Here is a 72,089-nt window from a genome sequence, read left to right as displayed (position 1 = left end):
GAACATGTCCATGAAAGTCTGCACATTGTCCAACCTTCATTGTGTATACTCAAATTAAACCAACAACTTGTACCAATGATTTAATATATATTTTTGCTCAAAAAACATAAAAACATTTACAATTTTCAAGTGTGACTGTACCATGATATTTGTCAAAATTTTATTTAGATGGAAAATATTTGGTAAAATGAATACCTATTTTTAAAACATTTTTAAAATAATAAAAAATGATTTTTACACATGTTTTACATAACATATGGCTTTGGACATTTATAACCTTACAATATATCACAAATATATCATGTTCTAATAAATAATTAAATATTGCTTTAAAAAAGTATGTACTAAATCAAACATTTTATGGTAAAATCATATTAAATAAAAAAAGTCAAAACCATTCTTGATAATCAATTCATTTGAACAAAAGGCTCCAAGAATGGCAGTGAATTGAATCTCACAAACTTACAAAAAAAGAGACAAAAAATGAATCTGACACCATAACAAAAACAATTTTGACTACCTACTTTGGACTGTTTCTGTTTGTTCCTTTTATATTTTAAAAAGCTAAATGAAATGATCAAAACTTTGCCATTTTTTAAAAAATAGTTTAGACCAATTTACTGAATGTGTATCTTTTGCAGAAAACATTCTTGGGTATAGAAATATTCAAATTATTTGGTCAAAGTAGGAGTCTTTCTTTTAATGTCGTTATATTCAAACACCGCCTCATTGTGTGTTAACAAGTGCATACGGCTCGTATAGGGTTCTACGAGTCGTATAGCTCCTTCATAATTGACAAATGTACTTTATGACAACTTTTCCAGTCTATAGAATGAGGCATTCCGACACATTATGACATATATGGTCTATACGGCTCGTATAGCCCCTATACGACTCGTGTAGGAGCACCTGGTGTTTGAATAACCTATGTGGTGTGAGAATAATCTATGCCTTCTTTTATAACCAAGATTATAAATTTTAATTCACAAAATATTTCTTAGGGGGGTGTTTGGCAATAGGCATTGTGTTTTGAAAGTGACTCTCTCATATGAAATGACAACAATATTGATGGTTGTAACAACATATAACTTCAGAAGATAGTGTTTGGATTATTGTTAAAAAACCATATTTATTAATTATAATTAGCTTTGTTAATAAAATAAATCCAATATCCAAAAGCCTAAAACTGCAAAGAACTTATCTCCAAATCTAACAATCTTTAAACTAAAACAAACAAGACCACTAAAATTTCAAGATTTTGCAAGCCCACAATCAAGAACAAAGAAATGACCATAATTTATTAGTTTTCTATTCTTAAAAACCATTAGAACCATCACAACCTAAAAAGGATTGAAACTTTAAAATAAATAATTTTTAATAAAAGCATTAGAACCAACACAAGCTAAACATGATTAAAACTTTAACATAAATAATTATTAGTAAAAATAAAAAACATTAGAACAACCACAAGCTAAGAAAGAGTGAAGCTTTAATATAAGTTACTAAAAAATATCACAATAGAACAAGCTAAAAAAGATTGAAACTTTAATATAAATAATTAAAAAATAACTCACTAGAATCATCACAAGCTAATAAAGATTAAAACTTTAACATAAATAATTTAAAATATAACTCACTAGAACCTTCAGAACCTAAAAAAGATTAAAACTTTAACAGAAATATTTTTTTAAAAAAATCATTAGAACCAACACTAGCTAAAAAAGATCAAACTTTAACATAAATAACTAAGAATAATATAAAAAATAGAAAACACCATTAGAACAACCACAAACTAAAAAAGATTAAAACTTTAAGATAAATAATTAAAAAAAATTATAACTCATTAGAACAACCACAATTCACAAGCTAAGAAAGACTGAAACCTTAATAAAATAATGTTTATTAAAAAAAAGACATTAGAACAACACAAGCTAAAAAAGATTGAAACTTTAATATAAATAATTAAAAAATAACTCACTAGAACCTTCACAACCTAAAAAAGATTGAAACTTTGACATAAATAACTAGAAAAACAATTAGAACAACCACAAATTAAAAAAGATTACAACTTTAACATAAATAATTGAAAAAGAAAAGGTTTTTAGGAAAAATATTACCTTCTTGAGGGCAAGTGCAAGGCATTTGCTGTCAATCTTGATCCCATTTGCAGAAGAAGAAGTAGAGTCAATATGATCTTTAGCACATTTAAAAGCTTTGTTCTGCAACACAATGGACATATCAGAAGCTTTGACTTTTATGTTAAGCTGTTGATGAAGGTTTTGTTGTTCAGTGGCTTTCTTTTTCTGTATTAAATTGCTTAAGAATTTGCTTCTTCTTTCTAACTCTTTTTCTGCTTCTTCCATTGCCTCATCACTTGATTTTGGAGTTTAAAATTTGGGTGAATTTTGTGGGGTTTTAAGTTGAATTTTGGATTTCAAGAAATGGGGTTTTGTTGTTGGTGCTTTTGTTTTTTCAGCTTTTTGTAATGAGCAAAAACTGAAAAGTTGGGTCAGTGTTTTGAAACCTGTTATACCAGATTTCGATAATACAACAAGTATTTTTGAGCGGTTTGTTAGAATATTGTGTTGCTGATTTTTTTAAAAATACCGGTTTAAACTTAAGGGATTTTTTATATATATTTTTTTGGCCCGTATTTTTTTAAAATGATTTTTAACCTGGCGGATAAAATTGAAACAAGTAAAAAATAATAAACGGTGATTCGTTAATCAAACAATTTTGCATCTTGCAAATGCAAGGTGGGTTTCTTAACATCTTCTGTAATTGAACGATTTGCTTGTTGCCGGTTTTTTTTAATACCGGAATAAACGTAAGAGATTTTTGATCTATTTTTTGGTTCATATTTTTAATAATGAACCTTTTTTTAAATACCGGTATTTTTTTAAAAATACCGGAATAAACGGAATAAATAGTAATGGACGACTCGTTAATCGACCAATTTTGTATACTGCATATGCAAGGTAGGTTTTTTTTATATCTTTTGTAATTGGTTATTTTGTATACAAAGTACAATTTGGTTCACGTGTGACATATATTAATATACTTTTGAGTTATTTTTTTTGGTTTAAGTTGTATTCTATATGAAAATGATAAACTATTCAACCCGGTTGAAATTCCCAATTATACATTTTGTACCATTTTAAAATCAAATCCGGTACAAGTAAAAAATTGGTTTTTAAAACATTGAGTTGGGTACAGTGATGGGGTGGGGGCTAATTTCATTGCTTCTCTAGTTTGGACAACCTCATCAGTTAGGTTTGGTTAGTCTACCTAAGGCTGAGGGGTGTGGGGGGCTTTAATGGGGGCTCCAACTAATAATAATATGACGTGTGGCAGAGAGAGAAACTGGATAAGGGGGGTGTTGGAGCCCCTGGCCCTGGTGTGGAGGGGCTCCAGCGAATTTTTTTTAAATTTTTTTATAAATATATTCAAACAACGTATTATTTAAAAAACTCATAAATTATTAAAAAAACACACATTAATAAAAAAAACACATTAATATCTAAAAATAAAATAAAAATTAAAGTACTAAAAAAAACATTCTTCTTATTCTTCAGCTTGGTCTTCTTCGATCAACCTCTTTCGGATACGTTCATTTTGCTTTTCCATTAGCATTTGATCGACTGGATTTAGGTTACTGAAGTCTCTAGTAAGAAAGTCAAAATCTCTCATTCGACTTTTTTCCTTTTTGTCATAAGAGACCACCTCCATGGTTTGTTGAATTTATTGAGGGATTCAACAAGATTGGCGATGTTTACGGCTTCCCCCTCAGCCGGTTTTTTCCTTTTGGCGTCCCTTCCCAATGGCCGCCTCCTCGGCGGTGAAGACGTTTCCTCCTCCGCAATGTTTAGGTCGAATCCAACGCGGCAATCCGACCCGGTTGAAGTGCTATACGCTCCAGACGAACTAGTTTTAGTCCGTTTCAGCCCTACTTCCGCATCAAAGTCCGGCACCACCAGCTCAATCTACTTGGAACACCTTTTCAACCTCTCCCACGACTTTAAATCGTCCCACGTCTTCACCATCCCATACCTCCGCAAACACTCCTGCTTCCACTCTTCGACCGTGAAATTGTAAACCGCCAAATCATCACTGCCACTTGGTCTCATACGACCGCTGTTCCGGTTGAAAAGATTAGTAAACAAGCCGACAAATTTTCTGATTTCGGACCACCGACTCGAAATCATATCGGCGTTCCGCTCTGTACTCCCAACGAGCATGTAGAACGTCTCCCTAACCTTTGTCCAAAAAATCTTGCTCTTTTGGTAGTCGGCTGCAAAATGAATAAATAAATTAGATTTCCATTTAACTTTTTTATTAAAAATCATTTTTAAAAACGTTAAAACAATTACCGCAACGCCGATCCTCAGAAATGACTATCCAAGCCCGACACAAGGCTTCCTTCTCATCCGATGACCACGGAGTGGCTTTCCGTTTCGTCCTCGGAGTCGAAGCCGGTCCCGACCCGTCCGTTGAAACTTGATTTTTCCGGTGGACGCGTCTTTTTGGTCTCGTAGCTTCACCGTGTGATTCTTGTGTCTCCGGAACAATAAAGTTAGGAGACGGCTGTGTGTTGGATGGTTGAAAGCCGGATGATTCTTGCGGCTCCGAATAAAACATCGGTTGGTGCGGTGACGACCATAAATCGTCGTCAAGATAATCTGAATCAAGGTTTGGGAACCAATTTCCAGCCATTTTTTTTTAAAAAAGTTGAGAAGATGAATTGATTTTGGGTGATGGTTTGAAGTTTTGGTATAAAAATGGGTGAAATGGAGTATAATTATATAGGAAAATTTTTTTTTTTTAATATTTAAGAGCCCAACGACTCTTTTCTAAACCCAATGCAAGATTCTCTCTCTCTTCAACCGCTAACCAGCTCACGCCTCTTTTTTTTTCCGTTAGCGCCCCTGTGGTGTGGTGTTAGCGCCTGGGGGCGCGAGCAGAGGGGCTCTAGCACCCCCGTTGAAGCCCCACACCCCTCAGCCTAAACAGTTCGTGTTCAGGTACTGTAAAAAATTGTCGCCCCTAACAAAAGCAATCATTGTGATTTGTGATATATGAAAATTCGAAATATTAGAGGAGTAATTACGTGCACCAAATATTCTAATGACAATTTGATGCTATTTTTAGTAAAACTTTAATAAAATCAAGAATACTAAACATTACAAACACCTATCATGTGGTTTGGTGTCAATCACAAAACTGGTCCACTCTTGATATTATTTATAGGTGCGTAAAACCGGCTTTTCATCAAATCGAATTGGTTTTAAAACTGGCCCAGATTAAGTCAAAGAAAGTCAAAATTGGATTGACTCAATGGGATTGAATTATAAACCGGTTTGGAAAAAAATACTTACATGTTCGGTTTTAACCGATTCAACTGCGTGACAAAAATGCATCACTCTATTTGTTGTATACGTTTGGCTATTAGGCTATAGGGATGCATTATTTTCATAAACAAAAATACGAGAACTGCAAGAATCACATAATGCACTTGCACATTATGCATAAAAGATATTTAGTATAACGCACTTATGTAACACCCTTGGCAAACACAACATCGTCCCACTCTTAGGCTATCCCACATCGGCCGTGGACAAGAGAGATCACTGGTTCATAAGTAATGTCCTGCCTCTTCAATCACCAACGCGTTTTGGGCAACCAAAAACAAATCCATGAACTCTTCGTGGGCAGAGCGGACAATATTGGTGGTGCGAGTGGTCGGATGTTACAACTTATACATTGTGCATACAATATAATTAGAAGCAATGGGTGAGAGAAATTTTAAATAAATGCTTTGGGTTTACATTCAAATCAATATATACAATTTACTCATATCCAACCATCACATTTATTTACCCCAACTTTAAAAATTAGACTTTATGTAATGGATAATGCCCTTATGAAAGCGTTGCGTGTCATGTGACGCCACTTCATCATAGGGGGGCATTATACATAAAATATGTGTAATAGATAATACATATCCCAATCATTTTTCAGTTATTATTTTATTATTATTTGTATTAAAAAAAATAAATAAATCAACCACCAATCACTCACCACCAAACTCCCTCCATTGAGCGCTTTGTAGAAGCCCCCCCCCCCCCCCCACCCCCGCCTTAAAACAACTCATAGCGCCCAACAGGATGGTGTTCACACGCGCTATGCGGCTTTTTGAATGGGCGAAACGCTCCACTACCCATGATCTAATATGCCCATGTTGAAGATGTGATCCAAATTAAGTGTTATCTTAACGTGCATTGTACTATTGTTGACATGAAATAGAGTACACAAGGTAAAAATATAAGCACATAAAGTTATAAAATTTCTATAATCATGAGTTTTTTTAGTTATTTACCGAGTTAACGTTCCATTTCACCAGGAATAAATGGGGGTAACACGACTCCTTGATTATTCCTCGCAAGATTTCCTTCCCATCCTTATTACAGTGCAAAACACAAAAAACTCGAGTTAGAACATTTTATAATAGTATTTTAACATGTAATAAGAGAGACTACCAAGTGATGGTTTGAATCCACGATGCTTAAGCTCACGATACTCCTGACAAAGAGCACAACTCTCACAACAACAATGGACAAGAAAGTCGTTGCAAGGTTGCTCAGCTAAATTGTAGTGCTGTCTTAATTTAGAGCGATACATGGATGAATATACGCATGCACATCCTGTTGATAGATCGAGCATGCAATAAATTGCCCCATGTATAGCGCAAGCTGTTTTGAACACGAGCATGCGTTTGTTCATGTTCGTTCAGACAGGCCTACAGGCATGTATGCATTGTTTACTCAGTTGTAACACATAACAATATATAATTTGTTAAACAAGCTACACAACGTTTTTACCAAATATAAACTTACCAAAACAATCATCTTCTAGTTCCTCATAATCAAATATAAGTATTGGCCAAAATGACATATGTACTCGAACCTTGCGGGTCCCACTGAACCAACCGACTCGCAGCCGTTTCAGCCAGCTCAACATTCTCTTGAAACTTGCAAATACCAAGTATTGTTCTCTATATAACATCATTGTGCTCGACCGGCATGTCATTAAAAAACTTTAACGCTTTATTAACTTGACCCGACCGGCCTAATAATGTTCTAATTGAAAATTTAGTTTGTAATTATTAGACATTGAGTTAAAATATTTTGTAACCCTTTTTCCACTTGGCCCATATGCACAAACACCCTTAAAACCGACACGAAAGTTGCATGGTTCGGTTTCACATTGTGTAAGTTCATGGACTTGAAGATACTCGCGTTCTATGTCACGAAATCTTATTAACTGACTTATCAAACATTAATCTTGAATCTTGCATATTACCACATTTTGACAACATGTCAACTAGAGTACTGCTACAAATGAACACATCAGATTGCATATATTGTTTAATAATTTGACCGTGTATTTGTTTTCCTAAACTAATGGTTGCGATGAAGCATTTTTGCATCTTTGATTTTGACACATTCGCAACACATATCCAAAAGCGCGCTTCGGACAAAAGATTCAAAACTCGACACTGATTTTATGATTCTACCATGAATCTCCTTCTCATAGTCTAAACATTTCAGACCCGCACAAGGTTTTAACACACTGCCGAAAGTGAACTCATCGGGTTCTAGACCCCAACTTAACATAGATACAAGAAGTTCTGGCATTCAACTTTTGCGCTTCCCACCACCACATCATAAACAAACCCGGTGCGAATAAGTAATAACAAGCCCATGACCCTGAACTCCTAAAGCATAATCATAGGCCTGTAAATGCCGAACGTTTAGTGAACTGTTCGTGAACCGTTCGGCGGGAAGTTCGTTTATGTTTGTTCATTTAATAAATGAACGAACATGAACAAAAAGTTTGTGTTCATTTAATTAAGCGAACGGGCATGAACGCATGTTTCGTTCATTTATGTTGGTGAATAATGAACGCTCGTTTATTTTCATTTATCTACTTAATGTTTTATATTTGTTCATTTGTCTTCATTAATGGTCGTTTGTGTTCGTTTACGTGTGTTCATATATGTACATTTATGTTTGTTTATGTGTTTAGTTCGGGAAAATTTTAAATCACGAACATAAACATGTTCCTTTTTATGGGTTTTAGGCCCACACATAATTAAGGTCTCCAAATAAAAAAACATTATATATATATAAAAAATTTTATGGGCGGAGTAATACTAAACTCATGTATTGGTCTATCGGTAAGCCAGCGTGTTGCTAAATTGCTAATATCGAATTCAAGACCAGTTGCATGCGTTTTTTTATTCACAATTGTCATGTGTGGGTCACAAATCTCATTTCGATTTAGGCCTTCAAAATCGTTAAGTCAGCGCAGCTTAAACCATAACGGACAGTCTAACAAACAAACAAACATATATAACAACTTGTTCACAAATTTAGATTGAAATTGAAGAACAAACACAACGATTTTGATAAACTTGTTATTTGATTTATGAGAATTCTTGTTCATACATACATACATACATCATTTACATTCAATGTTTGGGTGTATATAACCTTAATTTACAATCGACGGGTCGTTTAGTGTTAGACACAATGTTTGAGCTTTTAACATAGTTACATACTAGCTCCTAGGTAGCGTTTGTTATGCAGGAATGACAGGCGGAATGGAATGATTCATTACTTAGGAATGATATAAGAGGTGTTTGGTTGCTCAATGGAATGTAATCATCCATTACACATGGAATCTCATTCCATCAAAACCATTCCTTCCCACCCCCCTTCTTTTTTTTCATTCCATTCCTCCTTCAACCTACTTTCTCAACAACACCATCAGGTCCTACTTTCTCAACAACACCATCACCTAACAACAACCACCGCCGCCGCCACCACCACTACCATAGCCACCACCATCATCTGACTGCCATCGCCACCGTCACCACCTCCACCTCCGCCGCCACCACCGTCGCTGCCACCACCACCTGACCGCCACCGTCGCCATAACCACCTACACCACCACCACCTTACCACCAAAGCTACCACGGCCACCAACGTCGCCATAACCATGACAACCATTGTCACTGTCGCCACCCGACCATATCGCTACCACCACTATCGTTGCAAGTCCACCACCACCGTCATCGCCACCCTACCACCGCCATCACTACTAATGCTACCATCGCTTGACCACCATTGCCACCACCACTATCGTTGCAAGTCCACCACCACCGTTATCGCCACCCTACCACCGCCATCACTACTAATGCTACCATCGCTTGACCACCACCGCCCTCGCAGCCTGACTGCCACCACCACCGCCGCCGTCAGCATTTTCATCTCCAGAGCTACTACCACCGTCGCATTTCAATTTTTTTTTTTTTTTTGTAAAAAAACTTTGGGATAGGCATATTTTTATTATTTCTATTTCATTCCTAAATATTTTTTGGATACCAAACATCATAAAGCAATTATTCATTTCATTCTCATATGTTAACCAAACAAGACAAAGAAATGGTAATGATCCATTTCATTCCTTCCCCCATTCCATTCCATCTTCATTACATTCTTTTCAACCAAACATACCCCTAGACAATGTTTGAGCTTTTATACAAGTACATATATGTCATAAACTATGCTTTCTAAAATGACTAAAAAACCCCTTATGTTTAATTTATATATTTCAACACAACTCAACAATTACATTACTAAACATTAATTCGGGTCGGACCCAGGTAAACATGAACTCCAATCGTGAGAGTTGAACCGGACGCAATGAGGCGGTATAGTATTTATGACTTACTGACTTACATAGGAGGACTTAGGGCTGTCTTTACAGACAACGAAATGAAGCTAGGGCTTTAGCCCCCCCCCCCCCCCCCACACTTTCTAAGGCCTCCAATTTTCAAAGTAAAATTAATTATTATACATTTGGAATTTGGATTAATTTGTGTGATTTGAGCTAGGTATAAACTGAATTAGGTCTGTGAATGTGTGAGGATTTGCTTTGCTTATGTATTTGCAAAAAATGATGATGTCATCTTGATTTATTTGAAGTAAAAGCGAGATACTTTTTACAACAAGGTCTCATTTTAAACATCGTTTTATATCACCAAAGTGTGACAACCCTTAAAGGAGTTGACTGTGATGTCTATCTATCTATTATAATAAAAGACTACAATTTTTGACACTTGTCAAGCTCATAGCCCTCCTCACCATTTTTCAACAAATTTCCATATATGCTCCTTAATTTTTAAGTCATTTCAATATATGAATCCAAGTTTATGTTTATTAAATGTAAATACTAATTGATTCATTCATTAACATTAATGGTGAATTAAGGAAATATCAAAATTGAAGTTGTAGATATGCTAGAATAAAATTTGAAAAGTCACAAGTAATTGCAAATTAAAAAAAAATAAAGGTGCATTATTGTCGAAGAATTTGGATTTGTATAATAAACTACAAATTGTTTTTAAGCAGGGATTCAAACAACAGTGCATAATCTTTTATATAAGATTGGTTTCAAATTTGAATTTAAAATTTTCTCATATGCATTTCAACTCATGAAATGTGTATATTCTTAATTTTCTACAAACATTTTATACAAATATTACAAACATGGAGAATACCTATTATACATATATATCTTGGTTATTAACATTAAATCATTGAAGTTGAATAATATAATTATAATCTATATGTATAACGATGTACTCTATGAACTATCTGTCATCTATTTATATGATTTTTTTTGTAGTAAAAAGAATTTTAGCAATAAGAAGATCAATATTTAGTTTTCAATATTTTCTTTCATAACTCAGACCAAAATACTTCAGAAACATATGTTTTATGACTTGATTTATATTTTTTCTATACATTCAAATATATTTAATTTAATATGTCTTATAAGATAAATTACTTAATTAAAAGCATTTTATATTTTAATCCAAAATATTTGGTTCAGTCCCATTCCATTATTTTCGTTTTCCAAAAATTATTTAGGATATTGAAACCTAGAATATCATTTTCATCAGTTATTTACATAATTCCGATAATATATTACCTTATTAATTTTATTTTTATACAAATACAACGAATTGAGGTTATGATAGTATTACATGTTGGTTAGTACATAATTAAAGTGTTTATTATGGTTTATATTCAAAATAATAAAAAATAAACAATCGATTCATTATATGTGGAATGAGAACAATCGACTTGGACTAAATCCTGATAACGCCAGCGACTAAGGCTTAGCCTTTAATACCTAAAAATATATATTATTTAAAAACTAAAAGTTTATTTTTGTTGACTCGAAACCTTCTATTTTGACCCAAGAACCAACCCGAATTACTTCTGTTCAGGTTCGGGTTAGTATTTTCTTGGGTTCGAGTTTCTCGGGCCGGGTTAGTTTGGATTCGGATACGGGTTTTCTTGGGTTAGGTTTCAGGTTACGAGTAAAAGTGGCAGTCCTATTTTCAACTATTATATATAAGAATCTCTACCTTCACTTTATGCAACTTTAAATATTCTAAAATTCTTCTAACAAAGAATAATCACTATTATTTGAACATGGTCATAAGGTTAGTATGTATTTGTCATTTTCCTGGCAATTACATTCATATGAAGGAAACAAATCATTTTGTTATAGTTTAATTTTCGGTTTTTATGTTGCTTGATTATACAATTTTTAATTGTAAAATATAAGATTAATTAAAATTTTGTCATACACAGAATATTAATGACAGCAAATTTATCATGATCAATTAATTTCAAATTTTAAAGATTCTAAGGATGATTATAACATCAAAGTGTAGGTAATATAATTTTTGGGATAATCGTGTTTTTTTATAAACATGATAATTTATGTGTATGAATATTTTTTTTAATTGTTTCATGGATATATTATCATTTATCTAGAGTTGGTATGTATCTGGAGAACCTTTTTTTGTCACACAGACAGCTATATGTGGCTATATCAAGAGTTATAAACAGACTTATATGTTACCTTATTAAGAGTTACAAGCACACATTGACTAAAGATTTTGGTTTTTGATAAACAATGTATATTAATACAATTACAAATATAGTGTAAAAGGAAGTTTTTTTTTATTTGTAACATATTTGTGTAATCTTAGTTATCTAATTTATGTAATTTCAATGTTAATTGTAATTATATTAACAATATATGATCAATTTGTTAAAAGTATTTCACTTAAGGATTAAAGTTTAAATTTTCATCAATTAGTACAATTACCCGTGTAATACACGGGCCTCAAACTAGTAATCTATATAATCCTAGCAATAAACAAACATTTATAAAAAAACTATATTTGTTTATCTTCTCTCAGTTTGCTTGCTTGCGTAATTTATTCATTCCTTTTGGCCTTTGCATAGAAACATAGGTTAACAGTTTATTGCCATATTCATCTTCTATTATTCCACCTATAAAACTTATATATATATTACATTAAACTATGCTGATAAATCATTGATGGCTTTCTGTTTTTCAGAGTTTAATAATACTAAGGTTTATTACATAAAACATTTATCTTGATGGAAATGGAAGCTCCATCGAAGATTTTGAGATTTTGAGGGGTAACATGTGAATCTTTTCTTTGAATCAAAACGATTCATATTTGCCTAGTATTTTTGTGCGTGTTATTCAGGGTTATTCGTTATGTCTAACCGTTGATAAACTTATATTACATGTAACGCTAGTTAGTTTTCATATCCCTCGACTAGGGCTGAGCAAAGAAAGTTAATAATCAGCATAGCCGATCCATAACCAAAGTAATCGACACAAATTACACATGTTTAACACACAAGTTAAAGTGGATACGCGACAATGGTGTCGCATGACTCCTTGATATATTGATAAATGATAACTTATCTATGACATGACTAATGAGTACTTTATCATGTCCAAAAAATAAAATTATTGTATCTATCTAAAAGTTATTAGTTATATATTGTATTGTATCTTCATCGTTATATTGTGTGTTATTTTTGTACTGATCATAACTGGTTAGGCTTTAGCCAGTATCAATCGTATTCATTAATTAAGTATGACGTGATGCAATGACTTGTTTCACATGCAAATGCTTTTTGAGTTATTAATTTTATCAAAAATTCAAAATCAATTCCAACTTGCATAAATGAACAAAAGCTTAGACCGTGCTTAACAGGGTGCACCTCCACCCTCACACAAAAAAAAACGTTCTCATAAAGACTCCAGCCACATCACTTTGTTGTAAAACGTTCTTATTCTGATGTGACGTCAGATAACGCAAAACGTTCTCATAAAGACTCCATCCACTACACATGTCTTACCCCTTTCAATATCTCTATTTATTTAAACCCTAATAAATTGCTTGTTTTTCATTCTTTTTTTTTAACGATCATCAAACAGAGAATTGCCTAGGTACATTGTGTGGGATGACCCAATGGTAAAAGGCCGCCACCAGCTAACCCAACCTAGTTGTACAGAGCCCTTAAGCACCTCCGAGTTATCTTCTGTTCCGGGGATAACCGAAACTCACTCGACAGAAGGTCCACCGATGTTAAAACTCGGACGCCCTTATTAAAGATCACAAAAATCTCAGTCTTCCTTCATTGGGTCTCTAAAGTGTAGTTTGTTAGGATTATACACGTGTCTTCATTAAAAAATCATGGCTTCTTACCACTACACCAAATTAGAAAGATACTAGTAATTCTTTCTATGTGACTAGACCAAATCTAATTCACTCTTATAACTTTTTCATACATAATGCACTATTATAATTTCTTAAATGATTCAATAACAACATAGAGTGGGTAAACGGGTAACAAGTTACCCACAACCCTCATTTAAATGATAAAACCGATTCTATTGAATTTCTATGACAATAGATATTTTTTTTAAACAGGAAGTTGAAACTCAAAAAGGGAGAAGATTTTAAATAAAATATATATCTGAAAACGAAGTATTAAATTGCCATTTGACAAATACATGGTTTATACTTGATATTATAGGACTCGTAAATCATAATCACCTAATAATGGAGAAAAATTAAATACATGGCAATTTAAAAATAATTTTCTTCTTGTCATATAGTGCAACTAACACGTTTATTAATTATTATTTATAGTAAGGTAACATTTATAAGCAGATATTATCTTAATTAGCCAGGCATTAAATAGTGAAAACAAAAATGACACCATTTACATTCTAATATTGTTGACATAACAGATAATAAGTGTATACATGAGAAATAAACATTGAGTTCTTACAAAGTCGATTACTAATAATTTCTTAGGTTTCATCGGAATTAACGTTTCATTCCGGTCCTGGCGGCATCACGACTCCTTGATTCTGCCTCGCCAGATTTCCTTCCCATCCTTATTATAGCACAAGACAAGTAAAAACTCGAGTTAGATCCTTTTTATAAAAAGGTATGGGTCATATTTGATTTTAACTTTGAAAGAGGTATAGAGAGAAATTTATTACCAAGTGATGGTTCAAATCCACGGAACTTAAGCTCACGATATTCCTGGCAAAGAGCGCACCACTCACAACAACAATGAACAAGACAGTCGTTGCAAGGTTGCTCAGGCAACATGTACTGTTGTCTTAGTTTAGAGCGAAACATACATGAATATATGCGTTTGCATCCTACATAGTAACGAATAAAGTGCCCCATGTACACCGCAAGCTGTGTTTGATTTTTTTTTAAAAAAAAACAAAAGAAGTAATTATTCATCAAGTTAATTCAAGTAAAATCATTGTCAACTTCTAAATTTGGTCCTTTTTGAATCCATTAAGACCTAATCAAACTAAAATCTTGTTAAAACCACTCGTTGTGAGCCAAAATTGTTTCATTCGGATGTGTGAATTTCTGCCAGGACAATAACCTACCCGTTTAACCCATTTGTCTCAAGTTGATTTTAATGCAATATACTGTTTGGCGTATAATTTAAGCTAAAATTTAAAAATTTGACAATAAATTGAATAAACAAATTTGCTTTACAAAGGCAAAAAATGGCATAAAATTCAGAATTTTAAGATAATAATATGAAAATATGAAAATAATATATATAGTTTTTCTATCACACAATATTCATGTTTGTGTAAAATTTTCGGATTTATATCAAGTTAACCCATCAAGTCATCAACCCATGAACACAACCCGTTTAGCAGCCTAGCTAGTTTTGATTAGGATGAACCTAACCCAAACAGATTACAAATCATATGACTAATCAAACTCAAACCGGAGACGGTGACACTTACAAGTAGTTCCCTTGTCGACAATCTCACCAATTCGTCCAAACGCAACGCACGGACACCAACACGTTAAACAACCTATAGTTCCCAAAACAATATGAAACAAGTTATCTCAATAATAATTTATATGCATAGTGTAACAAAATAATGGGTATCTAGTGTGGACTTACAACTAGAGCAGTCTTGTCCACAGTCACAAAGACCCGTGGACCATTGGCTAGGGGCGGTCGGGTGTTGAGCCGGGACGCCAGTGGCGTATTGCGGTTGTCCAGTGGAAGTATACATGATAACAATAATAATTGAGTTGCTAGGAGGTTTGGATAAAGGTGGTGGTTTTAAGGTTTGTGGACTATCTATATATAGCCAAGGTTGGTTAAGGGTTATGTGGATGGACATGACTTAGAATAATCAAGCAAAGTTGTCAATTATCATTTCCTAGCAGCCTCTTTGGACTTTAATTAATTTCGTAATCGTCGTATTCAGTATATCCCATTAATAACAAAGCTATGGTAGGGTCTGAGGAGAATAAGATGTAGACAACCTTACATCTACCCCACAGGGATAGAGAGACTGCTCCCGGTGAGACCTCCAGCTCGATATGAGTTTTGCATCAAATCTTTGACATAATGCACATAGCACTCAATCATCGGGACACCGGCTGATTGGTGCATGGACTTTAATTAATGTATGATATCTATTATATCTTTGATATCAAGTTAATAGTTCTTGTTTTGTATAGGTAGAATGAGATTTATTTATTTTTATGAAAGGCTTACCATTAGCATACAGTTCATTTTACACGAGTTTAAATCTTGGAACAGTTGTGTAATCCCCTATTAGTGGTACTCACTTGTTGAAATTGAACTAGCCCCCGAAGGTTCTCATAAAATTATTGTCACGTGCATGGTTCAAAGTTCAAACGCTGAAACATTTCATTTGCCTCACACTTAACCTTGCTAGCATTTGACAACCGTGCTAAGAATTATTAACAGATTTGATACGAAGATTATGCTTCTTATTTTGCTGTTGGAAAATTATGAAACATTAATGATTAATCATTCTTTTACTATAAATAAGAAAGTAATATTTGAATATGGAAATTTTTAATTTTATATAGGCTTCGTATGAGTTATATATATATATATATATATATATATATATATATATATTTATAACTGGTTTGGTATGTTTGGATTGAGTTTCAAAAAGCTAAAATATAAATGATTTTGTGATTACCAAACATTTTTTAAGTGGCTTTAAAGAAAACCAATAAGTCAATAAGTTGTTTTCAGATTCAATCCCAGCTTATTTTATTGTTTGGGTATATGTTAATTGGGAAATTGAATTGCTATATGTTAACAGGAAAATCGTTGTAGTTGTTTTTTTATGTACGATATGCCAGACAACGAGGAGCCGAGATGTAGAGTATTTTAAAATTGCAAGTAGTTAATATAATGGTCAGGGTTTAGTTAAGTCGTTACATTTGTTTTGCGAGACCTTTTTGGTTTTTCTCCTTTTCTTTTGATAAAAAGGTCGGAGCCTTGACAAACTTTTATTATAGAGTATAGACCTTTTCGTTTAGTCATCTAATGGAATTGTGCTTTGTTTCTAGTTTATGTAACATCGATACAACTTATCTGGTTTAGATTGTTACCGATTTATTAAGTGTTATTTCACTTAATTTAGAGTCGGGGTTGTCTCGTTTAACAAGAGTTGACCTGCGATATGTTTCTCACTTCATTTGTGAAGACACGAGCGGTTTGATTAATTAAAATATGTTTATCATCTCTTGATCTTGCTCTCTCACAACGTTATCAATCTCTTAGTCTCTTAATATTTACCTGGTATGCACGTGTCTTAACATTTACCTGGTATGTACGTGTCGATTGAATAATTTTATAAATAAATATTTTACAAATTAACAATATTAGGTTTGATTGAGTTATTAGAAATTAGACTAACTGAAAGTAAATATTTTAAAAATTAATTTTAAGGATTGTAATAAACAATAATAATTAGGAAAGCAAATTGGATAGATACATAGATTTAGTAAAGCAGGGTACGTTGAATCATATGGAAAACGTAACGTGTTGACGGGTACTAGAAAAATTGTTTTCTTCTTTGGTTTAAATCATACGTTAACTTTTATTGCATGTTTTCTTTTTCGAACGATCCATTGACGGACCACTAACCTACCGAATTATTTCTGTTTATTCCTCAGGAATAAAATGCTTTTTATTGGTTTAATAAAAATATATGGTTTATTGATTTAATAAAGTGTTTCTTATTGCATGTAGTCTGGTTGAGTGAAAAAACAGAAGCGACATTTTTCAAACTAACACATAGAAGCTCAAATGAACAAATGGAAACCACATCAATAAAAGATGACTAGAATGTGGGACTCATCTCCTTAATTATCCCACGAGTTCCTAACGGCCCTGTTTAGTGACAACAAAAGTCCATCAGTCGCCGCTAATCCCGCTAAATGCAAACAGAAGCGACATTTTTCAAACGAACAAACGGAATCTCAAACGAACAAATGGAAACCACGAGTAAAAGAAGACTACAATGAATGGTTCACATCCTTAATCATCCCACGATTCCCTGATAGCTCTGTTCAATTAAAACAAAATCCCACCAGTCACAAATAGTCGTTTCAGTGAAGACATAAGCGACACTTTTCAAATGAACAAATAGAAGCCCAAATGAACAAATGGAAAGCACAACGAGGAAAAGAAGAATGTAATGATAAACTCACCTCCTTGACATGGTTGGCTTGGATTGTAGGGTAGGGTGGCCGACAGACTCCGACCCGATCACCATTTTATACTTTTCTATGAAAACATAAATATATGTATTTTTAATGTTTAGTTCCGATTATTCAACTTATAAGCATGTTTATATAAACAAATATTTTTTACACAACCCAAATTATAACCAAGTAAACTTATTAAAAAAATAATTGTTTTAACTCAACAAGAAAACCAGTAAAAAAACCCATATACTTAACCTAAAATATTTTTCGTCTTCAGCTCAAAATTTTTTAATGATTCTCAAGAATAACCTTGGGTGTTAATTGACTAGGTAAAGCAGGGAGGTTAAAAGCATTCACAATGGGAGAATGAAATCCATATGACCATATCTATAACTAAAATATAAAAAGTGTTTCATATTTTTGTCACCCCTTTTCGTCCTTATTTGTCGCCCATTACACCCAACATTAATTAAGGAACTAAAATTTTAGTGAACTGGATTTGGAAATTAATTTTTTAATATAATTGGTAATTCTAAAAATTGAAATTTGTCTAGGATATTGTTTTTTTTTTTCATTTCTACTCTGGTGTGTGGTTAAGAAGGTTTTCCTTAAGGATGTCTTTTTTCTGTGAGTGGCGAGGGTTTGAGTCTCTCTAAAAGAGCGTCACGTTTCTTTGAATTCGATGGAATGAATTAATTCCAATATATTCTTTATTATATGAACCCAACAGGTAAAAGATGGAATTTTGATTACAATTTTATTGAATTCCAATATATGTAAACAATCAACAACATACAAATATAAAAAAGTATGACTTTAATTAAACATCATTAAATAAAAGAAAATGAGATTACAATTATTCAGATATAAAATTACATTTATTTTTCTCTTCCAAACTTTAAATGAACCTTTACTTGTACAATTTTTGACATAACATAAAAGAGAGCACAAGGTAGAAAAAAAAATATGAGTTGTTACAATTCCGATTATTAAGAATTTCTTAGGTTTGTTATAAATCCAGAATTAACGCTTCATCTCTTTAGGACCGGCTGGCGGCATCACAACTCCTTGATTCTGCCTCGCGAGATTTCCTTCCCATCCTAATTATAATTTAAAACCATTAAAGAAAACTCGAGTTAGATTTTTCGACAAGTTTTAGAAGTGGTATTGGTTGATTTTAATAAGACAAATTGAGAGAATCTTATTACCAAGAGATGGTTCAAATCCACGATACTTGAGCTCACGATATTCCTGGCAAAGAGCGCACCACTCGCAACAACAATGTACAAGGAAGTCATTGCAAGGTTGCTCAGGCAACATGTATTGATGCCTTAACTTAGAGCGAAACATACATGAATATATACATTGGCACCCAGTGAGTAGACAAAGTACTGAATAAAGAGCTCCATGTACACCGCACGCTGTTATAGATAGAAAGAAGATAATTATTCCCCAAATTTAATTTAAGTGACATCATTGCCAACTTCTAAATTTGTATCATCAAAGACAAATTGTTTATTAACGAATATTCATATATGATACGAAAATAGACTATAAATCATACAATTGATCTAACTCGACCCGGAAGTACACTAGGACACTTACATGTAGTTCCCTTATCAGCGATCTCACCAATTCGTCCTGACGTAATGCACGGACACCAACACGTCAAGCAACCTAAAGTTCCCAAAAACAATATGAAACAAGTTATTGATAGTTCATATAATGCAACAAAACGATGAGTATTAATTTGGTGAGGACTTACAACTAGAACAATCTTTGCCGCAGTTGTAAAGGCCACTGGACCATTGGCTAGGCGCGGTCATGGGCTGAGCCGGGACACCGGTAACATATTGTGGATTCGAAGAATACATGATTAAAAATTAATTGAGATGCTAAGAGTTTTTTTAAAGAGTTTTGGGTTGTGATGGTTTTAAGTGTTGTGCATGGACTATATACACATATATAGGCAAAGTTGGTGGATATGGATGGATTCATGGAACCATCAAAGCAAGTGGTCCATTAATTAATCGGATCCTTGCAGCCTCTTTGGACTATATATTAAATATTTATTATTATTAAATAATTTTACGTGGGGATAATTAATCTATCTATCTATCTATTCTAATAAAAGCCTACCAATTTTGCCACTTGTCAACACCATAGTCCTCCTCATCTTTTTTTTTTCAATCAATTTTCATATATGGTCCTTATCTTTTAAGTCATTTCATTATATGTCATTAAAACTATAGGTTTATTCCAACTAAATCCATTACTACATATAATAAGTATTCTCCATATGGATTGACAAGAGACGATTAGTGAATTTTAAAGTGTTAATTAAATTGTTTGTTATGGTTTATATTCAAAATAATAAACATTCGATTCATAATATGTGGAATGAGAACAATGGACTTGGACTAAATTCTAATAATGTCAGCCGCTAAGGCTTAGCCTTTAATACCTAAAAATACATATGATTTTAAAATTAAAAATTTTCGGGTTGCCCCGAAACCTAGAATTCGGACCCAAGAACCAACCCGAATTACTTCGGTTCAGGTTCGGATTAGTACTTTCTTGGGTTCGAGATTCTCGGGTCAGGTTAGTTTGGGTTCAGATACAGGTTTTCTTGGGTTGGGTTTCATGTTACGGGTAACAGTGGCAGCCCTACTTTCAAAGATTATAAATAAGAATCACTACATTCATTTTATGCAACTTTAAATCTTCTAATATTCTTTTAACTCATAATAATCACTATTATTTGAATATGGTTTTAGGGTTATTATGTATTTTTCATTTTCCTGGCAATTACATTCATATGAAATAAACAAATCATTTTGTTATATTTGAATTTTCAGTTTTTATTTTGCATGATTATATAATTTTTAATTGTAAAATATAAAGTCAATTAAAATTTTGTAAAGATTTTTAAGGATAATTATATCATCAAAGTTTAGGTATATGGTTTTTAGGATAATCATGTCTTTTTTTGGATAAACTGAGGAAATATTCTCAAATGATATTATATTAATTGATTAAAAGCTATGACATTTTATTTGTATAAATTATTCTTTTATTAGTATCATGGATATATATTATCATTTATCTAGAGTTTGTATGTACTTGGAGAACCATTTTTGTCACACGCACAACTATATATAGCTATATCAAGAGTTATAAGCATGTCTATATGTTACTTTATTAAGAGTTATAAGCAGACATAGACTAAAAATTTTGATTTTTGATAAACAATGTATACCTGCTAATACAATAACAAATGTAGTGTATAAGGAAGTTTTTACCTATTTGCAACATATTTGTGTAATCCTACTTATGTAATTTATGTAATTTTAGTTTAATTTTAATTGTATTAACAATATATGATCAATTTGTTGACTGTATTCCACTTAATGGTCAAAGTTTAAATTTTTCAACAATTACCCGTGTAATACACGGGCCTCAAACTAGTTATTACTATTCCATTGAAACAATGATCATGTTTATATAAGAAATAAAATTTAATTTTATTTATTATCCAGTAAATTTTACGCGGTGATAATAAAGGACTGTAAACGAGCTGAGTCGAGTCGAGCCAAAGTGTGCTCGATCTCGAACTTAATCGAGTTGGCTCGAGCTCGGCTCATTTTCTTTATCGAGATGAAAAATCGAGCTTGAGCTTGGCTCGTATAAAGCTCGAGCTGAGCTCGAGCTCGTCGAGCCGGACTCCTTTATTTTTTTTTATTTATTATTTTTTATTTTATATTTTACAAATTTTGATATATAAAATACAAAAAATATAATTTTAACATACATATTATATGAAATTTATAAACTAGAGAATTAATAAATTTATTTGTTTTATTTTCATTATTCTTTTATAAGGTTTTAGGTATCAAATGACATAATCTATGTATAATTATTATTTATTTATTTCTTGGTATGATATTATTATATATAGAAATTAAAATTTAGGGTTTAATCTAAACGAGCCGAGCTAACGAGTCGAGCCAAGACCGAGCAACGAGCCGAGCCTGGCTCGAGCTCGGCTCGTTTAGAAATTGAGCCGAGTCGAGTCGAGCTCATTTAGAATCGAGATTTTTCGAGCCGAGCTTTTTTCGAGCGAGTTTCGAGCCGCGGGCTTTTTGAACAGCCATGGGTGATATTGTGATAATTCATTGAAAATTAATTTTTTAATAAAATTTACAGGATAATAAATAAAAATTTTTGTTTCCTATCTGAACATGATCATGTATAAATTTTACGCGGGGATAATTAATTGTTATTATATTCCATTGGAAAATAATGAAACAATGATCATGTTTAAATAGGAAATAAAACTTTATTTATTATCCAGTAAATTTTACGCGGTGATATTGTGATAACTCATTGAATTTTTTTTAATTTATTTATTTTTGAACGACGACTTTAAAGGTTATCGCGCTCTCCAAATTTAGAGTCTCGATGCCCCCACTCTAGTCATACTGTGTTGTCTTAACCAGACTCGGTTGACTTTCAAAGTTTGATTTGGGTGTTCATGAAAAACTATATCACTGGGCGTTCTGCTTGATATTTTTGTATTCTCAAAGACGACCATGCCGCCATACGTATATGGTGAGATGTCTTTCATTTTATTTTAGTTTAAAATGTACACTTGGTCTAATAGTTTTGAAAGTATATTTGAAAAATAGATTCATTAAAACAGGGTATGTTGACTAGGAAAGAGCACATAGCTTTTACTGTTAAATAAATACAATAACACACAACTAGTAAGAGTAAACTATTACATTATTTCTTCTAAGTCAAAACCGGTTTATGGTCAGTTTCGGTTCGAGTTGAAACCGGTTTCTTGATCAGGTTACGTTCGGTTTCGACTCGGGATTTGATCGGCTTCGGTTCAGGTATTGAACGGTTTTTGCAAGGTTGTGGTTCGGTTAACCGGTTTTGGTGGAGAAAATTACAAACCGGTTTCTGAACCTACGGTTTCAATCGGTTCCAATCCAGTTTCTACATAATCGTTTCAAACCGGTTTGGTTTCGATACGATTTTTGGGTCGGGTCAGTTAACCGGTTTATTTGTCCACCTCCAAAATGCTCCCTTAAATAAGAGAACTTTGCCAAATAATAATAATAATAATAATAATAATAATAATAATAATAATAATAAAACACAAGTGACAGCATGGGATATCAAATATCATAGATTCAATAATAAGTAGTAGATACATTTGCAACTTTGCCATTATGGAAAACAACATTAGTAATATAATGTTACAAAATCAAAACAAGTTAATATGACCTTTTTTTTAGCATCAATGCACCACTTTTAATTTAAATCAAGGGTGGGCTGAAAAGTAGGCCAATAGTCCCACCAACTGCGCGTTTATATACGTCGTGGGTTCTGATTCTTGAAAGAAAGGGCGAGAGTCAGGAAACGCTTCGGTGGTGTTGGGCCCACCGACGACAGCTCCAACCAATATGTTTGGGTTTGGGTCTGGGCTTAAGAAGTAACGGGATCCAGCCTTGCAGCCTATGTGAGCTGGATGGACTCTAACCGAGGGTAATGAACTGCCGCGGTGGTGAATCCTTTGCGGGTAGCGGGACCCGTATCCAACCATGTAGGACATTTTTATTGGATTGTCCCCAAGTATATAGTTCACCTGTGAACCCAACAAAACATAATCGATTAGATTGTATTGTGGAATGTGGTCACATTAGATTTGGGCTTAAATGGGCCCAAATTAGCAATTCTAGGAAAAACAAGAATTAGGGCCTTTTTTTCAGGATTTGGGCTCAACCAAAGATCCAAAATGCATTGAGCATAGAGATGACTAAAAAACCGGTAAACCAATTTCTAGTCCAACCCAGACCGATGGTTCGTATACCAGTTCGTACGTCAGATGCTCAAACCGTTTTATGACCCGACCAAATTTAGAAAAAAACCCATTAACTAAAAAATATGATTTTTTTAGCAAAACCAGTTAATGAGCTCAAATTGGTTCGGGTTACACCCGTCTTATGTGTCCATGACTTGGGTTGTAACCCGAACTAGTTTGAGCTCAATAACTGGTTGTACACCTCTAGTTGAGCATTTTTGTTTGATTTGGGCCCACTAACCGTTATTCTTGACCCGGATTAAAAAACGGGCCCGGGATAATTACAACCATCACTTGGCAAAAACCCAAGTCATGAACGTGGGCCCATCATAAGATTCCATATTTTAAATATTTTTCCCATAACATTGTAAATAAAATCATATTTTTAGTTGATACAGTTAAATATTTTTTTTCCAAGTTATAAAAACTAAAAAAATAATAATAAAGATTAATAATAATTTACCTGACGTCTGGCCAAGTTTTTTAAAAAAGCAGGGGAAACTGATTTACCGCCACATGTCACCGCGTGATTGGCGTGGCTAAGATAGAATAGGCCAACAGTAGGAAAGATAGTGAAGTTACATGTTGCATGTTACTTCCTCCGGCTTTAAATATCAATCCACCTAATTTATCACCAAATCATAATTCAAAAAATAAATAAATAAGTTCAATAAATTAGCCATTTTCATGTGTGGATCATATCTATACGGGACGTTATATTCATACACCAGCCTTATTTCCGGACATCAACATGTTTTTCGAGAATTTATTATGAAATCCTATAAAAGTTTATAAATATATTTTAACCACACAACATAAAAATGGCTAAATATGCAACTCGTATAGGTGCTTATATGATCTGTATAGCTCTAAACGACTCGTATATATATGACAGCGTGAAGATGGGACCTGGTGTCTGGTTATAACTTATAAAGGCCCAATGTTTGTACAATGCATGCCTATCTCTAGCGTCATGTTAGAATAAATACACGAATCTTTAGTGGTGTATCTTATTTTACTCGTCTAAACTCTAAATATTTACATGTGATATGTTGTCACGTATCACGTATCACATTAGTTTCTGACATAGCTATATAAGTATAAAACACTTATAAAAATAACTACTTATTTATTTATTTAAAAAAAAAACAAACCTGGCGAGTACTGAACTTGCTGATGAGCGGTTCCGGGACATAATGAACATATAAAGGCATCAGCATTGTTTTGAAATGATTTTAAATCAGGTGATTTTCCCATCAACACTTCCTGCATAAGCATTTGTATTAATAATAATAATAATAATAAATTATTAGCACAATCTTTATTTAATTCAAGTTAAGTCATTTTCAGTCTAAACTTTATGGAGGAATGTTAATTGCATTCATTCATAAAAGCATGGGAATTGATAGACAGTAGGAAAGGTCACACTGCAACCTTTATGCACATGCATGGTAGCAGAAGATTAGTGACTGTATATGGTAATGCGGGTCCCATTATATGACCCCACATAAACCTAACTTGCATGAGTCACATTCTATTTGAGAGTAAAGACACAATAGACATATAGCATGTAAAGGATTTAGACTTTAGACTTTAGAACTAGGCCTCTAAATGAATGGAATGAACACGAACAAGGCATATTTATGCTTGTTTAGTTGACTTTAAACGAACATGAACAATTGATCGAATAAATATTTGCGTTCATGTTCGTTCATTTAACATATGAACATGTTCGCTCGTTTAAAAAATATCTATACGAACAGCTTATGAGCATAAATGAACAAACATAAACTAGCATATATGAACAAGTATGTAATGGTTTTCTATATAATATTTAAGCGGACATAAATGAGCAAACATAAAATGAACGTTCACGAACATAAATGAACAAATGAAGCATGTGTTCATGTTCATTCGTTTGTTAACTAAACGAACTTTCCGTCGAACAGTTCACAAACATTTTAGTGAACGTTCGATTCGTTTACATAGCATTTTAAAAGTAGTTATATTGCCTTTTTATTAATGTTTTTTCATATCAAAGATTAGCAGTTTCTAAAGTTAGAATATAATGAAACTGATAAAAAAAATTAACAGCAGATTTAAAAAAAAAAAAAAAAAAAAAAACTGGTTTTGACAAGTGGACTGATTCTTGTGTGAAAATGGGCCTGGGCCCACATGTGGGCACACTTTAAGCAATAAACATGATTTACACAGTGGATATTAAGAAACCATGTGACTTGCTGACACCTAAAAGGTATTAGGGTATGGAGTATATATTAATATTAATATTAGAATAAACACACAAAAATGAGAAGAAGAATATCAAGACAATATACTATAAGACAAGAATTTTGATAAGATCTAGCAAAAGTCTAACATGTTTTCTAATAACAAGATAAATAATCATACTAGTTAATTGCTATGATTGGATGCAAATAGCCAAATATGTCAGAAATAACATGTACTCAGGTTGTGTAATTAAATAAAACATTGTTTATGTACCTTTGATATGAGAACATTGATGCCTGCATGTTTGTTATCCCAGCCAAATTCATTAATGGTGTCGCCTGCTCTTAATATAACCTCGTTTTTTATGATGTACTCGCGATATTGACGTCTTCTTGACGCTTTGTGTAACCAAGCCGCTGCCCATAGCAATTCATCCTGATAAAAAAAACTAAAACATTACAAATGTTGCTTATGTTTATATAATTTAACGGATATACCTGATAACCGTTGTTGTCGCAGTAAAACGGACAAACAGCAGAGTGCAAATAATTGCTATATGCGCCTCGGTATGTGTCGGCAAACCGGAAGACCTAACAAAAATTAATATACACAATGCAGTTATACAAACGTTAGACGTAGTATTATGTAAATACTGGCTAAGTATATAACCTTATCCTTAGTCAGTTGCTCATTTATAGGATTCGTTAGTTAAGAGGGAAAAAAAACTGCATTGGGAACAGTTAAATTTTTAACAGAAAATGGGCAGCATTGGGTTGGGTCCCAGTGGCTATAAATAATAGTCAAAAAGTGTAGTTACTTCTGGTGTGAAATTATCTATGGGTGAAATATGAATACATTGACCAAGAAGCATTTGATGTGCACAAAAGAATATGGCTTTGTTGCTTTCAAAGCAGCTCATGCAGGTACATTAAGTTTATATATTTATTATAGAAACAATGGAACTTGAAACCGAAAATGTAAAAAAACCGACGTGAAATCGAAAAAACCAAACCAAAACTGAAATTGCAAAAACGACCCAAAACAACGAAAAAACGACCAGATTTGAATAAAGCAAACTGATATAACCGAACCGAAATTAAAAAAAAAAAGTTTGGTTATATACTTATATGTTTTCAGTTTTTTTTAACACCCGAACTTTCGATTTGGTTTTCCATGTAATTAAAACTGAAAAATAAATCGAACTTATTGACTTTCATTTTATATTTTAAACTAAGTAATTTATTATAATTTAATATACCGTTTAACTCAAATATTTAAGCTCAAATAGTAATCAAATAAACTATTAACAAAAAAAAAAATTAAGCCAAAAGTCATTATTTATGGCCAACTTTCGTTCTTGACCCAAAATATTCAAACATAAATGCAAAACTGAAAAGCTAAACCAAACCGAAACGATTTTTAAGTTTTAAGAACCGAAAATCCAACTTTCAGTTTTTAGTTCAGTTTTAGCTTAAAGCTTAACTGAACCATGCATACCCTTTAAAATACATGTCAGTGTGAATGTTTTAGTGAAGTAACTAGTTTTTGTGGCCGAATAACACGTGTCAATAGATTATTATTGGCTATTAAAATATTTAGTCAATATGCTTGCACATGATATCACCTGTTTCAAAACGTACAAAAAAATCTAATCCAAGTAGCAATTTGTCACATATAATAATACAACACATAAATATTACTTTTATGCTAAAAAAAATATGAGAAATATAAAACATATTTTTTAACGGCTAAAATCCCCCAATAATTATAATAATAACGTTAATAATAACACATGAATATTATTTTTATGCTAAAACAAATATGAGAAATAAAAAACATATTTTTTTTTCTATTTTTAACGGCTAAAATCCCCAATAATTATAATAACGTACCTTAACAGCGCGATTGAGCAGGACACGGGAATACCCCGGGTCCCGCGACCTAAACACAATCGATGCGGCTGCCAATGCCGGGGCAGTCTCCCCTGCCACGTCAGATCCCGGGTGATTCCTATCGATTTTATACACTGTTCGGAGCGTATCCATATCCTCGGGTCGCTCCCAACAGTTATGATCCGAAATAGCGTCGCCTACTTGAACGTAAACGACACCGTCTGTTGCGGTTGCTTTTAATAAGTAATCTGTTCCCCATTTAACTGCTTTAACTGCATTTGTTACTTCACTTCCCATTATCCTACCGAAATCTATCACACTCCAGGCTAACATTGTTGTTGTGAATGCCATCGGAAACCCGAACTTAATGTTGTCTCCAGCGTCGTAGCATCCGCCTCTTAAATCGATCTGTGGGTTTAACAATTAATCAAGAGCGTTATATGTACGAGTTTGGGGTGTTTACGGTCTGGTTTTGATGGTTTTTTAACCAAACTGTTAGTAACGGCTTTTTATCATTGAAAACCGAAGCCGAACCTTCTAATATAATTTTAAAACGAACCAAACCGAACATTTACGAACACACAACAATACGCATGAAATCGTGATTAAATAAAAACCTACATTTCGCTGAATAATTAGAAATTCTAACTATTTAACGAAATATAGGGCCCGAGCTCGTCTAGACTCTAGCTCAGCTAGTGAGTATTTTGCAAGCTCTCATTTGCTTTTTATTTATTAATTAATTTATCTATATATTTTTATTTTACTTTTTTGTATCATAATTTTATATATTTTAAATTATTAATTATTTTAAAAATATATATCCAATATATGAATTAAAAATTAGTTAAGTAATAGATTTGTTTAGGCTCGTGAGGGGCTCAAACTCAACAAATGAAGCTCAAGCTCAGGCTCTTGTCATGCTCTGTTTCTAAAACTCGAGCTCAGCTCATTAGTAGTTTTTCAAACTCGACTCATTTATTATTTATTAATCATTATACTTATACGTTTTATTTCACTTATTTTTATCATAACTTCATTAATAAAAACACAATGAGCTCGGGCTTAAGTTTGCAAGCTTAGCTCAAACTCAAGCTCGAGCTCATGCTTTTAGCGAGCCGATAATACGTTACAATATCGGCTCGCTAAAAGCATACGGTGTAAAATAAAACAACTTACACCGGCGGAAGCTCCGTCGTGCAATGCGGAGTGACTCCGCCACTTTACGCGCTGGTCCGGCGGCAGTTTGCCGGACCGCTGACCTTCGAAGAACATAATGCACTTCCGTAGAGCATCAGAGTAGTCATGTGCAGTAGCAGAAGTTAATAATAATAATAATAATAATAATAATAATAATAATATCGAAATAATAATATTCGCCGGAGAAGAAACTGATTTTGGCGCCATTTGGAGGTTGCGGGAGTGAGAAGAAAGGAATGAATAAAAAGTGAAAGCGTCGTCGATTGGATTTATAGAGAGAATAATAATAAATTAATAATAAAAAGTGGGTCATTGGATTCTTTGGTTTTGGCGAATGAGAGTGTGACACGTGTCGGGGTTAATGAAGTGATGGTCAGGGTCTTGTTGATTTGTGTTGTTAATGTGGTGTGACTATTCGGGTCGGGTGGGAGTAGTGTAAGTAAGTAAGTAACCGTTAGGTGGGCCCACAAGAAATTGTGCTGCCGGATCAGCGCGTTAAGGCGATTGGCGTTTAGAATCGGTCCACATTAAACCATCTCAGACTCATCACGTGATAGGTAAAATCAGTATTAACGGCTTGGTGATTGGCGGTTAGAATCGGTTTCAAACACACGGCACCTTGGTTTTTATTCCAAGTCTTACGTCCCCTTAACCAGTTGTGCTACACGGCAAAGACCATCAGCGGGAGAAGTGGCGGAGTCACTCCACATTGCACGACGGAGCATCTGCTAGTGTAAGTAATTATATTTTAACTAGTGTCCCCAATCTTGTAAGTTGATGAAGACCGGCTTGGTTTTTAGTTCGAGCTTCAGCTACGCTTGTTTAACAAATGAGTACAACTCGAGTCAGGAGCGTAGGCAGCTTTAGGGGAATGAGTTCCGTCGAACCCGTATAAAATTTTATTTTAGTGCTATATTAGTGTATTTTGATATCGAACCCGTTAAAAACCTAAGTGATAAACAATCAGTTGTTCGTCCTTCCGAACCCGTAGAAAAAAATTTCTGGTTACGCCACTGACTCGAGCTCGAGTGATTATTTAAATAAATTTTTTGATTAGGATATAATATGCAAGTATTCAATAAAATAAAATATATAAAAATGATAATAAAAATGTGGGTTATTGGATTATTGAGAATGGGCGAATGAGAGTGTGACACGTAATCGGGTTTGAAATGATGGGGCGGGGTGATCACAGGCTTTTGTTGACTTGTGGTGGTGTGACTATTCGGGTCGGGTTAAGATGGTGTGTGACTATTGTAGGTAAGTAACCGTTAGTTGTCCCCACACTAAATTGTGACCGTTTACTAGGATACAATATTTTCACATTGTCACTTTTTTGTGGTGAATCCGTGACAAATAGTTTAATAAATAATAATCATATTTGATTAAATAACATTTATAAATCTGCTTTTGGTTGTTACAAATTAGTTTTAATGATTGATTTTCTTTTCTAATAATGTGAAAATAGCTTTGTGATTTTGACAAAGATAATCCATGACTAAAAACAGCGACGGATCCAAATTTTATATTTATGAGGAACATGAGGTTAACCAGAATTTTTTGAAGTATAGTCAGGATTTTCAAATATAAATAATACTAATTTTCTTTTATGACATGTCGTTACCTTCTATCGTGCCTTTGTGGGTACGCTCTTGACTAAAAATTTAGAGTCGATCACGTGAACTAAAGTAATCGAAATAAGAGAAGAACAAAACAAATTATACTTAGACACCTGATTTTTTTCAAACAAAAAACTACTAAATTACTTTTTTATATGCTAATATTACTTTTTAAGTACCCTATAAGAGTACCTCTTCATTTTAGTTTTTGTGTAGTATTGATACACTTAAAAAGAAGTTAAAAAAGTTTTGAACTTGATGTGTACAACACGTTGAGATTTTTTATAAAAGTGTCTGATTGGGATTTAGTTTATTACTGTTGTCAAAATTTTAGGTGAATTTTTCTACCCTATGTTGGGGGGTACGCGGTGCCCCGTGGTTGTTTATCAGGTTTTTTACGTTTCTTAACATAACTCATCCCTTTTATGCTATCAACATTACCAAATAACTAAATGGTTCAACGAACCGTCGGTTGATCAATTGCATAAAAATTATTATCATTCATTTCAATTGCAATGTATAAGAGATTTATGAAACGTTTTTTACTCGCAATGTCCCAAACTATTATGATACATACCAAACAATATGTATAAAAATAGTATGCAAAATACAACATTTTGTATAAGTATATTATACCAAATTGCTATGGGATATAAGCCATGTATATCTTATGTAAATATTATATCAAAATAACAATTTTTTAAAAAAAGAAAGTTAGGCAACAACACTTGTTTCTAGACTTAGAGCCAAATAAAATCTTAATCATTTTCTGGAGGATTGAAAATTACTATATTTGGCCTTTGCCTTGCGCCCCTCTACACCTTCATGGTTTTACCGACTTTTTATGATTTTTACCTCAAACTTTGTGCTGTTGTTTACATCTTGTTTCTTTTATCTCTTCTATAGAACAAAGTGTGTTTTGAGTCATTATATCTTTTGAATATTGAAAGTTGAAACTAACAAAAGGTAGAGCAAACAAGACTACAAGAGTACAAATTAGAAGTTAATAGTCAAAAGGTGATTGCGGGGTAATTTGTTGCCCATTTGCCCTGTCACTTTATTATAATCGTTTTGCAGTAACTAATTACTATGATAATGTAAACAAAACTTTTCTTTGAATCTTCAACTGAAAATAAATAATCCTAACTTTTGTGTAGTGATTTTTAAAGTTGAAATTATTATCGACCAATACACAGAAGTTGAGATTATTTATTTTCAATTTGCCATTAAATTATACCATTTACTTTCTATCTAAAAATTGCATATTCACTCAAATGTTTTATTCACAAAAATGTGTTCGTCTTTGTTTATGCTATTTTGTCTGGAGAGAGAATGAAAGATTGCTTCCTTTCAAAACGTTCATCACCTTCCAAATAAATCACAAAAACGCCACCATTATCATCTTGTATACTAGGTTCAAGGAGATAGGACGAGAACACCAACACATCTTTCGTTGTAATCAAATTCGACCCCTAATTTGCACCAATCGAGTCATTATACTTGACGACAACTGTGTTATAAAATAGTAACTTATATTTAAAAAATACATGTAAATATGTAATCATCTATTCATCTTGCATTTTATTGCACATGTAATCATCCAAGTTCTCATTTTATATTTATTGGTTTAATCTACAAAATATAATGAAATCAATTTACATGTTAGTTACACGTGTCCGATATATACCGATCGATTAGCATATACAAAGACTATAATACAACAAAATAAAGGTGTTGGTTGTCATTGTGTTGCCTCAAGCCTTCAACCCAATCATGGCTCCAACCAATATGCCTTGCAGCTTACGTGAGCTGGATGGACTCTAACCGAGTGTAAGACATTTTCATCGGATTATACACAAGTATATATTTCACAATACAAGTATATAGTTCACAGAGAATATCTCATAAAATAGTAACCAACTTTCAAAAGTATTCTAATTAGGTCACTCATGCATATTTTTCTCAAATCGGGTCACTAATTCTTCAAATTGAGTCTCACCGATTTTTTTGTTTGTTAACAAAGTAATGGATGATAAGATGTGGGGGTCGGAATTTGCAATATATGTAGTTATATTTTAAAAAAATTAAAAAACGTTAAATATATTAAAATTCAAAAATAAAAGATAAAATCCACGTTGTCACTCAACGTCAACATAAAAAAAAAGATAAAAAGATTTCCTATGTGAAACAAAAAACAAAAACGTTAAAAAACATGTTAAAACCTTTAATTTAATAGAAAATAAAAGTTGAGTGACCTAATTAAAACACTTTTAAAACTTGGTTACTATTCTATGAAATTGCCCCATAGTTCACATGTGAACTTAACAAAAGATTAGAATCAATAGAAATAAAATTGCAAAAATTATGGACACAAAAGATTTGGGCTTGATTGGGCTCAGATGGGGGGTTTTCAGTAAACAAGCATTTAAGCCTTTTTTTCAGTAACACTCAAAATGTGCATTTAGTAGTGTTGACTAGAGGCGTAACCGATTTTTTTCTCAAACCGAACCGGTTTGGTCAAAGCCTTGTCAAAAATAGTTTGACACAAACCGGTTCGGTATATAAACCGGTTTAGGAGTAAGAGAGGTTGACCTGGTCCAGGTCAGTTCGGTTCGGTTTAGAACTGGTTTAATCAGTAAAAATCGGTTTGGTTGTTCAAAAGGAGAATCGGTACCAAAACCGGTGGTTTGGGTCGGTTCATGAACCGGTTTGGGTGAAACCGGTTTTCTTATCAAACCGTTCGGGTTGTTTGCCATAAACGGTCTAAACCGGTTTTTTACACCTCTAGTGTTGACTAAGGGTATGTTTGTGTGTGTAAAAGGTTAGACAAAATAATTGGGATTTGGGGCTATTAACTTGGTGTTTTCAATTTATATAACTCACAATTTTATATTTGCTGTGTATGAATGGAGACTTTTATATTTGTTGTGTATGTATGAAAACTTATGCGTTTTTGTATGTATATACTACTATGCTTAAGCTTAAGATACAATTGTTTAAGTGCTTGAGCATGTTTTAACTTTACTCGTCCAGTTGGGCTAGTGAATATGCTCATTTTCCTACATAGTTTGTGACTACGAACGATCCCTCTCAAAATGAAACAAGTCTAATTTATCTTTAAGTTTTAACTTTTTTGGACTTCTGTGTACTAATTCTACATTGCAAGCTATGACTCATTTTAGGCGGTACACACAAGCTTGAGTCAAGCTTAGGCTCGTTAAAACTTTCTTATAATACACAAAAACAACTAACATTAATATAATTAACCAATCTAACTATCTATATAAATTGCATACCATAAAATCCTAGGTGTCGCTCTCAGGTTGTTCCCCCCATTCTCTAGAGCCATCAGATTGCTTGATTTATAAATGGAGGCATCTCATGCATTTGACCCGAATTCGCGGGTTTGGGTTTCACCAAACCCGGATAGTTTTTAAATGGGTTATAACATCTCATTTATTTGTAAAACTATTTCATAAGCAAACAATAATTTTCACGGGTCATGGGTCTCACCAAAGCCGGATAACCCTTAAACGGGTTATAACATCTCATTTATTTGTGAAATAACCCTTAATTATCAAAGAATAATTTTCACGGGTTATGTGTCTTACCAAACTCTAATAGCCCTCAAATAGGTTATAATATCTCATTTATTGATAAACACTTTCATTATCAAACCCTAATTTAATTTATTTGCTTTACATGTTCTTCGTTGCTGGTCTATCAACTCTATCGTCGGTAAACTTCCAATACTACCCACCATCGTCAACTACATAACGCCTCTTTTTTAATTAGACAAATATTTGTGTTCATGTTTGTACATCTAAAAATATCAACATGCTCGTGTTCGTTTATGTTTGTTCGTTAAAAATCTAAAAAACCTAAACATCTCAACTAATAAAACCTAGACGTTAACAAATATAATAACAAACTACGTTAAACATATATATGTATTAAATTAAAACAACACTACGTTAAACAATAAAATAATCATCATAAAATAGCAAAACGATTAAAAACAAAACTTTAAATAAACTCCCGTAATACGAAAGAATCAAACTAGTAAATAATATAAATAAACCGAGCTCGAGCTTGAGTTTTCACCGTCAAAATAAGTCGAGCTCTAGCCCAGTCTAATAAAAAATATATATTTTCAAGGAAAATACACTACTACCATCAGTAGTGAACCAAACAAGTCCAAATAGAAGATAACATCTTTTAGGCGTACGTGCAAGCAAATACTCACAACAAACAAATATAATGCTTAAAATCTCCGGCACCGGTGGCGGTGTAGGCCAGATTCTGGCCGCCGTCGCCGCGGCGTTACTCCTCCGTCTCTTCTCCGGCCCCGGCCCGGCGTACTTGCCGGAAACCGAAACCGAAGAAGAAGAGGTTTCGGATTCTGAAGCTTCGGTTTCGGATAATAATAATAATAAAGTGTATCCGGTCACAGTCCGATGGACGAATATTACGTGTGCCGTAACGGATAAAGCTTCTAAATCGGTTAGTTTGTGTTTATAATAATATAGTTAGTTGATTATTACTGCATGTTGATTTAGGAGTTTGTGTGATTGACGTAGTTAGGTTTATATATGTTTATTGATATGTGATTAGTTAATTTTGAGTTAATTAGGTGTAATTGTGCGGTTAATATGTTTATCTATGCTGCGTTATATGCAATTCAAATCATATGCGTGCTAAATTTCGTGTCCGTATTCGTTCACTTAGGAAATGAACTAGTTTATGTTTGTTCGTGTTCGTTCGTTAACTTTCTAAATTAACGAATGAAATTTCGTGTCCGTGTTTGTTCATTAAGGAAATGAACTTGTACATGTTTGTTGGTATTCATTCGTTAACATTCTAAACAAATGCAAACGAGCATAAACATTCGTTATGCTTTTATCAGACAAGCGACCGGTTCACGAACACATAACCGAATGGAATTTCGTGTCTGTGTTCGTTTGTTAAGGAAATGAACTAATTTATGTTTGTTCGTTAACTTTCTAAACAAACACAAACGAACATGAACGTTAGTTAAGCTTTTATCGGACAATGGTTCGCAAACACATTACCGAACGAAATTTCGCGTCCGTGTTTGTTCGTTAAGGAAATGAACTTTTTCATGTTTGTTCGTTAACCTTTTAAACGAATGCAAACAAATATAAACGGACATATATTAATTGAAAATATAAAACTACATTGTTAATCCCAAACAATGGACATAACCATGAACCATCCAAAAGATAAATCAAGTTTAAGTGTTTTAACTTTTAACTAAAAAATTACCTGACATATTACTCATAATCATTATTATAAAAAAAAGTGTGAAAGGTCTAAGTTTCCCAAAGTTTAAATGTTTGGATAATAAACTAAAGAATATAAAATGTGAAAAGCCTTTAATGAAGGAACATAAACAAACGAACATGAAAGAACGTAAACAAATGGACATTAACAAACGCAAACGAATGAACATAAACGAACACGTTACTGAACGTTCACGAACATAAATGAACTTTGTTCATTTTTGCCCGTTAATTATACGAAGTTACGAACGTAAATGAACGTTCTGCTGAACGGTTTGCTATATGTTTGGTTTGTTTACAGCCCTAAGTTAAGTCCTTGTGATTTCATTTGTGTGTGTAAACTGGTTAATTTTCATGTTTAGAGGTATTCTGCTCATGGATTACTTTGTATTAGATTGAATGAATCAATACTAGCACAGCACTTCTTTATATAGGAAGCTAGATCATCTAACTAACTGCGCAAGCATCTACAGCATACATAACCGAAATGTACAAGTGTGAATAGTTCAATAACTAACTAAACTTGACAATTTACAGGTGCGGTTCTTGCTTAAGAATGTGTGTGGGGAGGCAAAACCTGGAAGGCTGCTTGCAATAATGGGCCCATCTGGATCAGGGAAGACAACTCTCCTCAATGTGCTAGCGGGCCAGACTGCTGCATCATCTAGGCTGCACTTATCTGGCCTGTTGGAGGTCAATGGTCAACGGATGTCAAACAAGTCGTTCAAGTAAGTAACTAAGTTACAGCTTCCACAAATCTCATCATTTGTTTATAGAAAGTCTTTTATTGACGAATTCCCTCGTTATAAAACATGCACAGATTTGCTTATGTAAGACAAGAAGATCTTTTCTTTTCCCAATTAACTGTTCGGGAGACGTTGTCTCTTGCAGCTGAACTCCAACTGAAGGATACGTATTCAAAGGAAGATAAAGATGAATATATAAACAATCTTTTGTTCAAACTCGGCTTGGTGAGTTTTACTGCTTTTATCACTTTTTATCTGATAATGTAGATTGACGAGTATATTAGAAAAACTAAGATGATTATGCAATGTCGTTATCATTTCATTTACTGTTTACTCTTTTTTGCAATAAAAGGTTAGCTGCGCGGACACCCGAGTTGGAGATGCCAAAGTTCGTGGAGTAAGTGGAGGCGAGAAAAAACGATTGTCAATGGCTTGTGAACTAATTGCTAGTCCATCGGTTATATTTGCTGATGAACCAACAACCGGTAAGCATAATTTTTTTTTCAAATAGGTTTTTTCATCAAGATGGTTTTACAAGAAATCGTCAAATAATATTAAAGTTGATTATGTTTTCAGGACTAGATGCATTTCAAGCAGAGAAAGTAATGGAAACTCTTAGACAACTAGCACAAGATGGACACACAGTAATATGCTCAATACACCAACCGAGAGGCTCAGTGTATGCAAAATTTGATGACATCGTGCTGCTGACAGAGGGAGAACTTGTATATGCTGGTCCAGCTGGCGACGAATCACTAACCTACTTTTCAAAATTTGGGTTGTTAAATGCTAACTAGCTGAAATATTGCACATTGCCTTGTTTCTGGTAAACTTGCAAACTGATAATTGGTTATTTTATCAGGTATGTGTGTCCAGATCATGTAAACCCTGCTGAGTTTCTAGCTGATTTGATATCAGTGGACTATAGTTCATCTGAAAGTGTTGCCTCTTCCCGGAAACGGATTGATAGCCTTGTGGAATCATTTTCTGAACAGATTTCTTCAACCTTTTATGCATCAGCAATCACCAAAAGCGTGGTCTTGAAGGATAATAATAAATTGAAAAGAAAACCTAAAGCCAAAGGTGTTATTGGCTGGTGGAGGCAATTTTCATTACTTCTTAAACGTGCGTGGATGCAGGTAATAACAACTTCCGCTAATCTTATATTTGTTCGTTTATGTTCATCTATGTTTGTTAGTTGTTAGTTCATGTTTGTTTTAAGTTTGTTCGTTTATGCATTCATATAAACTGTTAGGCCCATTGCAATTTAGTCTAGTTTTATTAACTTTTTGGGCCTAACCGATTGATATTTACATTTACATTTACATTAATTGGTGCTTGCTCAGTTATGTTATGCTCATTTATATTCGTTTATCAGATAAACGAATATAAACGAAGGAGCGAATATAACTGAACACAGATAAACAGTTATATTCGCTCGTTCGATTAAGTTCATGGACAGTTTGTTTATGCTATTAACGAATGAACATGAACACAATCACACATTCATTATCTTAATGAATGAACCCAACTCAACCATCTAAACACCTATGGGTTATAATAAGCGAGTCATATTCTGTATTCATATGGCTAACATTGGTCTGAAATTAACCAGGCTTCCCGTGACGGGCCCACAAATAAAGTCAGGACAAGGATGTCAATCGCATCAGCTTTAATTTTCGGGTCAGTTTTTTGGAGAATGGGGAAGTCACAGACATCAATACAGGATAGAATGGGCTTGCTTCAGGTATATATTCTTGCACATATAAATCTTTTGATAGCTTTAAAAACCCGTAAAGTTGGATATTTTAATATGCGTTTTATTTACTCACTTGAATACACATACATAGGTTGCTGCTATAAACACTGCAATGGCTGCACTTACAAAAACTGTTGGTGTTTTTCCAAAAGAACGTGCAATAGTCGATCGAGAACGTGCAAAGGGTTCTTATTTGTTAGGACCCTATTTATTATCTAAGTTAATTGCCGAGATCCCCGTTGGAGCTGCATTTCCATTATTATTTGGCACGATTCTTTATCCTATGGCACGTCTCCATCCATCTCTATCTAGGTAAAAATATATAAACCAAATATTTTTAATTGGTTATTTGGTTTGAATGCATGTGAAAAGGTTATTTTTATTTATTTCTTTATTTTTTCAGATTTGGGAAATTTAGTGGAATAGTGACTGTGGAATCTTTTGCTGCATCGGCAATGGGCTTAACCGTGGGTGCTATGGTTCCAACCACAGAAGCAGCTTTGGCATTGGGCCCGTCTTTGATGACCGTGTTCATTGTGTTTGGTGGATATTATGTGAATGCCGATAATACCCCTATCATCTTTCGTTGGATCCCACGTGTTTCTCTCATAAGATGGTTGAGTAGATTTGTTCTTTGATGTTGCTGTAAAAAAATACTTTGGTTTGTTTACGAGATAATATTTATTGTCTTCGGTTGTTGTTTCAGGGCGTTTCAAGGACTTTGCATTAACGAGTTTAAAGGCCTTCAGTTTGAACATCAAAATTCTTTTGATATTCAATCTGGAGAACAGGTCAGTAAATCACATGCATCTTTTAGTTATGTAAACACGGGTCAAACCCGCATTGACCCGAACCGTTTATAAATATCGTGATACAGGCTCTAGAGAGGCTTTCTTTTGGCGGTAGTACCATATCCGAAACAGTGATGGCTCAAAGTAGAATCCTGTTATTTTGGTATTGCACAACATACTTCCTTCTAGAGAAAAACAAACCCAAATACCAACCGCTTGAGCCACCACCGGTCGACCAACCCGAACCGCAAGTAGAACCTGATGAGCCGGTGGAAAGTGACGACTCACCGGGCCAGTCATTCGAGATACTCGAGACTCCAAACGTTGACCAAGGTAATCCTGACCCACTGCAGCTTGAATCTCCTCCGGCTGAAGCCGAACTTAGTCTGTTTGAGCTAGACGGATTGTGATTATTATTATTATTATACTTTCGCATTCATCTCATACAGGTTCTTGATTTAAAGAGTCTGCATGGTGGACAAATAAGCAACATACTATGTTCTAGGTAAACCTCGGTAGCGATTTTAATGATTTCAAATTACATATAAGAAAGAATGAATCTTTCGATCTAATGTTGGATTCTTGACACATACTAGTGACTGGATCTTTTTAATAGAATCCTTTGAGTACATATTTATGTGTGTTCATGTTTGGTTTAGTTTTCATGTTATTTTGCGCCTTTCGTGTATGGTTCCTTATTTTTTTATAAAAATTTGATGTTGCGGGTTCGGGCCTACTTGATTATTCATAGAGTAAACTGCGGTTACGTCCCTGTGGTTTGTCTAAATCTACGGTTTTAGTCCAATAGTTTCAAATTTGCGATTTTCGTTCCTGTGGTTTCATTTCACTTGCGATTAAACCCGACCATACTAACTTCGTTAAGTCTGGACGTTAAACCCATCAGCGTGCTCCTCACGTAAGGGCAGTTTTGTCTTTTTTTCAATTACACCCCAATCCCTCACGTGAGGGTGCTTGCGAATTAGGGCAAGGGATTATTTGGGGAGAAAAAGGACAAAATTGCCCCTCACGTGAGGGGCACGCTGATGGGTTTAAAGACAAGATTTAACGGGGATAGCGTAGTCGGGTTTAATTGAAAGTGAAATGAAACCACAGTGACACAAATCGCAAATTTGAAATTATTAAACTAAAATCGCAGATTTGGATAAACTACAAGGACGAAAACCGCAGTTTACTCTTATTTATATCAAACTAGCTGGGATTGAGCTTAGCTTATTTCAATTTGAGCTCTATATCCAAAGCTCGAGTTTGATTATGAGTCGTGAGTAACTCGTCAAGCATGGTTCGTTTATTATATATTAATTATCTTATTAATTGTCAACATCATGGTCATTGTCAATAATGCAAATAAAGGCAAGCTTTTTATTTTATAGCGAGTAACTCGTAAAACATTATTAATTGCCTTTATTTTATAGCATAGTTATATAGATGAATCAATTATAATAATGCAAATAAAGGCAAGCTTTTTATCTTCTTTTAATTGAATATTTAATTTTCTGATAGAGATTGGTCTAATAAAACAAACTTAAATGAAGTATCCTTTTATTATTAGTCCTTATCTTCATTTTTATGTGTCTTTATTGTTGGATTTTCTAATGTTTATAAATAAGTTTTTAAAAATATATAAATTCAACATATTTACTTCATTCCTCCTAAAAAAAATACCTACATATATCTATAATAATTTTCTTAATCTAAAAAATCAAATTATATAAAATACATTTTAATATAACAAAATTTTAATATTAAGGATGTAATGGTGGTCCACCAACTCCATACATCCGAGATCCCCCACCCCATAAACTAAAAAAGGTTCTAACTAATCACTTTAACTAATCAAACAACAATTTTTTGGACATTATAAAATATAAAATAAATATTATTCTTATGTTAACTTATAAAGAATGCTCTTTTTCTATCTTTAAATACATACAATACCCTTTTTTGTTTTAAATAATTAGTAGGTATTTTGTTTCTTTTTGTTTTATAAATTTTTTATTGACATTATTTAAATCAACAAGTTGTTGTTTGGTATTTTAGTTAGAAATAACCATGTTAGGCTGAGGGGTGTGGGGGGCGCGAGAGGGGGCGCGAGTGGGGGCGCCAGCCAATAATATTGTGACGTGTGGCAGAGAGAGAAACTTGATAAGATGGGTGTTGGTAGTGGTGCTCGCGCCCCGGGCCATGGTGTGGAGGGGCGCAAGAGGGGGCGCGAGCGGTTTTTTTTTTTATTTTTTTATAAATGTGTTAAAAAAACGTATTATTAAAAAAACTCATAAATTATTTAAAAAAACACACATTAATTAAAAAAACACATTAATATCTAAAAAAAAAATTAAAGTACTAAAAAAAAACATTATTCTTATGAGCCAACGGCTTGGTCCGGTGCCGACCATAAATCGTCGTAACTGTAATCTGAATCTAGGTTTGGGTACCAATTTCCAGCCATGTTTTTAAAAAAAGGTTTCGAAGATAGGGTGATTTTGGGTTTTGGGTGTGGTATGTGATATTGGTATGTGATATTGGTTTTGGGTGTGGTATGTGAGAATGGTTTTGGGTGTGGTATGTATTGGTTTAGGAATATATATGTGATATATAGAGGAATATATATAGAGGAAAATTTTTTTTTTTTTTTTTAATACAAATTAATATGAGCCAACGGCTCTATTTACGCAACCCAAGAAGCCTTCACGCTCCCCCCAGCCGCTACCCCTCTTGCGCCTGCCTCTTTTTCCGCGCTCGCGCCCCGGGGCGCGACTGGCTGGCCTCTTGCGCCCTTTCTAGCGCTCCACACCCCTCAGCCTTATGATAATAGAATACTAATTTACTATCATATAAGGTTAAATTGTTATTTGGACAGTAAAAAACTTTAACTTGCAACAAAGCAAAATTACACAAATTCGACGTTTTCTAAATATATGAAATCCGATCTATTTTTAAACAAAAGAAAAAAGCCAAATACTTTATATCACCGATTATCTCTTCAATTTTGACATCTTTTCCTTCGAAAATCTTCTATTTGCAAGCTTTTCAAATACGCCAACAAGCTAAAATAACGATCCCATGAAAAGCTTTCTTCTCTCGACCTCCAAAACCCACATCACAATGTAACTCCAACAGACAAAAAATCGAGGCCACCTCACACCAAACACTCACATGTAACATGTTGCCAAATCACCGAAGCAACCAAACAAGCTATAAATACATGATCTACCATCTCGACTCCTGAAGTCCTGAGTAACAAAGTTGACAATAAGAAAAACTCACCTGATTACATGAATATTCTTCTTGCTCAGCGTCTTTTGGAGTGAGAAACAGAGAATTCTATTCATATCCACATTCTCAAGTCACAAATTGAATTAGTTTTGTGAGCAGAGGTTCACAAACCGAGTATTTTTAGGAACCGGTTCCATGTATGTCAGCAAAAGTCAAAACTGGGTCGGGTAGGAACCGATTCCGGGTATAATCAGGTATTTGACCAAGTTTTCTGTTTTTTTATCAAGATTCATGTTGGTTTTTGACCGGGTAAAGGAGGAACCGGTTCCGACGGGTTCAAGTTGAGTCCAGTTATGGGGAGAAACCCAATACCATGTCGTACCCGCATGTCGGGTTGGGTTTAGAATCGGGTACTTTTTGCACATGAGTAAAATTTTAGTACAAAATATATAATAAAATAATTAATAAAGCGGTAATAAAAGGATTTGTAGTCAAAACTAGGGGTGTGTACGGTTCGGTTCAGTTAATTTCGATTATAAGTTATAACCAATATAAAACTTGGGCTAAAATTTTGCTTAAAAATATACATGAAACGAATGCTTAAATATAACTACATGAAATAAAGGTATAAATATATGAAATTAGGATATTAGTACATGAAATAGAGATATAAATATATTTTAATAATATTACTAAACATACATATAATACATTAAATAGAGGAAAAAGTGATTGAAAATATGAAAAAAGAAAATGAAGAGTTCAGTGCAGCTCGGTTAATTTCGATTTTCAGGTTTCTAATTCAGTTTTGTCGATTTTCGGTTTTCACGTCTAATCTGTTACTACTACTGCTACTCACCCGCCTTTTATTCTCTCTCTAGATCTATCTTTATCTCTCTATATATACATATACATATACATACACATACACACGTGTAAACCGATCCACTACCTGTATAAATATCTATATTAGCAACCATGTGCTACAACTAGCTTCCTTCTGCTTCTGCAAGCTCATCACCATTCTCAACTAACTGTCTTATTATATGGTGGACTGAGATTTCGTTTTGTCTCCATTACGACACACTGAATAATAATAATAATAATAATAATGGAGACGAAGCACGTGTTCGCATTGTTCGTGTTAGTTTGCTGCTTCGTGAGGTGTGATTCAGCTGTTAATTCACTGAACGATGATCGAATTGGATCTGTGTTAGGTAATAAAAATAATAATACTGTGTTCGTTTAATTAATTAATTAGTTTCTGTGTGTGTTGATTAGTTAATAGTTTAGTTAATAGTTAATGCTTGTTTGAGTTTAGGTTTTCATTTCATTTGATTTGTTTATTGTGTGAATTTGAGTTCAGTGTTGGGGATATATATATAGGTTAAGTGTTGTATGGTGATTTTGTGAGATGATTGGGGTTCAATGTTGGGTGATTTGACTTGAATTGGTATTTGTTTGACCGTGACTGTTTACCGTTATTGATCTCCGGTTATGATAAGCGGTGCGAATGAGTCGAGCTGCTCGTGAGCTATCAAAATTAGTAAAAATAGATATTAAATTATAAAACAGCTTGAAAAATTACTCATGAGCCGCCTCGAGACCAAGCCCGGGCATCCCTTGTTGAGTTCGAGCCGGCTCATGTGCCTAAACAAGTCTAATATTTATTTAGTCGATTATTATATATGTTTATAATATGCAGTATTTTATATATAAAAAATATGATTAGAATATATCCAAAACGTAGGCATAAGTATTAGTAAAATAATTAATATATAATAAACAAGCTCAAGCACGAGCTTGAAAAACTAATCACGAGTCGAGTTTGATCTTTAGAAATTGAGCTTGGAATGAGCCTAGTTCGGGTCCGAGCTTGAAAAACCACTCATGAGCCGAGCTTGAGCTTTAGAAATAGAGCTCAAAATGAGCTGAGCTCAAGCCCAGGCTTGAAAAACTACTCATGAGCCTCGATCTTTAGAAATAGAGCTCGGAACGAGCTCAGTTCGAACCAGAGCTTGAAAAACCACTCATGAGCAGAGCTCGAGCTTGAAAAAACTACTCACGAGCCGAACTCGAGCTTTAGAAATAGAGCTTGAAATAAGTTGAGCTTGTGCATAGACAAGCTCGGGCTCATCTCGGCTTGTTTACACCCCTAGTTCTAAAGAATTTTTGTGAAATTCCACGGTACAATATGCTGAAAGCTGGTAAATTGGCTAGGTTATGTGCCAAATTTATTAGTAATTGCTGTTTTCTTGTTGTTTATGTGCCAAATATGGTGGACAATTGTAGGGGAAGATAACATGGGTCATTGGAGAAATGAGATTTTGAACTCATCAGCTGAAGCCCCTGGTCCAGCCAACGAACCATCCGGTGCACTCGTGTTGGCAGGTTCAAGAACAAAGAGGCCTGATATTCTTAACCGGTTCAAGCGCTATCAAGGTGGATGGGACATCACTGACAAGCATTATTGGGCGGTAAGCTTTCTTTGCTCAATCCATAGGGAATTAGGGATTGTTTGTTAATTAATTATTTTAGGTTTCAGTTCTTTTAGTTGATACTTGTTAATGATATTGTCTACAGTCTGTAGGGTTTACAGGGGCTGCTGCTTTTATTCTAGCTGTTTTATGGTTTGTGTTATTCGGGTTAGCCATGATCATACATCATTGTTCTGGATGGAGATTAAATATCAAAGGCATAGATTCCCGGTTTTCTCAAACGATATGCTTAGTACTACTTGTTATCTTCACGTGTGCTGCAGCGTAAGTATCTCAAATCATATATTTACCAAAAACACAAAATGTAACGACCGTTGACCACTTTGACTTTCAAAGTCAAACACACTAGACCCAAATTAAAATGACCGTTTTGATACTTTGACTCTTCAAGTCAAATACACTAAACACAAAATAAAATGACCTTTGTACTACTTTACTTTTAATAGTCAAACAAACTAAACACAAAATAAAATGATCACTGTGCTACTTTGACTTATGAAGTCAACACACTATACACAAAATAAATGACCATTGTACTACTTTGTCTTTTAAAGTCTTAACATAAAGTAAAATGACCATTGTACTACTTAAGTTTTAACATCATGTTTGATATTCAAAGTAAAAAAAAACATAATCTGTAAGAACTTTTTATAATTCAGTTATAAAATATAATAATTTTTTCAGGACTGGATGCATTCTTCTTTCAGCGGGGCAGGATGAATTCCATGGTGAAGCAATCGACACGTTAAATTACGTTGTTGACCAGTCATATTACACGGTTCAGACTCTGGTTAATGTCACAGGATACTTATCACTAGCAAAAACCGTCAATGTGGCACAGTTTTATCTTCCTTCAGATGTTCAAGACAGTATTGACAAATTAAATATTGACTTGAACTCAGCATCAGATACATTGGGCCGAAAAACACATCAAAGTTCACGAAAAATAAGAATCGTCTTCGATGCTGTGTATGAACATTTTACAAACATCTTTCTTTTTGTTCAGTTATGATACTTATGATGTTCTAAGATTTATAAAAATTATACTGTTCTATTTGTTTTCTTTTGCAGGAGATCATCAATGATTACTGTTGCAATAGTAATGCTTCTGGTTTCTATTTTAGGCCTTTGTAAGTGTTCATAAGAGTTTCATTTCTACTGTTAACCTGTTTTAGCAAATTGTTAGTGTCATTTCCTTTTCTTTTTTAATTGTTATTTCTTTTTCTGTTACAGATTTGTCGATTCTTGGTCACAGGAATGCAATCCACTTGTAAGTTTTCTTTTCATGATCTTGTTCTTGGTATTGGGAGTGTGATTAGGCTTGTAAATGAATTGAACGAACACGAACGTAGGCTTGTTCGTGTTTGATTCATTTAACTTTAGCCGAACAAGTCAAAGATCACGAACACTTAAATAAACGGATTTTCTTGCATGTGTTTGCTAAAAAAATGTACGGATTCATCTTCATTAATGTGCATTCATTAATATTCTAAACTAAGTAAATGAACAAAAAGGAATAACAATACCCAAATTAAAGTCTAAATATCACCAGATGATTCATTGAGGTATTAGTAATAATAATAAATAATAAATAAATTTGAATGGATATTTAAACGAACATAAACAAACCTTAACGAACCTAAATCAAGAACACATACGAACTATCACAAACATAAATAATGAACCAGACATGTGTTTATTTGATTAATAAAACAAAATTTTTGTCCATATTTACTTGTTTATTAACTAAACAAAAAAAAATAAAAAAATTTGCAGATTCATCATCGGTGGATGGTTGCTTGTTGTGGTTACATCCATTCTGTGCGGGGTTTTTGTAATCCTCAACAAGTAAGATAAACGTTTCAAATTATATTTTTATTTTTATATGGTTGCAACGAAATTTATATTCGAAAAGTACTAGGTTTGACCAAAAAAGCAAAATTGCAGTGCAATCTCGGACACGTGTCTGGCAATGGACCAATGGGTGGATCACAGGAATGCCGAAACTGCCCTTAGCGATATCCTTCCTTGTGTTGACCAGAGGACCACGAACCAGACTTTATATAAAAGTAAACAAGTGATCAACGATCTTGGAAATATAGTCAACGGGTTCATAGGTTCGTATGCAAATTCATATGGGGCGCCATCAGGGAACTCTAATTATTATAACCAGTCGGGCCCTTTGATGCCGTACGTTTGCTCTCCGTATGACTCGCAGCTCCAAGAACGAAAGTGTTCATTGGGAGAAGTCTCAATGTCAAACGCATCTTTGGTATGTATACTTTTTTCAGGTCAAAGTTGAAAAGTTTTCGTCTTCAAGAATGGTGTAAAGCACCCAATGAATTGATCAATTATTTCAAATTTATAAATTTTCAACAAGTTACTTCGACCTCAAAAGACAAAATTTATAAAACTCACACATCTCCGAGCTGTAAATGAATCGAGCCCAAGCTCGACTAGACTCAGCTCGGGCTCGGCTCGTTTACTATTTATTAGTTAATTTTTATATATTAATAATTATTTTTGTATATATCTTTAATTATAATCTTATTTATAACATAATGTGTATTATTAACTTATTTTTTTATTAGTTAATTATATATATAATTGTTGTTATTTAACAAAGATATATTAAATATATTTAATAAAAATTATATAAGCAATAAGCTTGTTTAGGATCGTGGGCTGGGTTGAGCCCGATAAGTGAAGCTTGGGCTAGGGCTCGTCTGTTAAACAAACTTATTTAAAGGCTCGAGCTCTGGCTCAAGCTTCTTTAAGCTCGGCTCGATTTGAGGTTTTTTGCGAGCTAGTAGCTCACGAATGTCTTGGCTCGTTTACTAATGTCCTTGAATCAAACTATGATTGATAGGTGTGGCAGAATTACACATGTACAGTCTCGGAATCCGGATTATGCACGACCACCGGAAGATTAACCCCCGACATGTACCAGCAACTGGTCGGCGCCGTAAACATAAGCTACGCCCTCCAACATTACACGCCACCGTTACTTAGCTTCCAGGACTGCAATTTTGTCCGGGAAACTTTCACCACCATCACCTCCGACCACTGCCCGCCGCTGCAACGCCACCTGCGGATAGTGAACGTTGGTCTAGCTCTAATTTCTGTAGGAGTAGTACTCAGTCTCACACTTTGGATAATATACGCAAACCGCCCCCAAAGGGAGGAAGTGTTTGCTAAGATTGCCTCCAAGATTAAAGGCAAATGTAATGGAAAGCTTTGTCGCGATGACCATACTGTCCACGTGTCATCGACAGACGTTACGAGTCGAATAACCGAAGTTTGAGGAAAGCCTTAAACTTCAGAGTGGTTTATAGCGCGTTGTCATAAGTGACACGTAGATTAACCTGTTATGTAACATAAGTATATGTGGACAGTTTTTGAATAAGGTATATCAATTAGTTGTTCTAAATATCAGTTGGATAGTTTAGAAGATTAATAATTAGTAACTGTGTATATGTTAGCAACCAACACACTGTTTTATGAAGCAGTGTCTAACACGAAATATACCAATAACTGTGTTTATATGCTTAGCAACTGACACAAAGTTTCGGGTTAGACACTGCTTTGTGTCATTTCAATAAAAACAGTGTGTTGGTTGCTAAGCATATAAACACAGTTATTGGTATATTTCGGGTTACTGTTTTATTGAAATGACACAAAGCAGTGTCAAACCGAAACTTTGTGTCGGTTGCTAAGCATATAAACACAGTTATTGGTATATTTCGGGTTACTGTAACCCGAAATATACCAATAACTGTGTTTATATGCTTAGCAACCGACACAAAGTTTCGGTTTGACACTGCTTTGTGTCATTTCAATAAAACAATGTGTTGGTTGCTAAGCATATAAACACAGTTATTGGTATATTTCGGGTTAGCTAAGCAGTGTTTCGTTAACCCGAAATATACCAATAAATGTGCTTATATCACACTGTTTCGTTAAAATGACACAAAGTTTCATGAATGCGCGTGCCGTCTGGCAAGTAACTCGGTTGGCGTGAGCTGACGCTGTGACACTACCCTCTGACGCTGTGACACTACCCTCTGGACCATCGAAGCCGGAATTTAGATTAGGTTTGAACAACCATGCGCTCTTAAGTCTTAACCTCCTATCCAGTAACGAAGCTTATTCGGAAAACTTTATATATATATACACACACGCTTATACAGTGATAAACAAGCCTTGTATTGTATAATAACATAGAAGTTATTGAACATCAGTTTAAGTTTCATGAATCATTTTAGATATAATACTTAAAATCTAAACCTAACTTTCATATTGCTAATCATGTATCACTAAACAAAATACTATCTACTTAGTTCTACTATATGACTATATCCAATTTAGTATCTTGTATCTCACACAGATAGGCTCCTCCATAATAGTATCCAATACCGGCTTTCGAGACCGGCAAACCGCCAACCTATAACTAAACTCCGGCACATCAACAGCCAACCTCGGCTGCTCGACTACATTCAGTTCACCACCACCACCGCCATCGGTTGTTAATATTCGTTTACGCGTGTTACTACCCGCCATCCAAAAAACAGCCATATCCGCGGGAGTAACCATCGAGTTCACTCTCCTCATAGGAAACATAACATAAACATTTCCCACCTCCAAATCCTCGTCCGCAAAAAGAGGCGAAAAACAACGGTTAATGGTCAACGTCCGTGCGTTGACCAAGAAAAACCCCGGACACTCTAGCATGATCTCCGCCACCTTCGTAGGCTCCCGAACTACACGGATTTCACCCGAGGGTAACACAACTCTAGCAGGCTTATTACTTTTCGCGATCGAAATAACGATGAAACTACATGATGATGCATAGTTACCCATATTTTTTTTGTTATCAATGGTTTAGTAACTTAGTTGTGTGTTACTTGTGAGTTGTAACTTGTTAAGTGTTGGTATAAATGTATAATGGTATGAACAAGTAGACATATAAATATGTTGTTATTGTGTGCATAATTATACGCGTGAAAGAAAAGTATAGGAAAGTGGAATATAATTTGACATTGTAAAAGTTGTGGTTTGACAAGTATGCGTGTGGGCCTATTTTGTAACAAAATAATATCTGATGAATATTAATAATAGTTGGTCAAAGTTTATTTTGGGAGAGTGAAAGGCTGCCTCAGTCCTCAACCACTTTCTATTTTAATACCTATGCAATTTTTACTGTGAACTTTTATAGAAAACGCTAACAAACCAAAAAACACTCACGGGCTGTCTCCACAAGCCGGAGGGCAGCCCCTAAAACCGAAGGATTACATAAAGTCAAATTTACACAAATTCAACCAATTTAAGGAACTATGTTTAAACCTATACTTAAACCAAAGGAAGCCTTTAGCCTTAATATCTCCTATAATCTCTTTCACGTTAACAACTTTCCCTTCAAACATTTTTTCGTTTCTCGCCTTCCAAATTCTCCAACACGCGATAATGATAATCCCATGTAACACCTCCTTTTTAATAGTAACAACATTAATACCTATGGAATGATTATAAGTTTATATATATATATATATATATATATATTAAGTTTATAACTTATACTATATAGTAATAGTATACATATATTGGTTAATAGTTAATATATATTAACTAGCTTTTATCTCCCGTATTATATGGGTTGTTTTACGTTATTTGTTTTGATATTTATATATTTTTTTGAATTTAATTTTATTTATTGTAAATGAGTTAATAATATACTTAGGGTTTGATAATGAAAGAGTTTAACAAACAAATGAGAGATGTTATAACCCGGTTTATAATCTATATGGGTTTGTTGAGACCCATGGCCTGCTTATTATTATTTTTTACTATAAAATTTTTTCTTAATTATAAATAATAATATTTTTTTATGAAAACATATATTAATTTTTAGTATAAATATGTTTTATAATATTTGCATATCAAATATTAGGTGAGATTAATTTTATTACAACTTATTTAAGGGTCATCTGGGTTCAGTGATACTTATACCCGTGAATTCGAGTCAAATTTATTATAAGCCTCCATTTACAAATTAAGTAATTTGGTGGCTTGAGAGGATATAAAGAATAATCAGAAAGTTTTTAAAGGTTTCGTTTATATATATTTAAGATGTAGATTAAAATCCTTATAATATGACTTTGCCATATTTACTTAACTTTTTTTTATTCTGATACAGAAACAACTAACGTTTTGTATGTTGTTCGTTTGAAAATGTCATGTTATTTAACTATTTGGTATTATTACAAAGTTAAAAGTGGTTGTGTTAATTATTTATATAATAATATTTTTCTATTAGGTTGTGCTAAGGTGGTACAATTCTTATGAACATAACAAACTCTTATATTATGTATTCATGATAGGTGCATGATCTGTCTAAAATGTTAAAACTTAAATAATTTAGTTCTTGGTGACATATAACATAACAAATGTACTTGACAATTAATAAAAATATCTTAAATGATCCATCAAAAGCACAAAATTAAAACTTATTAACCTTTCAAACTTGCTACTTCAAGGATGAACTACTAACAAGACGAACAATAAACCTAACATCTTTTAAAAAAACTGTGTTTTTCAAGAACTCGTTTTTCTTTCCCTCACTCGCACATGAATATGTCGTTGGTTGAGGTGATTTTATGATGTCGGACTCTTAAGATCAACCAGTTTTTACTTTTTGATATAAACTTATTTTGTCAAGCAATAACTTGACAAACGTAATATATGACGTGGCGTATTGACATAGTTATTGTATAAGAATAACAAATAATGTGACAAACGACCAAGACCGTATCTTAAGTTGAAGTGGGATAATAGGAAGTTGACATGGACTACCTCTTCTTCTATGACTAGGTTGTCTTTGACTTTGACAAAACTTGTCACTTTAGTGAAGATCCATATTTAATGTTCCCACTTAAGTCGTTAGTTTTCACAAGACGTGGTTCAACACCAAACACTCTTTTAATGGTGATGTCATATATACCAATATAATGGGGGATAGTGATAGCAATAGGCAAATTGAATTTTAATAATTTTGTATTTTTGCTGTTTGTAAATAATTATTCCATTTTGTTGGAACTCCGTTAAAAAAACTTAACACTGTTAAGGTTTATCTGAATTTCAAACTGATGTCTTTAGGCTAAGTCGATTGATTTGGAACTTACCTCGAAACGTTGCTTCAAACAAAGAAGCGATTATACAATTCGGGTGTTTAAATTCCAATTAATCAAGCCGATCGTTGTTTGTATATTTTCATTGTATTTAAAAAAACATATCCATTTTAGATAGATTTGTATTTTCTTTGTTTTTTCATGTAATTAATAGTAGTTAGTAGCACGGTTTCACACATATACGTCAAGCAAAATGTTAATGTATCCCCATTCATGGGTCAAACTGTTAAAACCCAACGAGTTAACCCTACCCAAGCAGGCCCAAGATTGGTAGGTCCATGTCATAGCTAGCCCATTAAGGTTTAGCTCATTTCCCTTCCTATAAATAAGAAGCTTCTCTTTCCAACACAAGAATGTTAATCTTCATTTTCTAATAATTTACTCTCTCCTGTGCCTTACACACTTTATGCATGAAGAGCTCATGATAACCAAAATATTTGTCTTCCAAGACTAAAGGTTTTTGACACGAGTGGACATCCTTAGGTGATTGAGAATGTCATCCGTGTTGTTGTAGACACACCGAGATTGGAATCTTTAACACTTTCAAACTGTGGTGTAAGTTAGTCTATCCACTTTTCTGTTTTTAAGTTGTTTTTTCAACCAAAATCTAAATCTTTTTTTTTTCAGGTCCCGGCTCCTGAATTTCTAGTAAATTCGTTTGATAAACTTAAGCATGTCAACTTTGTGGATAATGTTAGTGGCGGTTTACCAACAGTCAGTCTTTCGGTTTTTAGATAGTGTTTCGGTTTTTAGATAGTGCTCCCTCTTTGGAGCATCTTTCCTGTCACAACTTTCCTGAACTTAGGGGCCTAGACGTTTGACCAATAGTTGGTACCTGTTTTACAAGTATATCAGAGTTTAAGGTTCTAAAGCGGAAGTTTAAATTAAAATATTAATATGTTCCAAAAAACGGGAATTAAACACCCGTTAGTTTGTTACAAAAGAGTTGAAGTTATAAACCATAATTTACAATATTTTAATATTAAAACTTCATGAGCCATCAGATCGTTTAACGGCTAGATCCAACTCCAAACGTCTAATCTTGATTACCTGTAAAACAGTTTATAAAATACGTCAGCAACACATGCTGGTGAACATGTTGACGCTAAAACATTTATGAAAACCTTTAATTCATACTCGAAACAATCAGCGGCCCTATAGAACGGAGTACCAATTATATCAAATTAGTCCAGCCCTCATAGCCCTATAGACTGGCTCAATGTGCGGAATTGATGGCGGGCCTTGGATCTGAGCCAATATTTAATATGTACCTTAAGTTCAAAACTGATATCTTGATACCTGATTCTTTATTGCACCACATTGTGGAACTAAGTGTGGAAACAACTAGTAATGGGATTCCTGCTAGCTTATTTAGCTGTGGAACTTTAACTAAGCTAAAGCTACGGTTTAAAACTTTCATCATGGATTCGTGGGAGGACGTTACTTGGAACCGAAGTATTTGCCTCCCAAGTTTGAAAAAATTTGATACGAGTGGGCATAATGAGGTTATAGAGAATGTCTTTCGTATCGTTGAAGACTCACCGGGGTTGGAGTCTTTAACCATATCAAACTGTGCTGTAAGTTTTTTACTTTTCAGTTTAATGTTTTTTAAGAAACAAAAATCTCAAAAATATTTTGTTTTTTTCCTTTTGTAGGAGGCTGCTGAACTTTTAGCGAGATCGTTTGGTAAACTCAAACATCTTAAGTTTGTGGACAATGTTACTGGTGGTTTAACTACTATATTTCGGTTTTTAGACAGTACCCCCTGTTTCTGTCAATTGAAACGGTACGTATGCTCTTTTTTTGGAAATTATTGAATTATTAATCATTTAATACGGCTAACTATGTTTTAACAACAGATTCTAGCATTTTTGTGGCCCGAAAATGCAACACCATCCCCATTGTGCATTAAAGATAGTCTAAAAACTATCAGCATCACACATATTCGTCCAAGGTACTACAATGAGATGAAGTTTGTGCGATATATTTTGCTTTGCACGACAAGTATGCAGAGACCGAGTTAGTGGGCCCGCTAATTGTTCAGAATATTCGTGAGCTGGTCGGAAGATTTCGTGGAAAAAACTGTGTTGTTGGTTTAAATGTTAATGGGGATGTCTCCATATTGTGAATTGGTCGGAGGAAGTCGTGGAAAAATACTTTTTGAACTCCAATTCCAATTCGATTTGAATACGAACCCTTGTAACCCCAGTTTCATTTCCACTCAATCAAATCGTCACTCTCGATGATCAATCGTGCGCTCTGTTGAAACCCTAATTCCGTATTATCACCACCGATCAATTATGATTTTCACGTTCTCATGTAACAAAACTCTTAACGAAATTGACGATTATTTGTTTGAAACCCTAATTTCAAATTTCAGTTTGTTTATGAAACTTGTTCAGAAATTGTTTGAAGTGTTTGAGACAAACGAAAACCCTAATTTAAAATTCGACTTGCTTATGAAATTTGAAAACCCTAATTTCAAGCTCTAACTTGTTTATGAAATATGTTTAGAAATTAAAGTTTATTTCACACTCCAACTTAATTATAAAATTTGTACTGTTATAAATTTTGAGTTCAAAAGATGTTCATAGTTTATTTGTCGTTGCTTCTGTGTGTGTTGTGTGTGCATATATTATTATTATATATGCGTGTGTGTGATATATATATATATGGGTTATAACACCATTACACCCTAAAAATAAAAACATACCCTTTACTGACTGGTGACACATGGCACAAATCGCCTATTTTGTAGCCCTCCACTACACATAGCCTTATCAAACTACTTTTAAATCTCTCTCTCTCTCTCTCTCTATATGTGTGTGTGTGTGTGATTAGCATCATATTTTAAATCTCTCTCCCTTTATATATATATATGTATATGTGATTAAGTTTTTTTGTTTAAATCTTTTTATATGCTGACTGATATGATTTTACTTTTTTGTTTTCCCGAAGAATTAGAAAAGGGGTGATGATATTCGTACACCATCTCTCAAAACTCACACAACCTAAATACGATTGTATAGGAGTAATATGATCATATGGAACCCCACATGATAAAAGTACACTGAGCGTGCAGGCGTACGGAGGTTGACTAGAAGTCATACTATTGTATGACTCCCATGTAGCGTATGAAAAAAGTAAACAAAAATCAGAATTGATTGAGCCATGTGAGTTTAGCTGTTTCGATTTGTGATAGTATATGGATATGGGTGCTAAAGGAAATATGATATAATATTCCATACATACTTACCCTCGTTTTACGCAATATTCCGGACGTGATATAATATTCAGTGTATTATTTGACACGCCACAATATTTGATCTGCACTTAAGTTCAAAACTGATATCTTGATACCTGATTCTTTATGGCACCACATTGTGGAACTAACTGTGGAAACAACTAATAATGGGATTCATCTTCCTGCTAGCTTCTTTGGCTGTAAGACATTAACTAAGCTAAAGCTGCGGTTTAAAACTTCCATCATGGATTCGTGGGAGGACGTTACTTGGAACCGAAGTATTTGCCTCCCAAGTTTGAAAGATATTTATACGCGTGGGCATAATGAGGTTATTGAGAATGTCTTTCGTATCGTTGAAGACTCACTGAGAATGTCTTTTGTTTTTTTCTTTTGTAGGAGGCTATTTGGTAAACTCAAAATCTTAAGTTTGTGGACAATGTTAATGGTGGTTTAACTACTATCTTTCGTTTTTTAGACAGTACCCCATGTTTGAAGCACCTGTCAGTTGAAACAGTACGTATGCTGTTTTTTTGGAAATTATTGAATTATTAATCATTTAATACGGCTAACTATGTTTAACAACAGGTTCTACCATTTTCGTGGCCCGAAATTGCAGCTTCAACCCCATTGTGCATTAAAGATAGTGTAAAAAACTATCAGCATCACATATGGTGGTCCAAGGTACTACAATGAGATGAAGTTTGTGCGACATCTTTTGCTTCACGCGACAAGTATGCAGCATTTGGATATTTTGTGCACCGAGTTAATGGGCCCGCTAATTATTTAGAATCTTCGTGAGCTAGTCGGAAGAATTCGTGGAAAAAACCGGGTTGTTGGTTTAATTGTTAATGGGGATGTGTCCATATTGTGAATTCGGGGGATTTTCATTGAGGTTTAAATACTGAAGTTTTGTTTCTTTTTTTTTTGATATAAATACCGTAATTTGTTTTTTTGCTGTTGGATGGTATACTGTAATTTGTTTTTGTGCTGTTGGATGGTATTCTTCAGTCTGTATTTGGATATAAATACTGCTTTTTAGCACTTAGCTAATAATAGTTGAATAGTTATACATCTCCATACTTCATGAAAAGTTATAATATATTTATATTTTCTTCTTTAAAATAAAGATCATTTTTTACTTTAATGTTCCATATTTAGAAACTATAAGAACCCTTTTACACCCTAAAACCATATAACTCCATTCCCAAAGTGACTGTTGCTTTATCTTAAACACTGTTTTTGGAATCCATATCCCCTTAAATACAATGAAGTAACGTATATAAAAAACAATCTTTTTACATATTTTTGATACGATTAAAAACCTCTTTTGCAAATTCCTTAATAACTCGTCAGTTTTGATTTGTCATCAAAAAGTGACGGAGCCGACAGGTTTGGGTCAAACTTTGCCCAGGGCAACGGGATTTGACCATGTGGCTCTTTATGATTGGATGTTAAAACCCGTCGGCACGATTACAAATGTGTCGGAGCTATGGTTTTTGCTAGGGACGAAATGGGAATATTTGAAAACCGAGGGATATTATGGAAAATTAACCATTTAAGTCCGCGGAACCCATACTCTGTTCCCAACTCAACTTATTTTCGGCCATATTTTTTATTGTATTGTTTTTCTCTCTCAACATAAGCAGCTTTTTTTTTTTTTTATGAAAACCCCATTATGTTCCCATGAAAGTAATTGGAGTGATGATGGAATATTTTCTTCTATTAAGTTAATTGATATTTAATATTATATTTAATTGCATACGATTTGTGGGTAAACTTTTCAAATGGATTATTATCTATTTTTCTATATAAAAAAAGGGTAATAATTAAGATGATGTCTAAGACCAAATTTGCCCAGGTAATAATTAAGATGATGTCTAAGAAACAAAGGAACCAAAACATCACAATAGAATAAGAAGAAACACAAAATTACAACATATGTTGGTGGTTTGATCTGGCACCAAGCCAAAACATGGGTCCTCCTTTATTCTCTTCACGATTAAAATCCAGAGCACGATTAAAATCCAGAGAAAACATTTATGATTAAAAATCATATCGCTTCTACATTTCCAAACACCCAGATATAACAAATTAGAATATTAAAAAAAAGGCGATGCATCGGCAAATTCGGCCAGTATCATTTTGATTCGTAATGACACTACGAATCATGACTTTAATCCTGAGTTCGAACCTGACAGGGGCGAGAGTTTACGTATTCCATCCGGTGCCACGATTAAAAAATATTTTTTTTGGTAAGGTACGACGGTCGAGGAGTCGACATTTGGACATAACCTCAAACATGTTAGGTTTACACATGAGATCCTCCCCTGTTAAAAAAAAGTTGTAAACACCAAGAACAATATTAACATTCGTATAACTTATGGCAATTATTTTTTTTAAAACGACATTCATTCGGTTGGTAAAACTCGCTTGTTACGTTTGCGAGTCGACACAAATTCTGTTTGCATTAGTTAACATTCCATGATGGTACTGGAAATATTTCAATTACACAGCTAACTGAACAAGACCTAGGGTTTCAATGGCGGTTCTATTTAACAAGTTTCAACAGGTAGTTCGTTCTTTAATCTTGTTAATTTCACATTTGATCTGTAACGGCGTACTGTATTCGTTAATTTCCGTGAAAAATTAAGGTTTTTGAGCTCAATAGTTAAATTCAGAGTATAATTTGCTGATTTGTTGCTTATAAACTGTTGTAATGTTAATTAAGTTGCAATTAGGTTTGAGTTTTGTTGTGAAGTAGGTTTTTGTTGGATCATATCATTTTGTTATACGAGAGCTCGAGCTTGAGCTCGGCTCGTTTCAAGATCTTTTTCTAAAGCTTGAGCTTGGCTCGGCTCGTTTATTATTCATTAATTAATTTATATACAGTTTTTTATTTTTATATATTTTGAGTAAACCTGTAAACGAGAATAAGCTCAGCTCGAGCTTGTGTGCAGTACCTTAAACGAGGCAAAGCTCGGATCGTGATCGGTTGTGTAGTGTGAAATTAATACATATAATTAACATCCAAAGTATATTTTGCCGATTGTATACTTATAAGCTGTTGTAATGTTATTTATATGTTTGAATTGTTGACTGATTTGTTATTAGGTTTGTGATTTTTGTGAATTGTGTGTTTTGTTGGATCTGGACTGAGTTTAGTTAAGCTGTTTCAGGGGTGCACATGAGCCTATCCCGAGCTTGACGAGGTTCATTTTGATTTTCGAGAGCTCGAGCTGGGCTCATGAGTCGTTTTTTCAAGCTCGGGCTCAGCTCGTTTATTATTTATTAATAATTAATTTACGTACATTTTTAGTATTTTTGTATATTTTGAGAGAACTTTAAACGAGGGTAAGCTCGGCTCGAGCTCGTGTGCAGTTCTTATTGTATTTGTCAATTTCCGTTAGAATAGGGTTTCTGAGCTCAATTGTCAAATTCACAGTTAATTTGCTATTGTTTGGTTATTAACTGTTGGGATGTTAATTTATGTATGAATTGTTAACTGATTTGCAATTAGGTTTGACTTTTGAGATGTTTGTGAATTAGGTGTTTTGTTGGATCTGGATTGAACTAAGTTGTTTTAGCTGTGAAAATGATTGTGAATGTGCAGTTAGGTTACTTTGGACTAGAGATTATGATATGAATTTGAACTTGTAGAGGAAAAAATGGTCACATAAATAGGATTTTGCAACATGTACCGTGAAACTAGGGGTGCAAACGAGACCAAAGTTGCCTCATTTTGATTTACAAGAGTTCGAGCTCGACTCGTGGGTCGTTTTTTCAAGCTTGGCTCGTTTTGTTAGTTATTTTATATACAGTTTTTTTTTATTTTTATATATTTTGAGAAAACCTTAAATGAGACTAAGCTTGGCTTGAGCTCGGTTGTGGAGTGTGAAATTAATACATAGAAGTCCAAAAGAGCTTAAATGTAAAAATACACAAGGCTCAAGCTCGGGCTCGATAACTAAGCGGACTTTATTCAAGGCTCAGGGTCAGCTTGTGCCCAATAAAGCTCGACTCGTTTCGAGCCTTTTGTCGATCTGATCTAGAGTAGCGCGTGAGTGGCTCGGCTCATTTGCACCCCTAACCATGATCAGAATGATTGTCTGCTAGCTTGAATATTAAGAAAATTCACATTTCATTTAACACAAGCACATACTTTGTGATATTGGCAAGGTGTTGAGTTTGTTTCTATTTTATGCTTAAAGGTAGAATAAGAATCATGAATAGCGTCATGGTTTAAAAAGTGTGCCTTGAGGCGATCTAAAACCGCCTTAGGGCCCTTGTACATGTGGGTTAAAGTTAGGGTGTGTAGGAGGTTGATCTGTAAAAATGACCAAAATGATGAAGTGATTATGAATGGTTGTACATAAGCCTTATTGGTTGTACATATAGCATGTCATTTAGTGTTAATCTGCTGCAACTTTTTTTGTAGTTTGTGTCAACACTTGCCAAAAGCCCGACATTTGCAAAAGATCCAAGACGCCTTCAATTTGAAACAGACATAAATCGGCTCTTTCTATATACGAGGTTATGTTATTTAAAAGTCATACATAATATACATGATTCTTTTATTATAATGTGTGTGATGCAAGATATTGATTTTTAAATATGATGTTTGCAGCTATAACCGTGTGGGGAAAGATGCTGAAGAAACCGATATAGAGGAGATCATAAACATGGCAAGTAAATCTGACTTGGCAGATCAAGAAAAACAGGTTCAAGAAAACATTCATTCTCAAATTACAAACTTTTGCACATTTATGGATAATATTCTTCTTCCTGAAACAAAATCCCATGATGAAACATCTCAAAAACACCCCACTCGCTGGAGCGGCCTTAGTCTTGCAGTTGGTCAAAACGCCCCACCGAGCACGAAACTTGGTAATTTTTTACTTAAGCTTTCAGCTTTAAATATTATAACTATAATAAGCCGTTCTGTTACAATTTTATTAATGATGATATTTTCAGCACAGATATCCCCGAGACAAAACCGTTGACTTTTGCAGAGTCAAGTCAAAGGTTAAAAGATCTAATGGGCTACACCCTTGAGCTCAAACAGTCTCAAATTCCCCATGAACAAGCGGGTCGAGGTTTATTCGTAGATGGTGAAGCGGATGTCGGCTTGGTGATAGCACTCTACCCAGGTGTCATATACTCTCCTGCATATTACCGTTATATCCCTGGATACCCGAGAGTCGATGCACAAAACCCTTATCTTATAACTCGTTACGATGGGACCGTAATTAACGGTCAACCTTGGGGTACGGGTGGTGAAACCAGGGAACCTTTGTCTAGTGTTTATCGGTCCAACCCGAGTGAACCCCCTTCTGAGACGGGGTCTGATCGGGTGTGGAAGATGTTAAGTAAACCATTAGAAGGGTCACGTTTAGGGTTCAACGGTGAGGTTTTGGAGAGAAGAAATCCGTTAGCCCTTATGATTTGCAAACCACCCTACTAAGGGTATGGAACCTAATGTTATGGTTTGCCCTTATGATTTTCCTTTGAGTGAAAAGGGTATGAGAGCTTATATACCAAATGTCGTATTCGGGGGTGTAGAGGAAGTGAAAATGAAAAGATTTGGGAGTTTTTGGTTTAAGTCACGGGGCGAGTCAAACGATGGTCAACTGACGGGTCCGGTTATGAAAGGTCTTGCACTTGTTGCCACTAGGTTGATATCTAATGAAGAAGTTTATTTGAATTATAGATTAAGTAATTCAAAGAGAAGACCTTATTGGTATACTCCTGTTGATGAGGAAGAAGATAGAAGAAGATGGAGCTAAACAAAACAAAGGATTTCTATTTTTATTATTTTTTTAATGTTTGTTTTATTGTTTAATAATAAGAACTAGAATGAGCAGTTTTGGATATTTAGAAACAAAATATTATAATTGTTGTTATGATGTGGCTTATTCACTTTCTAAGACAAGTGATTTTTGACTTGGTTATGTTTTTCTATTGTTTTATTTACATTTTAGAATTGATTATCCAATGTGTTGTAACATGCATCAATCTAAAAAAGAAAATTGTAATTAAATTGTAAATAGCCAATAGATTATCTAAATCTCATTTTCTATTAAAAATGGTTATTTTCAACGAGTGTAAAAATATAAAAAAAATGTTAACAAAGCGTGGTTCTTGTGACTAAGTGTACCAACCACTTTACCTTGCGTGATTTGCTGCATGTGACCGGGTGTACCAACCACCTCACATGTTGCATGTGACGGGGTGTACCAACCACCCCACTTTGTGTGACTTGATACATGTGATCAAGTGTACCAACCACTCAACCTTGTGTGACTTTACAACGCAATCTGGCCTGTTTGACCAACCTCTTTGATTCTTGCAAAAACAAATATGGTATGCGTTTATAGTTGTCTAAATAGTAAAATATTTTCGACCGAAAATGTTATCGAGCATAATATGCCAGAAATTCTAGGCTTATGTTCATTCCTATATCTCATATGTCTCGCTTTATAAATAAACTGTTCATTTATTTTTTAGACAATCTAGGATTACTTATCTAAACTTGTAATATGACGCCTAGCCGCACAACATTTGTAATAAGCAATCGTAGTTGAGCCGTTGTATTTGTTAACTCAACGGATACATGGTGTAAGTGCATTGGCAAGAGGAAGTTGTCAGTTCAAATGAGTCGTCTGCTCAACTACGATTGCTTATTAAAAAGATGAGGGGGTTAATTAGTATATTATGAAACGATGGAGGGTTAATGTGTAATATTGTATAAATTTTTTTGTGTTTGAATTAGACAGACCGAACGAACACGAAGAAGGCATGTTATTTTTTTAAAAAATTTGTTTATAATATATTAATAAGAGGTATATGTGCGTTAACGAATGTATTTTTTGATTTATTTCCAGTACCATCATGAATGTAACTAATGCAAACCGAATTTGTGTCGACTCGCAAACGTAACAAGCGAGTTTTACCAACCAACTGAATGTCGTTTTAAAAAAAAATAATTGTCATAAGTTATACGAGTGTTAATATTGTTCTTGGTGTTTACTATTTTTTTTTTTAACGGGAGAGGATCTCATGTGTAAACCTAACATGTTTGAGGTTATGTCCAAGGTCGACTCCTCGACCGTCGTACCTTACCAAAAAAATACATTTTTTAATCGTGGCACCGGATGGAATACGTAAACCCGCGCCCTTGTCAGGTTCGAACTCAGGATTAAAGTCATAATTCGTAGTGTCATACGAATCAAAATGATACTGGCCGAATTTGTCGTTGCATCGCCTTTTTTTAATATTCTAATTTGTTATATTTGGGTGTTTGGAGATGTAGAAGCGATATGATTTTTAATCATAAGTGTTTTCTCTGGGTTTTAATCGTGGAGAGAATAAAGGAGGACCCAAGTTTTGGCTTGGTGCTAGATCGAACCACCAACATATGCTGTAATTTTGTGTTTCTTCTTATTCTATTGTGATGTTTCGGTTCCTCTGTTTAGCTTGTTAGTGGGCTAAACTTTGGGTCTTATTTATAATATGTGGTCGTTCAAAAAAAATCTACTGTTGTTAAAAATAAAACAAAAAACACAACTCATGAAGGAGACAAGAAACTTAAATTGTAGAATGCCTCTCAAGACACAAAACACTCTTTTGTAGTTAAGCTTATGCAACTTTTTTGTGAAAGTGCGGCAAGCCCGGATGCATAATGTATCAAAGCATGTCATTTGCACATCATGCATATTGGGCAAATTTGGTCTTAGAATTTCATCTTAATTATTACCTTTTTTTTATATAGAAAAATAGATAATAATCCATTTGAAAAGTTTACCCACAAATCGTATGCAATGAAATATAATATTAAATATCAATTAACTTAATACGAGAAAATATTACATCATCATGGGAACATAATGGTGTTTTCATCCAACGAGAAAAAAAAACTTATATTATGAGAGAAAAACAGTAAAATAAAAAAAAGGGCCGTAAATAAGTCGAGTTGGGAACATAGTATGGGTTTTGTGTGGGTGGGGTGGGGGGTGGGGGGTTTACAACACAAATGGTTAATTTCTCATAATGTCCCTCGGTTTTCAAAGATTCCCATTTCGTCCCTAGCAAAAACCATAGCTCCGAACATTTGTATTTGTGCCGACGGGTTTTAACATCCAATCATAAAGAGCCACATGGTCAAATCCCGTTGTCCTGGGAAAAGTTTGACCCAAACCTGTCGGCTCCGTCACTTTTTGATGACAAAACAAAACTGACGAATTATTAAGGAATTTGCAAAAGAGGTTCTTAATCGTATCGAAAATATGTAAAAAGATTTTTTTTTATATCTTACTTCAGTGTATATAAGGGGAAGTGGATTCCAAAAACCAACAGTGTTTAAGATAAACCGGCACAAAACAGTATACCATCCAACAGCACAAAAACAAATTGCAGTATTTATATCCAAAAAAAAAGAAACAAAACTTCAGTATTTAAACCTCAATGAACCCTCCCCATTAACATTTAAACGAACACAGTTTTTTCCGCGACTTCTTCCGACCAGCTCACGAAGATTCTGAACAATTAGCAGGCCCACTAACTCGGTGCATAAAATAATCCAAATTCTGCATACTTGTCGCGCGAAGCAAAAGATGTCGCACAAACTTCATCTCATTTTAGTTCCTTGGACCACCATATGTGATGCTGATAGTGTTTAATCTCTCTTTGATGCACACAGGTGTTGGTGCTTCATATGCACGCCAAAAAATGGTAGCACATGTTGTTAAAACATAGTTAGTCGTATTAAATGATTAATAACTCAATAATTTAAAAAAAAAAACAGCATACGTTTCAATTGAAAGGTGCTCCAAATAGGGGGTACAGTCTAAAAACCGAAATATAGTAGTTAAACCACCAGTAACATCGTCCGCAAACTTAAGATGTTTGAGTTTACCGAACGATCTCGCTAAAAGTTCAGTAGCCTCCTACAAAAGAAAAAGCAAAAGATTTTTGAGATTTTTGTTTAAAAAAACATTAAACTTAAAAGTAAAAAACTTACAACACGGTTTGATATGGTTAAATACTCCAACCCCGGTGAGTCTTCAACGACACGAAAGACATTCTCAATAACCTCATTATGTCCACTCGTATCAAAATCTTTCAGACTTGGGAGGCAAATACTTCGGTTCCAAGTAGCGCCCACGAATCCATGATGAAAGTTTTAAACCGCAGCTTTAGCTTAGTTAATGTACCACAACAAAAGAAGCTAGCCAAAAGATAAATCTCATTACTAGCTGTTTCCACACTTAGTTCCACAATGTGGTGCTATAAAGAATCACGTATCAAGATATCAGTTTTGAACTTAAGGTGCAGATCAAAAATTGGCTCAGATCTAAGGCCCACCATCAATTCCGCACATTGAATGTCAAAAGTTATTTCTTCATCAGATGCTTCATCATTAAGACTATAGCTCCGAAGCACCTTCCAAGAATCCTTCCAATTCGATGACAGAAAGCTAGACCTCATTGCTAGCTTTGTAGATACATGCGATAATATCCGGTACTGCAGGTCTAACGGTAACCTTCTAATTAAATCCTGCTTTTCTACTTCTTCTGAAAAACAAAAAAAGTAATTTCATATCAGTCAGCATATAAAAAGATTTAAACAAAAAAACTTAATCACATATACATATATATAGAGGGAGAGAGATTTAAAATACGATGCTAATCACATATATAGAGGGCAAATTTTACTCACACACCATCTATGCCTATCAACTATGCTTAAGTACACACCATTCAGCATACGCTTAGTATGCTGAAAAAACTTTTTCAGACAGCATACGCTTAGTACACACCATTCACCCAAACCTATGCATTATGCATGCTAGTTCGGGTCCTTTTTCGAGGTGGTAGGAATGAGATGGTGTTTCTACTCATAGGCGACGTTTAGTAAGAGCCAGGGGTGGCCCTGACCCTCATGTTTTTTTTTGCGCAACGGTGTAAATTTACCCGTTTTTCACCCAAAAAACTTTATACGTGGTGTAAATCTGCTTTTTTACGATTGAAGGTGTTGCGGCACCTACCATGCCTTTTAATATATGTATTAATGTATAGTGATGTTCTGGTTTCTTTAACTATGGTTAGGGATGAGGATTTCGTATCAAGTATGAGAATCATCCTGATATATTTGGTACAATATTCGGAACAAACATTTTCAGAAATTTGTTATTGGTATAAACTTTTTCAGAAATTTGTTATTGGTACAAACTTTTTCAGAAATTTGTTATTGGTACAAACATTTTCAGAAATTTGATTGGTGCAAGCTATTCCAGAAACATTTTGCAACGAGTACATGTATCGTCTTGTTAGTTTCGGCATGATATTCGATACCCATAAAAGATATGTGATTGACCGACTAGTTGATTGGACACCATTAAATACTACACGAGAAATTTTGTTATCATTAGACAAAAGCTTTGAAACCGTACAGTATTCAAAAATTTTCTTAATTTTTTTTTGTCATATATAATCCAAAATTTCCAAAACTCAAAATGATTATTTTATTACTTTTTTAACGACAAATTTCATTAAAATCAGCATGGTTAGCAAGGAGTTAGACACCTTCCAAAAAAAAAAAAACCAAAGGCTATGAATGCATCCAAAGAAAAACCCAAAGATTTAAAACACTTCACCAATTTAGAAATTAAAAGTTAGAATTTCTTTTAATCGTCTTTTAAATACACCAACACGTTATCGTATTGATATATGATTATCTTACTATTACAACTTCAAACAACACAATCACATCTAAACACCATATCATGTAAACATGTAGAGGTGCCCACCTGAATGAACCGAAGCACAATATCTTAAACCCAATCCATTATTATTCGTTTCACCACAAGTAGCTCGCGCATTATTTTTATTAAGTACGTATGCATGGCCAAGGTGGTAGTAATAAAGATCAAATAGTCTTTTTGAACTCATCATGTCCAGACCAATATAAAATGCGTGTCAAATGTTAATAATACGTCCCTTATAGACGGATTGTCCTTCCTAAGGTTTGTCCCGCCATCCCAAATGACACGGAGTGACTTTAGTATCATTTGTATTATGGTTACGAAGTCTCACACCAACTAACATTGTCTATTCTAGGAGAAAAAAAACAAACTTTAAAATAAAACTACTTTTAAAAAAGTTAACACGTAATATTTGTATTACACTTTACGCTCCTCCTCTTGACTAACAATGTAATATCCATTGAACAATTCCACTTAGGCCACACATAATGGTTATTCTCGTTTAAGGGACATTTTATGCCACACAACCATCACTTTTTTTAGTAAAAAACATATGTAATGGATAATGTCTTTTCAATAAATACCACCTAAAAATACATACAGACTTTATAGTGAAATCGCCCACGCCCTTATAATCCCTTAGGATATTGTAGGAGCCTTATCCACCCAAATATTCCCTTATAACACCGCATTACACATGACCTTATATAGGCAATATTAATGACACACCACAATCATATAAACTAATACATAAATGTAACATTTGTGACACTACAAACACAAGAACATCAACCATTATTAAACAAGTCATTTCAACATGGTTAACAAAGACACAACAAGAACAACCTCCACTACATCACATCATTACTTCTTTTACCATACTTAAAAGCCTAAATCTTTTCCACTTTTGCCCCTCACATAATAGCACAACTGCTTGTGTTCTCATCACTCATCATGTTCACATCACCACTTGTGCCACCCGTGTAGTAGTAGCCGTCGTTAGGGTGCTTAGCGTAGTAGTAGCCGTCGTTAGAGTGGTCATAGTAAGGGTAACGTTCAGGGTCGTAGTTGTAGTTGTAGTAGTAGTAGCCAGTGGTTGGTGGCATTATAGGAGGCCTTTGATACATTGATTGCCGGTTTTGAAGGTTCATCATTAATGACGGGGCGACAACCGAGTGGTTGTTGTACTCTTGCTGGTGGTTGAATCCTAATGCATTCATGTTCATCATCATATGTTGACCACCCGAAGCCGGTTCAAACCCCCCAAGATTACCACCAGCACCAGCACCAACACCAACACCGACACCAAGACTATTCATTATGGAGGCCAAGTCACTCAAATTTTTACCCTCATTTAAATTCTCAAAATTACCTTTTTGCCCTCGGGGGTTTTGATTTTTTTCGCATTTGCATTGTTGGGTTGACTTTTATTTTTTGAATTTTTTGGTACATTACCCGAACCTGTACCTGTACCCGCACCCGCTTCTTGTTGTTTCTGCTTCAAAATGCCTAACTGGCTCGCTTTCCCTCGAACAAACCACAAATCCTCATCATCTTCAAGCGAATCGTCACCGGTGGTTAAAGGTTGAATCTTTTCCGGTTTTTTCAAAGATTCAAGGCCTTTGATGAAGTTTTCTTTTTGGGTTGTGTTTTTCTTGTCATCTTTTTTAAAATTTCCTTTCTGATTTTGCTGACTTTGACTTTGACTTTGGTTTGACCAAATTTCAGCATGTTTACCAGCTTTCACAAGCTTCTTTAACAAAACTGCAGGGTCTACACTTCCTAAAACTGTAACCTTTTGTTGCTCTGCATCTATGCTCACTTGATACACACCTATAAAATATTATTATTATTCACAATTAGTGCTATAGTAACTTGTAGTCATTGTGTATCAAATAATCAAAACATGTATATTATATGATATGTTGAGTAGGCCCACAAAAGAACTGACCGTTTAGTGAACTGTCTGTTAACCGTTCGGCGGGAAGTTTGTTTATGTTCGTTCATTTAATAAACGACTGAACATAAACAAATAGTTTGTGTTCATTTAATAAAACGAACGAACATAAACACATGTTTCGTTCGCTCATTTAAGTCCGTGAAGGTTCGTTTATTTATGTTGGTTTATGTTCATTTTAGGATAAAACTTTCGACGAATCATCTAATTAATGTTTTATATTTGTTCGTTTGGGTTCGTTTACATTTGCTCATATATGTTCGTTTATCTTTGTTCAGTTATCTTCATGTATGTTCGAGAACAATTCGTTTAGATTTTAAATGAACGAACATAAATGAACGCTAACATGTTCATTTTTTAAACGAATGAGCATGAACACGTATATTTCTCGATAAATGAATGAATGCGAACACGAGCACGCCTTTGCTGGTGTTCGTTCGGTTCGTTTACATGCCTGTTGAGCATCAAAACAAATCAGCTCCACAAGAAAAGAAAATCAGATTTGTATCTTTTCTTCTAGAGCTCACATATGACATATCCAAAGCAAAACTAGAAATATGACTTGTACATCATGCATTGAAAGATGTACAACATTGTACCTATTAGAGGATTTAGCCTTTTAGCAACATTATCTATGAAAAGTGACTTGACAAAAGCATTACATCACAAGAACACCACATTTTGCATAAATTTTAAATCTTTATCAAAATCCCATTTCACTTTATACTTGAAATAGCAGAATATATTATAATTAACTTAATTTTCAGAGCTAAAAATCTTATATCCATAAGAAATTTGTTACCATAATTTGTACTCTATGTATATAATATTGTACATTTCTTTGGTTTTAATATCTTCACAAGAAAACCACATTTTGCATAAATTTATAAAATTTATCAAAACCCAAGTTAGATTTTTGCTAGATTTAACACAATCTTAATAAAAAAAAACTGACCTTCAATTCTCTGAAGAATTTTCTTGACTTTGTGCTTACAACCATCACAGTGCAGGTTTACTCTCAAAGTACAAGTCTGCAGATAAAAGTACAAAAATAAATAAATAAACAAACAAATAAATACAAAGAATGAAGAACAATAAATCAAGAATGTGAAGAATATTAAAGGAAAATATGTAAAAAAAAAAAGTTTTAAAAGAATTAAAAGTTAATGAACTTGGATCTTAAGAAGCTTAAAGTCTTCATCTTTAGCCATTTCTTGAGTGGTGTTTTGGAATTCCAGAGGAGCAAAAAGAAGGAAACAAGACAGAATAATATGTAATGTAGCACTCTGACTGAACACAAGGGTAAAATGGGTAATTCACTAAAAAAGATACATTTTTTATTACTGTATTTCTGACTAGTTTTACAAGTTTTATGGAAAAACATAATTCAAGTTTTCTTGGAAGTGAAAGATTAAAAAAAAATTAACTTTGTTGTGTATTTTTTAATTGTTAAAAGTGTTCTTTTCTGTGTTTCTTGAGCTATGAACTACTCAAAAGTACTTTAAAAGAATCAAAAAGGAAGACACTTGTGGTTATTTTGGTTAATTACATGTTCCCAAGTTATTATTCTTTATTTGAAACACTTAAGAGTAAATTTTTTTTTTGTGTATTTATTTATTTATTTTAACGGCCAACTAATAAAAACCGGCTACCCATGGTAATCCAATGACGAAAGGCGACCACGTCATATGCTCAGGCAGTCCAAGTCCACCATCTCCTGTTCCAAGGAAAATCCGCTACCCGAAGACCCATTACGATAAAATTTCAAATTTAAGAACTTGCAGCATCTATCTGAAATCTTCACTCCACATACACAGATGTCAGTTAAGTTAAAGTTTACTGATGAAAATTTAAAGATTTTAATATATCAAATTTAAACTAAGGAGCCTTTTCGTATAATTTTAACAAAATTTTAAACTTTAATATGCTAAAATTATGCTTAATTTACAAGGAATATAAGAAAGTATGGATTTTAATATACAAAGGTTAGAGATAATTTCTCATACATCTTTTAACAAATTTAAGAATGTTAATACACTATATTTAGACTATAATTAGGAGAAAATAAGGAAGTATGATGATTTTGAATAAGGGGTTAACAAGTTAAACTGCTCATGTGCTACTCGAGATTATTTTAAGGGGTGTTTGGGATTTCTTATTTTACCTTCTTATGACTTATTTAAGTCATAAGTTATAAGTTACAAAGTTGTAACTTATAATTTATACATTCAAAAAACCTAACTTTTTCAAACACCTTATAAATTATAACATATCAATTATAAGTTATAAGGTGATAATATAAGAAATCCCAAACACCCCCCCCCCCCCCTCAAAAAAAAAAGAACAAAAAAAAAAACTTTAGAAACATAACTTGAAATGAGTCAAACTCGAGCTCTTATAATTTAAACAGGTGGAGCTCAAGTATAGACAAGCTTGGACATGGCTCAACTAGACTTATTTACGCCCAATTTTTTATAGCATATATATTTTGTTTATGAAAAGCCTTTTTTGACATTATTTATTGTTCGAAAAGTAAAAAGGTTATGTGCAAGCCACGAAGGAAGTAGCCTTGCCCCTACCTATATGTTCCAGTGAAAATAATTGGAGTGATGATGTACTTTCTTATATTAAGTTAATTGATATTTAATATTATTTTTCATTGCATGATTTACTTGTGAAATTGAAAATTTACTTTTAAAATGAATTATTTATTATTCTTTTTTACACAAAATAATAATTTAGATGATTTTATGGTTTTAAGTTTAAATTTTATATTAGCAGAAACAAATATTTATTAGAAACTTGAGATATGTAAAAATTATTAATTATAATCAGCTTTTGTCATATTTGTGAGCTACAAATGTTGGCAAGCATCACTTCACCCGTTGGCTAATAAAAAGAATAAAGTCTTTCAGGGTAATATAATGATCTCGTGCTAGTGTATTTGGTAGGCGAGAAATAAGCCAGTATTCTTCAGCAAATGGATAGCGATATCAAAGTTGGTGGAGGACGTTAAATCTTTGTCTTTTCTTTGAATAAAAAATAGATCTTTATTTAAGGCTTTACATTGGAACGAAGTTGTGTAACATTTCCTTTTAATTATTTTTATTGTGGCTTCTAGCGACTTGCTAGTTTTGCCTTTTTAATGAAAGTTGTCGTTCGAAAAATAAAACTTATAATTAGCTCTTTCCAGTTGTCAAGTTTCGAACTATCTCGTGGTTTTGATTTTGAAAAAATAAACAAATTCAAGAAATGTAATGTGTTTAATTTAATTTCATTCAATTAAAGACTTTACGTCTATAATACAAAGTTAACACCAAAACAAATATTTCACCGATCAAAATGAATGTGGAATATTGATATTTCATGTGTAAACATTGATTAACTTGATCATCGATCAGTTGACACGATGCACCATTCGCCATACACAAATGAGTCAACGGTCCGTATATGTGGCCGGGATTCACTGAAACCCACAAATAAAAAGGTAACATGACCGGCCAACATTAAATTGTAAAGTATAATAAAAGAATAGGTGTTTGGGCGATTTGTCAATAACAATTCCATTTTGTTGGAACTTCATTAAAAAAACTTAACACTGTAAGGTTTATCCGGATTTCGAACTGATGTCTTTAGGCTAAGTCGATTGATGTAGAACTTACCTCGAAACGTTGCTCAAAACAAAGAAACATCTATTCAATTCGGGTGTTTAAATTACAATTAATCAAGCCGATCATTGTTTTTATATTTAAAAAAATATATCCATTTTAGATAGATTTGTTAGTTTCT

At 33.8% G+C, this 72,089-nt stretch overlaps 5 protein-coding genes and 3 pseudogenes across 11 annotated transcripts in view; 3 read left to right on the top strand and 5 right to left on the bottom strand.

Annotated features, from left to right (window-relative positions):
* Positions 1–2,504, bottom strand: part of LOC143530141 (uncharacterized) — a 3,407-nt gene extending 903 nt beyond the window's left edge. Inside the window, exon 1 of the mRNA XM_077025760.1 lies at positions 2,118–2,504. Coding sequence (XP_076881875.1) covers positions 2,118–2,363 — 246 coding nt within the window. The 5' untranslated portion in view covers positions 2,364–2,504. The remainder of the gene's footprint in view (positions 1–2,117) is intronic.
* Positions 2,505–14,190: 11,686 nt separating this feature from the next.
* Positions 14,191–19,946, bottom strand: LOC143530171 (cell number regulator 10-like). 4 transcript variants are annotated; one of them, XM_077025786.1, is made up of 4 exons: positions 19,779–19,946; positions 19,619–19,690; positions 19,222–19,434; positions 14,191–14,375 (listed from the first exon to the last, which is right to left on the bottom strand). In XM_077025786.1, the coding sequence occupies exons 1-4, from the start codon at positions 19,885–19,887 to the stop codon at positions 14,314–14,316; spliced, it is 456 nt and encodes a 151-aa protein (XP_076881901.1). In that variant the 5' UTR covers positions 19,888–19,946; the 3' UTR covers positions 14,191–14,313. The 4 variants fall into 4 exon arrangements, 2 of the variants coding, with proteins under 2 accessions (XP_076881901.1, XP_076881900.1); XM_077025785.1 differs by lacking the exon at positions 14,191–14,375 and adding an exon at positions 18,938–19,113; XR_013134806.1 differs by lacking the exons at positions 19,222–19,434; positions 19,619–19,690; positions 19,779–19,946 and adding exons at positions 15,265–15,336; positions 15,429–15,715 and having other exon boundaries at positions 14,206–14,375.
* A 3,238-nt stretch (positions 19,947–23,184) lies between these two features.
* LOC143530172 (endoglucanase 8-like) lies at positions 23,185–29,428 on the bottom strand (annotated as a pseudogene). Its single transcript, XR_013134807.1, has 7 exons — positions 29,186–29,428; positions 28,007–28,414; positions 26,612–26,704; positions 26,388–26,549; positions 25,040–25,151; positions 24,349–24,508; positions 23,185–23,669 (listed from the first exon to the last, which is right to left on the bottom strand). The product of XR_013134807.1 is annotated as an endoglucanase 8-like (transcript).
* Positions 29,429–35,007: 5,579 nt separating this feature from the next.
* LOC143530170 (ABC transporter G family member 7-like) lies at positions 35,008–40,245 on the top strand. The gene is made up of 11 exons (XM_077025784.1): positions 35,008–35,328; positions 36,666–36,856; positions 36,949–37,099; positions 37,227–37,359; positions 37,451–37,652; positions 37,737–38,013; positions 38,490–38,621; positions 38,725–38,945; positions 39,037–39,249; positions 39,340–39,424; positions 39,511–40,245. Exons 1-11 carry the CDS (start codon positions 35,086–35,088, stop codon positions 39,832–39,834), a joined length of 2,172 nt encoding a protein of 723 aa, XP_076881899.1. The 5' UTR covers positions 35,008–35,085; the 3' UTR covers positions 39,835–40,245.
* Positions 40,246–43,600: 3,355 nt separating this feature from the next.
* LOC143530169 (uncharacterized) lies at positions 43,601–48,606 on the top strand. Its single transcript, XM_077025782.1, has 9 exons — positions 43,601–43,875; positions 44,951–45,135; positions 45,242–45,420; positions 45,841–46,125; positions 46,228–46,286; positions 46,390–46,426; positions 46,933–47,004; positions 47,104–47,428; positions 48,026–48,606. Exons 1-9 carry the CDS (start codon positions 43,770–43,772, stop codon positions 48,458–48,460), a joined length of 1,683 nt encoding a protein of 560 aa, XP_076881897.1. The 5' UTR covers positions 43,601–43,769; the 3' UTR covers positions 48,461–48,606.
* Positions 48,607–49,509: 903 nt separating this feature from the next.
* On the bottom strand, positions 49,510–50,016 carry LOC143530186 (uncharacterized). The gene has a single exon (XM_077025799.1). The coding sequence runs from the start codon at positions 50,014–50,016 to the stop codon at positions 49,510–49,512; it is 507 nt and encodes a 168-aa protein (XP_076881914.1).
* Positions 50,017–58,084: 8,068 nt separating this feature from the next.
* LOC143530140 (uncharacterized) lies at positions 58,085–61,457 on the top strand (annotated as a pseudogene). The gene is made up of 4 exons (XR_013134797.1): positions 58,085–58,153; positions 60,020–60,114; positions 60,209–60,468; positions 60,561–61,457. The product of XR_013134797.1 is annotated as an uncharacterized LOC143530140 (transcript).
* Positions 61,458–67,115: 5,658 nt separating this feature from the next.
* Positions 67,116–69,531, bottom strand: LOC143530139 (uncharacterized; annotated as a pseudogene). Its single transcript, XR_013134796.1, has 3 exons — positions 69,473–69,531; positions 69,256–69,331; positions 67,116–68,176 (listed from the first exon to the last, which is right to left on the bottom strand). The product of XR_013134796.1 is annotated as an uncharacterized LOC143530139 (transcript).
* Between the last annotated feature and the right edge of the window lie 2,558 nt (positions 69,532–72,089).

The sequence above is a fragment of the Bidens hawaiensis genome, unplaced genomic scaffold (genome assembly GCF_021521415.1).
Source record: "Bidens hawaiensis isolate Kalapana, Puna unplaced genomic scaffold, B.hawaiensis_p1.1 tig00008858_1, whole genome shotgun sequence".
In the NCBI taxonomy this organism is placed as follows: Eukaryota; Viridiplantae; Streptophyta; class Magnoliopsida; order Asterales; family Asteraceae; genus Bidens; species Bidens hawaiensis.
Note: the sequence above shows the minus strand (reverse complement) of the source record. Positions and strands in the feature narration are given on the sequence as shown.

What these genes read in the sequence shown, in the direction of transcription:
- LOC143530186 (XM_077025799.1), bottom strand. Translation starts at nt 50,016, where the DNA reads ATGGGTAACTATGCATCATCATGTAGTTTCATCGTTATTTCGATCGCG.
- LOC143530170 (XM_077025784.1), top strand. Translation starts at nt 35,086, where the DNA reads ATGCTTAAAATCTCCGGCACCGGTGGCGGTGTAGGCCAGATTCTGGCC. An exon ending in CGGATAAAGCTTCTAAATCG is followed by an intron (nt 35,329 to 36,665) that starts GTTAGTTTGTGT and finishes GACAATTTACAG; the next exon opens with GTGCGGTTCTTGCTTAAGAA. An exon ending in TGCTGATGAACCAACAACCG is followed by an intron (nt 37,360 to 37,450) that starts GTAAGCATAATT and finishes TTATGTTTTCAG; the next exon opens with GACTAGATGCATTTCAAGCA.
- LOC143530171 (XM_077025785.1), bottom strand. Translation starts at nt 19,887, where the DNA reads ATGTATTCTTCGAATCCACAATATGTTACCGGTGTCCCGGCTCAGCCC. An exon ending in CGCTGATAAGGGAACTACAT is followed by an intron (nt 19,435 to 19,618) that starts GTAAGTGTCCTA and finishes TATCTATAACAG; the next exon opens with CGTGCGGTGTACATGGAGCT. An exon ending in TGGATTTGAACCATCTCTTG is followed by an intron (nt 19,114 to 19,221) that starts GTAATAAGATTC and finishes AATTATAATTAG; the next exon opens with GATGGGAAGGAAATCTCGCG.
- LOC143530169 (XM_077025782.1), top strand. Translation starts at nt 43,770, where the DNA reads ATGGAGACGAAGCACGTGTTCGCATTGTTCGTGTTAGTTTGCTGCTTC. An exon ending in ATCTTCACGTGTGCTGCAGC is followed by an intron (nt 45,421 to 45,840) that starts GTAAGTATCTCA and finishes TAATTTTTTCAG; the next exon opens with GACTGGATGCATTCTTCTTT. An exon ending in GGTTTCTATTTTAGGCCTTT is followed by an intron (nt 46,287 to 46,389) that starts GTAAGTGTTCAT and finishes TTTCTGTTACAG; the next exon opens with ATTTGTCGATTCTTGGTCAC.